This window comes from Lytechinus variegatus, chromosome 11 (assembly GCF_018143015.1).
Source record: "Lytechinus variegatus isolate NC3 chromosome 11, Lvar_3.0, whole genome shotgun sequence".
Classification (NCBI taxonomy): domain Eukaryota; kingdom Metazoa; phylum Echinodermata; class Echinoidea; order Temnopleuroida; family Toxopneustidae; genus Lytechinus; species Lytechinus variegatus.
In genome coordinates, this window is record NC_054750.1 from 21,703,684 (window position 1) to 21,775,772 (window position 72,089).

At 36.8% G+C, this 72,089-nt stretch overlaps 1 protein-coding gene and 1 long non-coding RNA gene across 2 annotated transcripts in view; one reads left to right on the forward strand and one right to left on the reverse strand.

The window, feature by feature from the left end:
• The window catches only part of LOC121424439, a 16,236-nt gene extending 14,059 nt beyond the window's left edge, over positions 1–2,177 (forward strand). Inside the window, exon 3 of the long non-coding RNA XR_005971379.1 lies at positions 942–2,177. This is a non-coding gene — a long non-coding RNA (uncharacterized LOC121424439). The remainder of the gene's footprint in view (positions 1–941) is intronic.
• Positions 2,178–23,724: 21,547 nt separating this feature from the next.
• Positions 23,725–43,796, reverse strand: LOC121424010. Its single transcript, XM_041619582.1, has 3 exons — positions 43,723–43,796; positions 43,189–43,242; positions 23,725–26,733 (listed from the first exon to the last, which is right to left on the reverse strand). Exons 1-3 carry the CDS (start codon positions 43,779–43,781, stop codon positions 25,809–25,811), a joined length of 1,038 nt encoding a protein of 345 aa, XP_041475516.1. The 5' UTR covers positions 43,782–43,796; the 3' UTR covers positions 23,725–25,808.
• Between the last annotated feature and the right edge of the window lie 28,293 nt (positions 43,797–72,089).

Below are 72,089 nucleotides of genomic sequence, written 5' to 3' on the forward strand. Positions count from 1 at the left end.
TAGACGCGAATTCAAACAGATGACCAACGATTTTTCAATCCGTCGGGAAATGTTTAACATGTTCAAAATTTCCGTACAAATTAGAATAATCGCAGCTGTTAGTTTAGAAGGTGTACGAACCCAAATACGAAGGGTAAATATGACTTACTATCAGTTACCATTGAAAACGATATAAAAAAATGCCTTTCGCCAGCCATCGCAAGACATAATAGGCAATTCGTTTAGGTGCGAGGGGGCCTTTAAGCCAAAGGCAGTATTTAAAATTCAACCTTCCCGTTTGCAAGCTTCAAAGTAGACTAGAGTTGTGTTGCTTCGTTCTTCGACAACTAGGGTCCCATTCCTTAAAGACTTGATAAAGTAATTTCTATAACAAGTTTGCTGTCAACCAATCAGATTGAAGGATTTTAGTAGCTTTTAACTGTTATTGCAAATTTGTTAGTGTAACAAACTTTATGAAACGGATGCCCGATGGCCACTGGGTTTCGGTGATCCGTCATTCTTTGTGCATGGACTACCCCAGTCAGATGGTTTTCGGGTCACCTCTGTTGAAAGACTTCATGAGAGATTTCGTCAATTTTGTCGTCTGACAAGTTGCCAGATCCGTTCCTTGACTATGATTTGGCTGAGAAGCGCATTGTTAAAAAAAAGGTTTATCGGTTTAACTCCGACACGTCTTTTCATGAAACGTTCCCCGGAGCGCTATCTCTAACAATGGTTACGGTACAAACTCCAGAGGTTGCTCGCGGGATCCGTTGGTTTTCGCGATCGTAAAAAAAGAGCTTTATCATTTATGAATTATCATGATTATGCATTTTCTGTAAAATTTGGAATTAAGTACATTAAAAGAATGCAGAAAACCATCAAATTATAATTTCCTGACATTTTCTATGCAGCGCTGTTTTTTTTTTCAATTCCGTCCTCTTTTTTTTCATGTTTTAAAGAGAGCCATTTCAGGATAGATGAGAAATTGCAATTCTGCGACTGAGCGGCGACTATGGAAACCCTATGGACTTGATCTAGCCAGAGCCCACGCCATTACAAGGGTTGACAAGCATTACTGAGAGTGAAAGGAAAGTCGTCCTCCATTATGCAACGTGTGGTTAACACCTCTTCGAACCTAGAACCGCTTCAATGGTCCCACCTACTCGGAGTAACCTGTTTCGCAAGTTCAAACCGACAGGTTTCAGGTGGAAACGAATACAGCATTGGATCTATTATTCATTGGAAACAGTCAAGGCAGTGTTCATATTTCGGCCATGAAATATGCAAGAGTATTAAGGCCTATCCCATCGAGATCCTGGTTACTTCACTGGAAAAGGGAGAAACATTGCCTCGTAAATATTGATCAAGTTAGGGTTCATAATTGTGAGAAAGGATGACCAACGTGTGGTTCGTCGCATTCGTTTGAAAGCGCAACACTTACATTACAGGTAGCTGTTCTTAAGGTAGTTTCCCTTTCTCATTAAAAAGGGGAGGGAAGGAGGGAACACTCTTACTGATTAGGTGGGGCGATTGTAGAATATGACCTTCCAATGTTCTGACCCTCTTTTTCTTCCCTCTCTGTACCTCTGTATATCCCATTTCACCGCTTTGCTTTTCAACATTGTTTGAACTATAAATATATAGGGCCTATTTCGCTTCACTTCTTCCACGAATGATCTACCATCCAAACCGTGCGAGCAACAAAAGAAATGATTTCAAGCACTACAAAGAATCAACTGTATTGGAAAACAATTTATTGCGTTTTAACAATTCATTAGCGATGAACATTAGTGCGGAGGGTTTCATTCAGCCCGACTCGTACCACACACATTATCGATTTCATGCTTCAGATAAGTGGGTCACAGTGTGAGTTATAGACGTCAATTCCAATTTTCCAGAGTGAATAACCCGAAATTGGGCCATCCAATGTCTTTCAGCTGCCATGGCTACCGACCTTCCCCTGTTCATCTTTCTCTAAACGTTTTTGCAACCCAACGGCTTCCCCCCGAGCTATTCCTTTCCCGCCAGGAGTTTGGAGTTACGTAAAAGGAGAAAGATAGGGGTGCCGTGTGACGCGGAGCAAGATGCAGGACGAAGGAGGGGGATTGGTTTTTCTAAACATAATTCGTCCTCTTTATTTTCTCCTTCGCTAAAGAACAGCCCCTTAGTGCGTGTGTGTTTGCATACATATAGGCAACGGTTTTTATTTATTTATTTATTGATATGTTCATATTCCACAATCATCAAAGTACATTTCGTAATCATGTTTACAATGAAAAAAATGCATAAAATAAGCAGGATTGAAACGTAGCAATGAAATGAAAAAAAAAAGTGGAGGGGCCTACTAAAAAGCAGAGCTTGTAAAATGTAGACCCCCTATCAAAACACAAATAGAGTAAAATAATCAGCAAAATTCTATAAAATTATATAGATATAAACACTGTAACACAAATGTATTTACACTATATACAAAATTAAATATTGACTTCAAAAATATAATCAATACTACCGTGGATAAGTATGAAGTTCACAAATATCGGCAGTAGATATGAACATATTATGAAAAAAGCAGATCCGCATGCTAAACACCACAATCATTATTATACTAATTTATACAACGACAAAGGTCGTAAAGATGACGATTATTAATGATAGTGCTAATTACAAAGATATTATGTACTTTTCTGTCAAACGTTCGGGGTTTCCCTTGTCCTCTCCCGTAGTTCAAATTCTACCCAACATAGATGCTTCTTATACATCTTCTTGTTCTTCATCTTCTTTCTTTCTTTCTTTTTCTTTCTTTCTTTCTTTTTTCTTTATTTCTTTCATTCTTTCTGTCTTCCTTCCTTCTTTCTTTTTTTCTTTCTTTCTTTCCTTATTTTCTTCTTCTTTTTCTCCCTTATCTTCTTTTTTTCTCCCCCTTCTCCTTTAATATTTTCCCAAGACTATTTACTACATTCCTGCTCCCCTTTTTTTGGTTTCCTCAATCATACGACCAGTTTTCCTTTTCTTCTATCTTTATCATGGTTATTGTCTTCCTAATTTTATCCTAATCAATTATTTCTTATTAAAAGGGAAGGTCCAGGGTCCAGGCTGGAGATCTTTTTATCTCAATAAATAAAGTAAAATTCACAAAGCAAAATGCTGAAAATTTGATCAAAATCGGATAACAAATCAAGAAGTTATTGGATTTTAAAGATTTGCATTATTCCGGTGAAACAGTTTCTAGGCATGTTCATGGGCTGATGATGTCATATCCCCACTTGTGTAAATATGATTTATTTTATTACATGAAATTAGGTTTATTTACAAATTTACTACAAAGAACTAAAACAACTGGATTGAAAACTGAGTAAGTGCACTACTTATTTATTGCCGCAACTTATTTCATCATAATGGAGACACATCATTTACACAAGTATGAAAAAAATGATACATTTATGATTTCATGGAATATAAGAAAAAGGGAAAGTGGGGGATGTAACATCATTAGCCCACCTAATGAATACTCATGACGATGTCCGTATAACCTTTTTTTCACAAAATATTGATAAAATTACAAACTTCGTTATTTGTGATCCGATTTTGATAAAATCTTTGGAATTTTGCTCTGTGAATTTCACTCTATCTATTTAAATATGAATATTTTCAGCCTGGACCATCCCTTGAATCATTTTTTTTGCAATTTCAACCCTTTACCCTTTCAAACCAGAGATCAAGTCATAATCTCCCTGTAATACAAAGTCGTAGAACCTTGTCCATTCCATTCGTTTTCGCTGCATGTCTACCCCGTACCTACCCCGCGGACCGTCCCCTCTCATTGGTGATGATGAGATGCTCAAGCCGCTGTAGCTCGTTGTCGAGTGTTTGATCTGAGAGTTCGACGTCCAAGGGCTTTTTAATCCAGACTTCTTGACTTACCGTTTCGAGGATAAAGCAAACAATGATAGAACTAGGCATCGCACTCGAAAACCATTCAAAGACCCCTTAATGGTCAAATCACAATAATCCTGGGAGCTGAACAGTAATTAATGGTCAGTCTAAAACGATGGTTTTAACTGACAACCCTGCCAACCAAGAATAGTTTTTAGGCCCGATACTAGCTTACGCCAGGTGTATCCAAGATCATGAGGTCTTTTAGATATCATTTCCGTGATTCTAATCATGATAAAGACCATGAATCATCATAAAAAAATGATCCCACTAATCCCCAATCTAGTGTTTGAAAAAAAAATTGGGGGGGGGGGGTTAATTATGCTTTCTCTATAGTCTCCTTTTCATCTAATTTTATGTTTATTTGCGTCATTAACTAAGGGCCTTTTCACACGTGAATCTTGAATCATCATTGTAAAGATGATTCCAATTCGTCTTCAGAATCATCGGACCTTTTACACGCTCACTCGAAAACTGATTTGAATTCAAATTCCCGAGCGAAGGCGGTATGTGTCCTTGGTGACTTATTAATCAAAGCACTTCATCACAAATGCAAACTGCGATGAGTGCATGACAATTGTATTATCTACGGAAGTGCTTGAAAGGTCGGGTAAGCTCCGCCCTAAAAGACGTTTTGGAGATCAAGCCTTTCACACGCACAATTTGTACCGTACTTTAAAAGAAGCTTAACTAGAATTCACCTCCGGGATAGAATTTGAATTCGTGATTGTGAATGTCGTTCATGATTCTAATCTTGTTCTAATTTGGTTTCACACGTGCTAGAAATTCGTCATTAGCCTTATTTTTCACTGGAATCATTCAAATAACGATTTTTGTTTTTGTTACTGTGTGAAAGGGTGGTTAGATTTCAAATGATTGCAATATTTAACTTTACGATAAATCGCGAATTGAAGTTCCGCACTTCCATTTAAAAATAGAAAACATCGTACGGGGCTGGATGATGTTTTTCTTCAAATACGTAGGTGAATGGCGAAGTAATGGGGCTGTCATCATAATTTCATTTGCTTCCTCCCCCAGATGTCGGTTTGGTTTTCGAACCATTCATGGTCATTTGACGACCAATAAAGTGTCGGATTCCGCCATGCCCAATATTAAAATGTATTTTCGTTGTATTGGAGTTCAGCCCCCTAAATAAAATGTAAAAAATGGGTGAAACACAAGTGTGATGTGTAGTCTCCTCCATTTGAGAAGAGCAGAAATATGTTACACTATAAGCATATGATAAATAAATGATGAGTAAAAAAATACCATAATAGTGAGAAAAGGAAACATGTTGGGTAAAATGTGAAAAAATCCTTGTTTCATTGGTAGGTATAAATTCACGCGACATTAAGTATAATTTTGACGGTACATGTATTGGGTGTGTATATCATGGCAAATATTCACGCTCTCCTTTTGTAATATATTTCTAAAAATTGAGCATTTATAGCAGTTCTATTTTTGCAACAAAAAACCCAAATGAAATAAATCCTATATCTGCCTCTGGTTGTTGGTATTGTACTAAGTTCGCAGTAAAAACGCTGTTTAAGATTTTATACAACGCTGTTTACTATATGAACCTTAGAGTATTTGTTCAACCGTTTAAAAATCATGTTTAATTTATTGAAAATTAGATATTGAAAATTAGACTTTGTCGCTTAAGATTTAAACACTTGTTTAAACTGTTTGAACAATTACTGTAAGGTTCATATAGTAAACAGCGTTGTATAATTTTTTTACTGTGTTTGAGGCCGGGGCAATGAGGTTCTGGTGAAATTATTAATTTAAGATTACTTCATAAGCCTTATTTTCATTTTCAATTGCGTTATCGACGTACTGCACGGATATTGTTGGTCACTAAAGCTTCCCGACTGATCCATTGTTGCATGCTAAATCAATTTTCATCATCTCCCCCCCCCCCGACCTAATGCAATATGTAATTGCCATTGCGTCTGGGAAAGCTGCCATTCTCGTTCTGTCCATTCAAATATTGCTCCTTGGCGCCCAGATAAAAAAAAATCACAAATATTAAAGCACCCGTCATTTTTCTTCCAAACGAGCTCCATCTCTCTAAAAATCGTTACCAGGACCCTTTTGGTATGATAGTATAGTAATTTCATGTTAACCGTCTTTCCTCGAAATTCCTCCTGTAATGATAGTATTCATTGGTAATGTTCGGTTCGATACTTTAGTCATATTAGATTACATTCCTTTCTTGCATTTCCAACGGACATGAAGTCGGAGAGAGAGAGGGGGGAAATATATATATGTATACATAAATTTAAATTTTATAAATAAAAGAGTTGCCAAGTATAATTTCACACATTTGTATACTTTCACTCATACGTGTATTGTATCAAAGCAATAGCTTTGATCCAGCTGAGGCATGGCGGCTTGTCATTGTTCAAAACCCACCTACACTCGACAAAGGAAATTGTGATTGGTATAGTGTCGAAAATCTGTCTATCTGACGGTAAATCGGATCGGGGTCGCCCTAGCCACTAACCCAACTATGTGGTCTAGTGGTTAAGGTACCGGCGTTCAAAGCTGGGGCCCGGGTTCGACTCCCGGCAGAGACATTTTTCGGCATTGCCAATTTTCCAAAGGGCAGATAGCTCTGGGGAACCTTGATTTAAGCTACGCCTACCATTGTTCTCTTCATCCATTTCTTTCACAGTATATATATATATATATATATATGTGTGTGTGTGTGTGTGTGTGGGTGGGTGTGTGTGTGTGAGGGTGTGTGTGTGTATAATAATAATAATATAGGTATATTTACCCATGGTAGCCACTTCAGTTTCGAAAACTGTTCTACCAGCGTTCCCTGCTATCATTATTACCCCTCCTTTACCTGAGCTGTCTAGGCGCTCAAGCATTCAAGGAATTTCTTCCTACCGGTACCCATTCACCTAACCTGGGTTGAGTGCAACATGTATGGGGAGGGGTATTTCATTGCAATCATTGTAATAAGTAATAGCTATTATCATGAAATTGTTTTGTTTTTTCTATTGATACTGTGATCGTTAATATTATTTCTTATGTTGTATATACGAACCTCACCTGACCAAAGGACATCCTCCCTTAGGAATTGTAATATCGTTTTCAAAGGTTTGCGCCCCCCCCCCTGATCACTACACCATCAGCACTAACCAGAAAGGAGGCCTTTACGTGAGTTGATTCACTATCTCTAATAAAGTTTTGAATCATATATGAAGATGTACATGTAAGTGCAGTCCCACGGGATACCCTCTTCGGTCCAATGATTTTCTTAATTTTATACCTGAACGGCTTTACACATAATGAGTCTAATTCTGTTTCCTTTGTGCTGTTCGAGGCAACCGTTATTTGGGCTTACTAATCCATGCTGACCAATGTAATCAACTACGGAATATGAACAAAATATGATTATTTGGACCTTTCCATGACCATACGCAGCAGGAGGAAGAAGGGGGGGGGGGCAGCGGGAGCTCATTGCCCTCTGGAATTTTCAACAACCAATTCCTGCATTGTCCATCCTCCTTATCAAATACAGCTATACATAATTTCTTCGTAATAACAATTATCCCAAATAACAAAAGTCAGATAGATCTAATATTTTATACATATGTATATACACACATATTGTTTTAATTCGCATACATTCGTAATTCCGAAGGTTCGTTAGTTCGAAAACGAAACAAGGTTCGTAATTCCGAAGGTCCGTTAGTCCGAAAACGAAATGAGGTTCGTAATTCCGAAGGTTCGTTAGTCCGAAAACGAAATAAAGTTCGTAATTCCAAAGGTCCGTTAGTCCGAAAACGAAATGAGGTTCGTAATTCCGAAGGTTCGTTAGTCCGAAAACGAAGTAAGGTTCGTTAATCCGAAAATAAAATAAGGTTCGTTTGAAGTACTTATTCTAATTCATGTATTCCATGAAGTTCTCAAAATATTCATTTTCAGGTCTGATTGTAAAAAAAATCATTAGTATGTATAGGCCTACTTCTATATGAATTCTAACGAAACTACTCAAAATCCCTCTTTAATCCAAAATTTAGCTGCGGATGACTTTTTTGCCCCGGCCCAGCCAAAAACGGGTTTTTGCGGTCTTAATCACCCATATTCTGGACCAAACAATCACACCGCCTTCCACCGAAAGCAATTTTTATTATTTTTTTAAGGTTTATAAGTGGGAAACATTTAAACAAGAATGGATCTTTTCGTGAACATTATGAACTTTGACAAAACAATTTCAAAATGCATCAACACGCACTCCAATAGCGATATTTAAATGGATAACTTTTATGATAATAATTCTGCTCTTATACTTTTTTGTTAATAATAGTTTTCTCGTTGAATGCATTTATATTTCATTTATTTGATGTTCAATAGTCTTTTTTGTAAGTTGTAATCATTGCAAACATGTTCATTTTGTGCCTTTGTATCATGTTACATTTATCTATGTTTAAACCGGATAAATAAAATGAATAATAAAATAAATATTTGCAGGGCCAGCAATGACAGAAAAAACATGAACGAGCATCAAAAGCCTATCTCGTTGAAAAAATTATGCGTACGTAAACGCCCCTGGAACGCCCCTTGGGAAAGAAATGTGTCGTTTTTTTAAATTAAATACACTTTTTAAAGCATACATTTTAGATTAGAAAATCTGTTTTTGTTATAAATTATTTTTGGCAAGGTAAAAGTAAGAAAGCTTTGCTCTACTCTCCCATCCTAATAACAATTGAACAACAATGGTGCCCCCCCCCCTCAACTACGCTTATTCATCCGGGTTTCCCAGCTTTGCCATCGATTATTTCATTTTTCGGATTAACGAACCTTCGGAATAAAGAACCTTATTTTGTTTTCGGATAAACGAACCTTCGGAACAACGAACCTAATTTCGTTTTCGGATCAACGAACCTTCGGAATAACGAACCTTATTTCGTTTTCGGATCAACGAACCTTCGGAATAACGAACCTTATTTCGTTTTCGGATTATCGAACCTCCAGAATAACGAACCGTTTTCGGATTGACGAACCTTCGGAATAATGAACAAAGATCTAATAAATATATGGTTGATATGGTTCAAGTAAGGGCTGGATCAGGCCTTATCATTCTTTCTATTGACAAACACCAAAAGCCCCATGGCACTCTTTTAATGTTCCCCAGAGAACCTGAAAGAAAAGAGTTAAAATGTGTACTGTTCAAATTAATCCAAATTTGTTTCTTTGCAAGGTGTAAAATCACTCTTACTTTAATATCTATTTTCCGCGAGTATACGCTATCGATACTGATGAAACTATTTTTAATCCATTCAAGTACTTAGACCTTTAACAGCTTCAATGTTGGCGACTCTGCTTCCGATGTTTTAATGTCCATGTGCTTCTTAAATTCAGCTTCCCCCGGAATACTAAGTTTCCCCTAGTTCATGTTTATTAGCAGTTAATTAATCAAATAAATGACGAGAGAGAAGACCTTTTCATGCCATAATGAAAGTAAAGATCTTATAACAACACCATCAGACTACATAACCCTGTCACATCGGGGACAACAATTACCGAGCCAACCAACTGAGCAAGTTAAATGCATGATATAGGGGAACAATGTTCGCATGCAATCTGAGAGAAAAAAAACAAACAAACGAGTAACGTAAACATATTATATAGGTAGCGTTTAAAATACATCAACTCATACAAACCAAGAAAAACTTGAAGGAATCTTAAGAAGATCTAAAGTGTTTTTTTAAGTGGCCATGGATGTCGTTAGATCTTGTTTTCTTGAATATAAGCTCAGTTTCTTATTTTCTTCTTATCACTTAACAAAAAGCATCTCATGGTTAGTTTGTCCCAAGTCCCCTTCTTGTAAAAAAAAAACGTTCTAAAACTCCCTGCCCGGAATGACAACATTACCCGTACACGTAGCATGAATGGTCGAAGAGGACTCGCGATGGGTCGCGCATTCTTCCTTGAAAAGTAGAGATCATATCAAGCATGAAAGGAATCAAAGGTGTTTTAGTTCATATTCTTCACCTAAACAAATCCCTAGGAAACGATTTAATTGGGTTAGGAAGGCGGCCAATCGATAGCGAGGAATCGATTTCTATTCGAAGTCTGCTTCTGACGAGTTTGGTCGGTAGGACTGGGACATTAGAAAGATGCCGACGAGATGAGCCTCATAATGATGAGATAATTGACAGAGTTCATTAATTCATCAGCGATAGTTCCTTTGAATTATGTATCTGACAATCGAGTTAGGATTGGAGGAATCGCGTCATAGATCAAAATGTCATTTTGATTACGTTCGTACTGTTTTTGATTAAGCGATAGTTTCTTTGTTTCTTTTAATGTTGTAAGTGCATTATTTGGTTCATGTATCATGTCATGCATAAAGAGAACATTTACAAGATTTTGTGTGCATTGCTGTCTACCAAGATACCCATATGACGTTGCTCTACTGACGATTTCAAAGGAATCACAGTCTTGTTTAACTAACATAAAACTTAGCCCCCAAATTTATTCATGTCAATAAAATGTGTAAGAAGTGTTCAGGCTGCTTGCAAGTCAATTTCTCGCCCAAGACTAAATCACAAATTGCGTTAGAACTTGCATATCAACAATTAATGGTCTTTGTCTTGCAACAAACATTAAAGTGACAGACATTAAAAAAACATTTTGATTTAGGAATTGATTGCAAATGAGTTTCGAGCAACATTCATTTGTTTTGCAATGTAAGTTTTATATTACACATCACGGTTAGAAGCTGGCCAGGAGAGACTGGGGGCATAAGCATTTCCTGTGACAGAAACTTTAACCAACTATATTAATCTGACGTAAGCAATTGGCCAAATAATATCACTTTCTTCCCACAAACGAAACCACATCGATCCGGTTTCATAGACAATTTGGTTAATTTTATACCAAAGTTGTTTAGGTTGGTAATGGACATTGCAGATCAATTATTTTGTTTGAAGCCATAATGATGATGATAGGATGCGCTCTTTGGTCAAAACAATAATATGAATATCAAACGATATTATGATCCTATTGAAATGTTAATATGAATGGGAAAATCGTTACCCCCTTCGCCCCTTTTACTGAGGATGATGGTAATTCCACTTGGAACTATTATGGACATGTCCAAAGTCTGAGAAGGGAGGTTGTACAATCTATTACCTCCCTCGTCACTCGGTTGCTTGCTGATAAAATATTGAATCTTCCCCGTCATCATACTTTGTCGATGGAGCCGCAAATGGACTGTGATGACAACGGGATCGGACCCGAGAGTGCTAATTGAAATATCATTTACTCCTCTTCCGATCGTCGGAAAGCTGATTTCCGGCAATCTGGGAAAGGCTATAACGTATAGAATGAAATATTTAGTTCTAGATATCGTCATACTTTTAGAATAACATTGTGATCCATATTTAGTTTTGTTTTGAATCTATTTTCTATCAGATCTAGGGTTTAGTAACTTGCACAATCTTTTCGTTTCATTTATTTTGGTATCTGGGTAGGAATTGCCGTATCCTCGACGGATTGTTAGGAGATCAATTTACATCAATGTTGCGAAAACTACCGAATTGAATACTAGTTGATATAGGTCATTATATTTCCAGAATAAAACGAAGGTGTCTGCTTGGTCAGGTTTGTGAAAGAATATTGATGTTGGTGATTTGTTCTTGTGATAAAGTCATACACAGGCCATAATTATGAGATGCCCAAGTCATACCAACCAACCCAACATCAAACAGACTGGTTGTATGCAGTTCGAAATGGCGTATGAACTTTGATCGGTCTGTAGTCAGGTCCGCTGGTGTGACTGGAGCATAATGGTTTTCATTGTATAGCACAAAGATGTTTCCTTGGTTAATATTACATAAGTCTAGGAATTTTGGCGAAACCAGAATACGGAAACATGGGTTGTCATAAAAGGCTGTTTATGTGATCAGCACGAATGTTTCTCCTCAAGGGATGTGGTTGTATCTAATACGAGTCATCAAGCTGACATGCAAAGAGAATCATGAATGGGCTATCATAATCACATTCATGATCGTTTTAACAGGTGGTATGTTTCTGGCAGGCCACCGACATATAGAAATACAAGGATCACAATGATAGATCAGTATTGATTGTAACTGCGAAGTAAGGAAGCATAATTGCATGACGATATCCACGTATGCAACATGCAATTTTTTTTTTATTATTATCTTTTTTTTGGGGGGGATCTAATTTTGCTTTGATTTAATCAAAAGGTAATCAATAGCACATACAACTGAAGTATCAGATAAAAGGAGAAGGGGGAAATAAAACTAAAACAATTATATGGTAAAGAAGTGGAAAACGAAGAAATAAAGGAGGAGAAAAAGAAAGCGAAAAGAAAAGAAAAGGTCGAAAAACTTTTTAAAAAGAAGAATAGAGAAAACATAAAACAAAAAATGAATAAAAAGGAGAGGAGATAAATGAACATAAGACAAGGTGGATGAGCCGAGGTGAAGTGGTTCTGACTCTCGACTTGTAAACAGAGGGTCGTATGTTCAAATCCCACCACGGTCTGGCGTCCTTTGGCAAGGCGTTAATCCACAGCTACTCTCAACCCCGGTGCTAATTGCATAGGTACCCGGTAGGATGTGAGAGTCATTGTAGCTTGCCCATTACTGTGTGCACCTCATCGGCGACTGACTGGAAAACTCCCCAGGGAGTGGAGGATGTGCATACATTATATGCGGGAATGACTGCTTGAATCCGATGACCGGGGTAATAATATAATGTAAAGCGCTATATAAAAACAGAATATTATTATTGTTATTATTATTATTATTTTGTTATTATTATTATTATTATTATTTTATTATTATCATCATCATCATCATTATTATTAGTACAAGGTTAGAACAATATAAAACAAGTAAGATAATTGGCAACAAGAAGTCGTTCACGCCTGCCCCTACGGTACCTCTTACGGTGACCCCGCACAATGGTTGGTGTCCATTAAAGCGACCACATAGGATCAACTTGACCTATTTCTTATGAGATTGTACGAGGAACTGAAGAGGATGGGGTGGCGTATACAAATGTTTTGAAGTATAAAAATGTCTAAGTCATTATTGAATGCAAATTTTCCCCATACTTACTGTCTCATCATTCCCAGTATTTAAAGGACAAGTCCGCCCCAACAAAAACTTGATTTGAATAAAAAGAGAAAAATTCAACAAGCATAACACTGAAAATTTCATCAAAATCGGATGAAAAATAAGAAAGTTATCTCATTTTAAAGTTCCGCTTCATTTCACAAAACAGTTATATGCACATCTCGGTCGGTATGCAAATAAGGAACTGATGACATCACTCACTCACTATTTCTTTTGCATTTTATTATATGAAATATGAAATATTTTCATTTTCTCGTCATTGTCATGTGAAATGAAGTTTCATTTCTCCCTCAACACGTGGAATTCCATTATTTTAACATTTTGTGCTTCAGGTAAGGTGGTCCTAATCGTCAAATTCGTAAAAATCTAAATATTGTATAATTCAAATAATAAAAAACAAAAGAAATAGTGAGTGAGTGACATCATCGACTCTCTAATTTGGATGTAACTGGCTCGTTCATATAATTATTTTGTGAAAAATAAGTGAAACTTTGAAATGTCATAACTTTCTTATTTTACATCCGATTTTGATGAATTTTTCAGCATTGTGTTTGACTGATTTTTTTCTATTGATTCAAATTAACATTTTTTTGAGGTGGACTTGATCTTTAAAACCCGGACTTTATTTGTGTGCGGACAAACTTGTTGGTGCGCGCATGTAAGGTGAGAATATGCGGGGATGGCGAGGTGTTTGTGTGTAAGTGATATTATTATGTGTACCTATGAGCGAGCCTTTCAGTATGATATGTTAATAGTGATTTGAGAAGTGAATTTAAGTGGGTTGGAGGGTGGGTTTGTGAGTGTTTTTTTTGTGGGTTTTTTGTGAGTAAGATGATTGAGTGGGCTCTACATCTGACAATTGGCACAATTTCTTCACCTTTAGCATCTCTTGACTTGCAGTTGATCCAATCACTCGCAACTATGGAAAGCCAGGAAAGTCAACATATAAAGTGCACGTTTGCTCAAATCTTTTTCTAGATATGAATGTATATCCATAAATTCATTGATTTCTAGACAGTTTGGTGTGTTCTCCTTTGTTTACAAAGGACATTTTGCACATTTCCTGTAGAAAAAAATTATGACACTGATGGATTTCCATAGAGTTATACGAGTGATTGGAGCAATCGTAACTCTTTGTAAGACGGGGCCCTGGTTGTGTGGGCGTGTGTATGTGTGTTTCATGTATGTGTGCTTGTCTGTGAGTGACAACATCGTTTGAATATACATGTTTTCGTGACATTGGTATCATCTCGTACCGCATGACACCAGGTTCGTGCATGTTTATGGGCGTGTGGGTGTTCGTGTATATAGATGGAGGTGGGGTTGGGGGTTGTGTGTTGAGTGTGTATGCTGAATGAGATCCCCGTGTTTATGTGCATTTGTAAAAGTTGGACCGCCCCCTTTTTTCAACTTGTGGCCCTCCCTATTATTTTTTTCTCATTTCTTTGAAATGCATGCTCATATTCCAATAATAATCCAGAGAATATATTCCGCATAAATATGAATAAAGCCTATCGATTGCCTTATATAGGTTAAATAACCTTGTAGAAAATCTAAAAACTAATAAAGAATGTCAGCTAACAAAGGATAAAATCAATGCCTAACTGGTCAAAATAGTTTTCCACCTGCACACATTAAGCCTTTATAATCTTCGATACGGAGGCCTTCTTAATACGTGGGTTAAAATTTGCCCTATTCTCTGGAATTCAAAAAGCTAAAATACACTGTAAAAATATTTGGTACAATTTTAACCAGCACGAGGGTAACTATGCGTCCAACTAATCTGGGGCAATATTTTTCCCAATGCAGGAAGCGTATTGTCCAGTAAAGTAAAAAAAAAATAAGCAATTAATTTACAATGGCAAATTTTCGTCACACTGGATAAACGAAAATGCCCCAAAGAAATGCCCAATGTTGGTTAGACACCCTCGTGCACCCAATTTCACCCAGTATTTTGTTTAGAGTGTAAGACTATGGTTATACAATCATGAATTTTGCTTTAAGTAGATTTGATATGGATATGTTTATTTGTCATTTGATTTCATATTATTATATGGAAATTTGATTTAACCAGATATGTACGATATCTCTCTCGAAAAGACTAATACGTAAATTTACTGACAGGGAAATAGAATGACCCTTGTTTTCTCAACCCTTTTATCAACTTAAAGTGGTGAAATATGTAATCATAACAATGATCTATATACCATATCGACATTTAGCCTGTTTAAACAGAAATATGGTTTCCAACTGTGTTTTATGCCTGCGGGATATTGCATTGATCAACTTTGTCGGGGAAAGTAGTTAGGTGGATCGGGAAAGACAAAACAGTTGATTGGGAATCCGAGAATATTACTCAATATAACGCTTAAATTATGATGATGTCATATATCATATTGCCTTTTTGGCTGCCATGCATGGTTGCTGGAGCATAATTTCTTGATCACTCATATTTGTCATGTTTCAGTCAAGTATGGATTATTGGTTTGGGAAGAATGGTGCTCATCAACTGAAAGAAGCACACTTAATTCATCGATTTTCGGTTTAGCTTCCCCTCGAGTATGATAATGAATCGGCTGAAAGGTTTATGATAGTGTACAATTCATGTTGCAATTTCTTATTAATCATATATCAAAAGATATGAAGATCTTGATCCTTAGGAAAATCTATAACAACGCGCAACGTTTGATGGTTTGATGGGCATAATGTCATGTTACAAACTTATTTATTCAAATTTCTGTAAATTCTTTGAAAGGTGACTGAGATACTGTCGGTCGACGATGGGAGAGGAGGATGGGGGGGGGGGGGGGTATCTCGTAAAGAAGAAAAGAACGAACGACTTTTGTTCAATAATTAGTTTATTCATATTAGCTTTTGTTTCATAACAGCCCATACATTATACTCCATTTCCAAATGCAAAAGTAATTGGGTATCAAAGAAATACGAAAAAGAAAATATTGCTGCAACCAAAAGTAATTGGTTACGAAAGAAGACGTCTTTTAATTCTTTCCCTTTTATGTCATATGGTAAAATATATATCCATATACAGAGATCATAGTAAAAGGATTGATATAAGAAGGAAAAATCGTTTTGTAGAAGTATATAAAAGTCCCATTGTCCACTCACATACCATTAACTGTCCTCTTCACGACGTACTCAAGAAAGGTTTTCTCTCGCTCTGTTTTGTTTTCATGGTTTTGTTACTTCCTCAAGTCTTGAGCCGAATTCTCGAGGTCACCTTGAGCATGTTGAGTAGGCTGAAACCGATCCCCAAGTAATGTTACCCGACCATATCCTACTCCCCCTCTCTCCATCCCACTTTCTTACCCTTTGTTTGTGAAGGTGTGTGAGGGCGTGTGTGTGCTTGTTGCGTGTGTGTATGGATGCCTCATCGATCGGCGAAGGGAAAGATGTGAACGGGTTAAGGTCCAGTCCAAGTATAGGACTTTTATAGCGCGCAGACATCTGAGCAGTGTCTGATGAAGCTGCCTGCCTTTGATTATCAGTGGCAAAAGCTTTTCTGAAACCTCGGCACCTGATTGGTTGAAAACACAGTTTGCTTAAAGAAATGATTCTTTCAAGGACCATGAAACGCGAACTGGATGAAGAAATAAAAGTACAGAGGAAGGTATTAAAGCAGTAGAAACAAATTGGAAAGAAGTGCGTTTGGGTCTTTGAGTGTGGGAGGATGCGGGTATGTGTATAATGGGGGTGGGTGAGGAGAGTGTGTGTAGGCGTATGGGTGTGTATGTGAGTGTGTTTGTATTTTAAGAGAGAGAGAGAGGGAGAAATAGAGAGAAAGAGAGTGAGATAGAGATGGGATGATTCCTTTGTAGAGTGGATAAAGAGATTCGGGGACATAACCTTAAAGTAAAAACTGCAGAAAACGTGAGAAATCGTTCTTGTGAAGACACTACAATTTTACAAATTCCTAGAGTTTTTTTCAAAGAGGGGGGGGGGGGGATGGCGGGCTAGTTTTGATTTTTGCGGTCCCAAATTATGGAATAGTTCACCTTCGATCATGTAACCCTGTTGAATTTTTTAAAAGAAATTTGAAAACATATTTATTTTTGTTGCAGTCTAATTGTAATGTTGGAGAGCAAGTTGTACAAAGCGCATAGAGCAATTTCAATCGATTATGTGTTGCATAAGCACCAATTTATTATTATTATTATCATTATGTAGAAGGGTCATTCTCAAAAAAATGTTACAATTCACAAAAAACGTGTCTCGACTATCTTATGCCCGCTAGCTTCACAACCCTGAACATTTTCTACAAAAATATTATCAACAAAATGACAATAATAGACTAGCTCCACAAACCATATGCGACCAGTGACTAGTAAAGCTCTAAATTTATTACACAGGCCTTTTATTTTTGCTTTTTGTTAGAATATACACTGTCTCGGGTCAGTTTTTTATTTTACTATCATTCTCTTTTATATGTACTCTGTATTTCTTACCTACATCAATGTCTGGTGAGGGCAGCATGGTGTATACGTCTGACAAACTGGGCTTATCCTAGTATTTGATGATCACTTTGTGATTAATTTCACTTTTAACTTTGTCCTCAATTCATTTTAACTTCCGTAACGAATACTGCCACAAGTTTTTTCTCCCTTTTAAACTGAATGATATTACATGATAATGTGTCTGCAAGTAGAGTGATATTCATTAATAAATAATTGATAGGGAAGTATCATATGTGTTTCCTGTATTACATGAAAATAAAGGACTATTCTTAAAAAATGAAATGTATGACTAAACAGGTTTAACATCCGTAACGCACCTTAAGAAAATATGCACTTTGGCAGTTCTGTTAAGGATTCAGTATTATATAGGATAAGAGACACCTTTCATAATAAATACAGTTTTCAAAGGTAGGGCTGCTAAATAAGGTCCACGTTGGACCACAAAGCACAAAAACATTAACTTCCGTAACGCATTAACTTCCGTAACATTTTTTCTTGAATATGCTACAAATTTGTGCTATACTGCATCACTCCGGATCATACAGATATAAATTATATAAGGTACCCTCCACCTACGTACCCATAGAAATAATAGCTATTCATCCTCGTAAAATTATTATTGCACATCTTATTTTCAACATAAATTTGTAAAGAGGGAAAATTGCCAGCGAAAATAATTTCCCCAGAATTATATACGATATTTAATGCTTTTGGAATTTTAAATAATTCAAACTACAAATTTTGAATATTGGAATCTTCTTTAGAACTTAAAATTTCTAAATTTCTTTGCGAAGAAAGTGCATTAACTTCCGTAACAATACTGTTACGGAAGTTAATAAACTTCTTTGCTGTACTTTGCTGAGATTGATAGTACGATTCTAGTTCGAGAACAGGTGACATGGCTTGGTCTAATGCTGAAGTCGGTAGAAACGGTGGAGAAAAGGGGAAGAAGGAGAAACAATTAAGCTTTCATGGACAAGGAAAGAGGAAGGAAAACTATTTGCAATGACTCATGAGGAGGGTTATTTCACCAATCAAAAATGTGAGCGGAAAGCGCGAGCTAAAACTTATGAATAGTCTAATCTGAAAACTTGACATTCTAAGCATTTTTTTGTAGAAATGATCAGGATGTTATCTGAATAAAGTATTAATGCAAGTACAAAGTGCTAGCTGATTTTTTTTGTCGTATTCTGACTGAAACCTTGACATTCTAAACACTGTTTGTACTAATTACAAGGATGGGTATCTTAATTGATGCGACTGTAAATATTTTATATTTTGATCTGAGAAAAATAAGTTTTTGGACGTTTTAATTTGAGAACAAGATATATATCCAATAAACAATTATTGCAAGGGTAAAACGCGCGCTTATTTAGGTTTAGAACCCAAAATGGGACATTCTATTAACTTTCTGTAATCATAAAAAGGATGGGTGTCTTGCTAAGGAAATGATAAGCAGCGAGTGCGAAGCGCGAGCTGAAAATATGCCATTCCAATATGAAAACCAGTCATTTTAAGCACACTTTTAAAAAAGAGGATATAAATTGAATAAAAAATAATTTCATGCAAGAGAATGCAAAAGAACAAGTGGGGATTATATGTATGTACACCATCAATCAACTCTTTTAATATTCATGAAGATATGCATAGACCAAACTGTTTCACTAAAATAATGCATATCTTTCATATGGCATAACGCTGTTATTCCTTGTTCGATTTTGATCATATTTGCAGTATTTTGTTTGTCTGATTATTATCTGTTCAGATCAGATTTTTCAGCCTGGATGACCCCTTTAATGCGCATGAAAAAGCGCTGAAATAATTGATATAGGCCTACTGACATGAAAACATGAAAAGGGGTATTTCAAACACTCACGGTTTGTTGGAATTTATTACGTATTTCGATAATCAAACATTTTGGCTATTCATTTTTTTTAAATCATGAACAGGATGCGTAATTGCGTATATCAATGTAACAAAATAATGAAAACAAATCGCAATTAGATCATATAGATTTCATTAATAATTTATGTATTTGTGAATTTTTAGCCTCTTGTTTCATTCACCTCACTTTATTATTATTCATTTCCCCATGTCCTTTTTTAATTCTCTTCTTTTTTCTATCTATCTTTTTTGCTATTGGCAAACGGCGGGATTCCTCGTAACCCAGAGAACTCATCTTGGTTTATTGCCAGAAACCTTTAAGATGAACTGCAATTCTGTGGCCTGGTTATTCGGTTTTCTCTTTCCAACTTTGAACAAGAACGACAACAAAAATGACAGTAGTCCGCTTCCTGTTCTGTTTTTAACATTTTTTATTTTTATTTTTATTTATTATTATTATTATTTTTTTTTTTTGGGGGGGGGGAATTAAGCAATGCGTTCCACATTAATCTTTAATAAATAAAAAAAAAGTGGACGAATACCTTGATATGGATGTTTCCAAGCTAACAAAATAAGTATTGCAATTTGTAATTTTATTTTAACTTCCGTAACGAAGATTGACAAGGTTAAATGCTATCGAGAGGATTTAATGGTAAACTATCTTTGGATTTCCAGCATTGGTCATGCATTGCTAAGATCTCAGGTTATGGATGAAAGTTATTTTAAGGTTGCCTCATTCAAATTATGAACATTAAACTGAACGAAGATGTGCAATGATTTTTATGGTACTTTTTGTTATATGTTATTTGGTAAAGTCCTGCTTCTGAAAACAATATTGAATAGTTTTTCCATCTTGCAAACATTTTTGCTTCAGAAAATGAAATTGTTGATACCACGCTAAAACTAAATTGTGTGAATTTCAATTTAAATCTTTTCAAAAGTGATTTAATCGAGAAACATAAGTGGGCCATGCTATCGAGTAACCTCCGTAACGATGATATACAGTGCTCGACTTAATCCGGTCAGTACTTCAAATTGACGCAACAGCGACTTGCCCCTTTTCTGTTGCCACTTTCTCATACATGGTACTTTCACAATATGCATCTTTCAACCCATTCTGTAGACTTCATTTTTACGATTTTTTCCCCATGAATTGGTGCATTTTTCTGAGAATGACGCAGAAAGGTGATTGGTGAAATTTTCGGCCGTGAGAAGTCAAATGCTCATATCAAAGTAATAATCTATTAAGCACGCCGTTGAGGTTTCTGTTTAAGTTAAACATAAGGGAAATATTTCACGCACGAAGCTCGTTAACAGGGGCGTACTTGGCATTTTTTTAGCCAACAATGAAGATCACTTTTGCAAAGTCTTGCTTTTAATGTCTTAAACCTTGATCGGTTTCGTTTGGTTCCCTTATGGAGACTAATTTCCAGAATGCCCATCTCAAACGTCATTACACAATCTTACTTGCAGTTGGATGTAAATCGCTGTTTATTATATAGACAAATGAATGAATATATATATAAACAAATAAATAAATCAATACATACATATATATATATATATATATATATATATATATATATAGTGCGTATCAAAAAAAAGTTTACACTTTGAAAAAATCCTGTAAAACTATACATTTGTAATATCCTGAAGATTGTTCCACATTTTAACATTGGTACAGTTCCATTAAAGCAAATGACGCCATAACTGTCGAAAAATATTTCCGCTTGAGTGAGCACCACTTACTTTTGAAAAGTTAGTTAAAAATGATTTGCGCAGAAATTTGAAATAGTTATGCGAATAAAAGTAGACCTTAATCATGAAGAACATATGGAATTTAGCTGGTAAAATTGATTTGAAGATATCTTCTACATTGTTTGACTTGTTTCCTTGCCCAAAACACTTCGAAGAGTGCATTTCGCCCCACCCCACTCCCCCACACACCGAGGCCATCGTGACGATATTTGCTTTACACTGAGCTGTGATTTGCATGGAATGGCTTAAGCTTGATTTTCATTTTGTTAATCATTGCTAAGCTTGGGAAAAGTGTGGAGAAACAAGTATTAAATGAAGAATGAAATGTAAACCAACTTTCAATGATAAAAACTTTGTGACAAAATGCTGGAGATGTCTGATATAAACTTTTGTTCAGATTCAGTTATGTCCTCAGATCCAGCTGGCACAAATAGGGTAAAGGTTGTGTTTATTATGTGTTGAAATTTCAATTTTGGTGGCAAAATTGTTACAAAATGCTTGAATTTATCCGTTTTATTCCAATTGACTAAAAGTACAAGGGAAATGTATGATAAATCTTTCGTAGTGTAAGTTTGATTTCGTCCTTTCCCCTTGACACAGCATGAAAACGAGCATTTCTGCGCAAACAGATTTCTGCGAGCTTTACAGAAATGGACAGTGCTCACTCAAGTGTAACATTCTGTCAAAAAATTTACTTTCATTGAATAGATGAGACCCAAACCCAAGATTATATGTGAAAAAATTACCCGCATGTTGTATATTTTTTAATTCCCAGGGCTTTTTCAAAGTGTAAACTTTTTTTTGATACGCACTGTATATATATATATATATATATATATATATATATATATATATATATACCATTGAGGCCGAAAGTTTACATACACCCATGGAATTCAGTGAAATTCGTTCACTTGCCAAACATCGTTAAATTTACTATATCTTCAGAAATATAAATACTACCATGAAGAATTTGGTATCAAATGAAAGGGCATATTGAGCTCTTCCACATGATAGGAATACCGTTGAGATCAAAGTATATTTCAGGTGGAATTTTTGTTGAAGAAAAAAAGTAATATTAATGCCATTGTATTCTATTGTTAGTTTTTATATTTTCAAACATCGTTTCATAAAATATGTAAATGTCAAATCTATGATTTATATTACATTTTCTATCATGATATGTCACCACTGAACAAAAATGTGTAATCTGAAATGTTTGTTTTGAGAAGTAACTAGCACAAATATGAAATGTTTTTGTCAAGTTTTTATTTTTAATTTGTCTAAAATATGAAGATTTTTTGGGAAAATTTTTCACCTAAATATTTTTCAGCTCCTGGTGACAAAGCAATGTGATGAAGGGGTATGACATACTCATTAATTTGATATCAAATTTGTCATGATAGCACAAATATTTTATAAGATACAGTAAATTCTATGAAGTTTGACAAATGTCAGCTTTTCTTTGAATTTCCTGGGTGTATGTAAACTTCTGGCCTCAACTGTATATACATACATTTATATAATGACAAAATTTATGATTTGCTTTGAATCTATAGCGAAATTGAGCATGGTTCTAACCTATCCCATATTATTCCAACATCATTGCTTTTAACTCTCTCTTCCATACGTTATACTCCTCCTCGTTCTTTTGTTTTCCACTTCTTTACCATCGTCCCTGTCTCCGACGCCACTCTGAAACGATATCTTCAATGCTCTTCTCTTGTAATTCCCAATAAATCTTTCCGAACTCATTCCATTCTCCGTGCACGTAAACAGCATGCTGATCTAGTCGGCGCCCCGATGCCATCGGGACCCTACAGCCCCGGCTTACCCCTGAAATGCGTATGCTCCGCACCGAGTTATTAGATTAAAGTATTTGGACTTTGGGTCATCCTATTTCACTTAGAGCTCAGGAATATATCTTGAATTACCCCATAACACGTTCCCTCAGAGGGTGCGTTGATGAAATGCATTTTGATGAAGATTGACAGACGGAAATATCCCGATGATCTATTAGGAAATGCCCGCAGGTCGTGTTTCAACCATTATTGCGAGATTTGATTGAATATTTTCCATAAAGGTCTTTTTATCTTTGAAAATGGCCCATCAGTTGTTGTACTGCAGCAGTCACTGTCATGGCTGATGTAATGCTGCAGAACAATCTGATTCAATTTTGTACTTGTCATGCACCTCTTGTTTTTCTTGCTGTAAATGTTTGTATTTTGTAGGCTTACTTCCGTTTTTTACGATAAAAGTTTCTTCCAAACCTGGGTATGGTAGGGGTGTCTTGATAACAGGTATGTATTGTAATAATGCATTCTTACTTGGTAAGGATGCTAGAACAAAAATAAAAAAAACCGTCAAACGCGGGAAGGCGGTGATTGGTCCACCGCCTAATTGAAATTAAATGTTAACGTGAAAATATTAATGTGAACGTTGTCACAGGAATCATCCAACTGTCCAAACTCTCGAATAATCACATGAATACTATAGGTTGGAAGTCACATGCCAACAAACTCTCAAACTTAACGACCAATAATGGAAGAAATATACAAACACAATCGATTTTCTTTTTTTATTGCCAGACAAATGCAACAATCGTGCCTGAAATGGGTAGTTTGTTACAAGTATGAGATCTTAAAGATTTTTAAAATTAATCGAACAACAAATGGGACACAGTCCTAAATTTGAAGCCAACATTGGCCATTGGTCCATCTATGCCATACACAGTATTCAATTCTAGTTTTAGGTTAAGGAAACAGCCGTATTCAGCGGACAAACGAGCTACAGCACACCTTTAAACGATAACAAAGTACACTTATATGTGCTAATGTAACTATTGAAAATCATTGGTGTTTAAAAATACACCATCTGTGTTCACAGAGAACCAAAACAATCATTTTACACCGGTGTCCAATTCATGGTGTTATCATAACACATATTTGGTGATATTGATTACAATGTGCTGTTGTGTTCAAATCCCTATGGTGTAATCAATGACCTGATGATAAATCCTCCTCATAACATTGATTGATGCATTCTAAAACCCCATTTTTACATTGACATAAATTAGCTATCAGCAAAAGATGTGCCAGCTGGGTGCATTTTAGTCTAGCTATTATTTTTTTAAAATTTACATAACTTGTTTATTTTAGTTTGAATGTCCAGAACAACAACGTGTTTATGTACATATCGTTTATCAACTTGAACAAAAACATATCACTCTCGAGACTGCAATGGCAATCATGGTCATAACATTTTAGTTAGCATTTGAACGATATGATTCACGAAAAAAAGAAAGTCATGCGGCAAGAGCAAGTACGATCGTGCTGTCACTTTTGCCACCATCCATGACATATCAACAGAACCACATGGAAAGATCATTTCATTTACATAATCGACACTTTCCCGTATAATGCTGTTTCTAAGTCATCGAATCCTTTTGCATTTTTCATATAGCAAATTAATTCTTTTTGTCAGAAAGTATTTTAAAAAAATACCCATGAGCTACTACTGTTTTCCTAGATATTTTTTTTCATTTTGCCTTTCGTTGTTAAGTGCACCATAGATTGGCCACCCTGAACTTCTCAAACGTTAGCCATCTTTTATTGCACAAATATACAAGGGGAAGGTGTTGAGTTCTACCTGGTGATAGTTCTTCGATGAAGTATTGACAGTGCGGCATATTTCAACAAAATCACAGGCGAATTATACGGTCAGTGAACTTCATGTATTCTGTATTTTTCTTCAGGTTCTTTCAATAGTTTGTAGATTGGCGTAAACGATCAACGACGTGTTGTTTTTCGACAATCATTAATCAATATTTAATATATATCAGCAATTCTGTTTGATATTTACATCATATTACATTGATATAGATATATGCTATGTATAATTCTACAGGCTTGAATTAGACAGCAACAGAACCAGAAAAATTAGATCTGAAGATTAGAATTATAAAGAAAATAAATCGTCTTTTATCAATTTCCTAAGAAGTATGGTATCTCTCCTCTTAGTATTTACACTTACACCATCTCTATTAATTCAACATCAGCCTTATGTTGTCTCTGAATTCGGAATGATATTGGTACATACCGCATCTCCCCGTCCGTCTCGGCCTTTCCAATACATATTTACAAATAAAGGTACAAACACGTTAGCCTAAATTAAATTATTTTATAGTAGGGATACGATAATTTAAATGATATTCTCTTCACATTATGCATGTTGTGCATCTTTTGATTAGGGCGATTCCATGCTTTTTTTTTAAATATAAAACACGTCTTTGTTGTTTCTTTTCGTTTTGTGTCACGACCTAAACAGTAAAATTTTTCATTTCAATTTAATGGATATATAACTAAGTCATGTCAAGTCTTAGTTTTTGTTCCCCATCTGGTGATAAATAAGGATCACTATCAATGTCAAAAAAGGTGTAAAATGTTGTAAAAAAATGTCATGTACGACACAGCAAGGAATCGCCCAATAACAATCCTTTTTTTGCAGAGACACTTTTTTCGTTGGGTTTTATTTCTACGCAACTTTGTTGATTAGGTTTCGGAAAAATGAAGCCGTAAAAATGAATTAGTGATTTGATAAATCATATTTTTTAGAAGTCATGCAATGCACGCTGCAATATGAGACATGTTTATTTGCCGCTCATCCTTCCCCGCTGGCGAGCCCTGAAGTTAGCCCTCTTTTCGTCATCCATAAGTCCACCATCAATCTCATCGGCCAAGTCAAAGCCATCGTCGTCTCGCTTCCCGGCTTTCCTGCCACGGCCCCTAAAGTAATTTGCCCTTTTTTCTTCATCGGTCAAGACATCTTCAATATCATCGCTTCGCTTTCCGCCGCGGAACCGACTTCTGTAAAAATTTGCCCTCTTCTCCTCGTCCGTCAAAGTATCATCTACCAGTCCTGCATCAAAATCGTCGCGCTTTCCGGGTCTTCGTCCACGACCTCTAAAGTAATTTGCTCTTTTCTCTTCATCGGTAAGAGTGTCGTCGTCCAGAGCTTCCATGGGATCTTCTCGCTTTCCAGGCTTCCTACCCCTTCCCCTGAAGTAATTTGCCCTCTTCTCTTCATCTGTTAAAGAATCGTCTAATACAGCTGCTCCGTCGTCGTCGCGCTTTCCGGCTTTGCGTCCACGACCTCTAAAGTAATTCGCTCTCTTCTCCTCGTCGGTTAGAGCATCATCGACCAAATCTGCGATGGTATCGTCTCGCTTTCCAGGCTTCCTACCCCTTCCCCTGAAGTAATTTGCCCTCTTCTCTTCATCTGTTAAAGAATCATCTACCAGAGCTGCTTCGTCGTCGTCGCGCTTTCCAGCTTTCCGTCCACGACCTCTAAAGTAATTTGCTCTTTTTTCCTCGTCGGTCAATGTATCATCGACCAAAGCTGCTTCGTCATCATCCCGCTTTCCAGCTTTCCTACCCCTACCTCTGAAGTAGTTTGCTCTTTTCTCGACATCATCTTCCGTCAGTTCACCGTCGGCCTTGACGCTGTTGGCGGCGATAAGGAGGCAAAGAGCTCCTAGGAGGAGACACGCCCACAAATACGCGTTTCGTGACATCCTGTCAAAAAGATAAAGAAGAGAGAGAGAGATAGAGAAAAGTTTTAGTTCTCGTACCAAATTATACCTTTCATGTTCGATTTCATGTTGAAGACGAGGAATGCCATTCTTGACAGGCACATCAAATTTTACCATGATAGTACCACCATGATCTAGGAAAGCAACATTCTTAGGCTACGAAATTACGCCAGATTATCACTTGGGCTTGGAAATTTCAGAGAATTTGAAAATCCTTCCAAAGATTTACGATGGCATAATTCCCCACAGAATATTGATATGCTTCTGAACCTCCTGGTAAGCTTGGTGAAAGTAAAACGCTGATGAGACCGTAAAATAAACCTATAATTTCGCATGAAATTCTCTCCAACCATTATTTTTTCTTGAGTTCATAGGAATTGACTTTAACTCTTGAGAAATTATCTATGAAACAGCTCTCTCTATATCTTTTAAAATTTTAATTAAGTCGTTCTAAGTCAAGAAACAACGCAAATATTACACACGTTCTATGTTAGGCCGACTATGCTCTTGTTCATAGACACAGCAGCTGCATTATGTCTTCAAGTTGGTATGGTTATAGGACTACTCACGTAAGCAACTCAAAACGACAATGTATTTTTTGCAAGGTTAGTCTGTTGAAGGTCGGTCAACGTCAGTTTCGTTGGTGTGATTTTCGTCACCGATGTGTACATTTATGGGCAACAAAATCTTTAACTTCGTATGGCACAAATATTTAAATCACTAGTACATGTAGTAAAAGGGTTCTTCAAGTGTAAGGTAGACTTCCATCAACATTTGCAGGGTTTGTTGTCCTACAATTTGCCGCAACTTACAAATTTCCTTGATTTTAATTATGGTAGAAGCAATGATACAATATTAACACATACGCTGGAGTGACATTCGCATGACTACTCAGAGCTTATGTGTTCTTGAGAATCCGCCCTTCCCACTCTGTTTTCGCGAGGATGATATGTACTTTTGGGTTGTACAACTTTTCGATGGGGACTCAGATCTTGGGATCTTAGAGCACAATGCACATTTCATCATTTGTTTTCAGATTTCATAACATCGTCTCACATGGTTAAGATCAAATCGATCTGGTTTAGTCAAAAGAATGAGGCTGGGTGGCTGCCTCATGGCCATGGAGTGCTAACAGACAAATTGTCAGATCTGACAACTCCCTTGATTTCGATCTGACCGATACTATGGTCACCGTCGTACGGAACATACTTTGTAAAATAAAATGTCCAATAACTCCTTTAATGAAACCTCCCCAGGTGCAGCATTTTCCCCCTTGTCAATCAGATGCAAGGAATTGCAGTATCGTATAACATCCATCGGAAAAAAATAACTGACAAAACTTTTCATGAAACGACATTACATTTCTGAGTTTTTGCTCGTTCTGGATGCTCCATTTGGTCTTCAATATTCAACGACCCCCGTGTTAGGGTCTCCCGTGTACACGATATTCACGGATTATTGAACACATCTTCCCCGCGGGCGTGCTTCGCGCCATTGTCAGCTATACCACTAAAGACTTCGACATATTTATCGTCGACGTACAATCAATTAAGTCCATATGACGTCTTTCAAGAATAAGAAAGCTTCGGAAATCTCCTAAAGTACCACTTTTAAATTAAAGATAAAAAGGAAATGTGGATGAAAGAGGCCATCTTTAGTATAATAATCGACCTGGAAACGTTCAACCTGGCATATAACATGTCCCATTGCATGACTTTCAAAGCAGCAAAATAGGAATCTCTATCACAGCCAATTCATTAGCACGATTACATAGTTCCGCCGATAGGGTATGGTGTATTGTTGCTATGAATGTCCTTTCATGTCCCCTAGACTCTCATAGAAGAATCCTTGAAGACGCGGAAATATCCTTTGACTCTATCACGCCCAACCACATTTTGCAGGTGTTCCAAACAGCGGAGATGCCTATTCATCACGCCTTAGTACTTTGAAATGAAGTTGGGGAGCTTCTCAGGTTTGGAAATGCATTATTTGTGCCGAAGACCGAATTATACGGCCCATTTTTTTTTCAATGAAAACTATTGCGAAAGCAGAATGTTGAATACCATTATCCTGGCTCCAAACACAGGTGCAACCTCCCACAAATAAGTGAAATTCTTTAATAAACCTTAATGACTTTTAATAGTTTCAAATTACTTCAGGGTTCTGTTACGAAAGTATCCTTCATTCATATAAATTATACCAATCCTTCGGTGAATCTTCACCATGTTCACTAACAGAAAGAAAAGTATTTCCCTAAAGATCCTGGCACATTGCAATTTTTTTTATTATAAACCAGTCGAAGAACTCATAAAAAGTCAAATTAATACGTATATGTGACAAACCCTCACCCAACACTGCCTGTATACCGTAGATAAAGACACCCCTTTCTATTTACTATTCTTGGTCTCGTAAAACCCCCGTTTCGTAATCTACATCAATTTAAACATCCTCATGGCTTTGCTATTCATCAATAATCCATGTATGTTTGTCTTTAAAAGAAAGCAAGCATAACTTTAAAACATTCATCCTTCATCATGAACAAATCCTTTACATGAACATGCCATTATTATATATTATTTATTGACGTACAGCCTATCAACTCTAACCTCTAGCCCGTACCTTCATCAACTTCTTGATACCCTTGTTTGTCACCCATCCTATCTGTTTTCATCCACAGTATTGGCACTTTTCTTTTCAACTATTAATATCCCCTTTCGCCGGTCATACTCTAATTACGCACAGTTATCTGGACACAAGCTCTTAACAAATCCAATATTTACACATCTTGGTATAATGCTGTCGTTTTCTATTTTCTTTCAGCAACATAAAATCCGTCATTTCACATCGAAAACGCGGGAGAATTTCACCTGTGAATGGCGTATATTAGAGACAGCACATTAGGCTAAGTGATTTTTGTGATTAAGTTATGGGTATTTTGCACAAAGCGTTATAAATCATGCTCAAATCGATCAAGGTGCGTGGCCCAACATCAAAATACAGAAAGGATACGTTAGCCAGTCGTTGATCGAGCAGCTAGCTGCAAGAATTCCACAAGTGGCAGGGAGCGGGCGGGATGATTTCTTTTACAAGTTTTACAGGTTTTACCAGGGTTCTGGTGTCAATTTGGTTTTAAAAAAACATACAGAAAAAAAATCAAAACAAAGAACAAAGAGAAATTAACACACACAACCTCACCCCCACACACACTTACACCCCACACAACAAAGTATGCAATGTGCTGCGCTTATTATAAAGATACGTCGTATCGATTATTATTTTTAAGTATAAGGAAATGTAAACGTAAACTTTTTACCGATATGAAATTTCAATATGATTGTGAATATAACGAACTACAAATAAGATCACATATTACAGAAATGGTCACCATTAGTTCATCTTTGCGTTATTTCTAAATATGATATTGATATAATGAAATAATTTAGTTCGAACTTTAATCATAACTTAAAATTATGCAATAATTGATTAATGTTTAACTACAGGGAGCCTTTGTAAAGCAGTTTTTTCAAAACTGAACAGACCAATGCTACAGTATAAAAAAACAAAAAAATTATTAACAATAAATCATTATTTAGGGGGCGGCAATTTTGGGTAATAATCAATATATGAAAAATGAGGAATTAGAATTAAATAATGTAAGCTTCTTTCTGAAAAAAACCCTTTCTTACTTTACAGTAAGAATGTTATAGATTCCATCAAAATTGATCCTGTAGTACTTCACTTACCCTCTATGCCTTCGAAAGTGGAAACATTTCATGATAAGGTTGAGTAAATATGGAAATAATGTATGCCTTTCAACCCCTTCAAAATATCATACAAGCGGCTGTCAATTCCTTTAAAAGGAGTTCATTAATTTCGAAGAGTAGGCGTTGACGGACCTGGGGAGCGTTCCATGAAACAAATAGTGATCTTTACTGGCTATTGTTATAATCTAGTGAAATCCTTGTGTCTGATTGGCTCAGAGTTGATTTGACAGTGAACAATAATGTCTATTTGTTTCATGAAACACTCCCCTGTGCTTAAGGTTGTCTAGGAAGCACAGTCCAGACGAAACACCAAATGACAGGTCGGATCCTTTCAAGCCAGTGTTAAAGATTAACCCTCCACATTATCGAGGCAAATTTTCTTGAATGCTCGATACAATTGCCACAATCACAGGGGCAAAGCCGAAATACAGAACATGCAGACCGAATACATTTATTGCGTTATTTCCATACTCTTACCATCGGTCGGTTTAGAGTGGGCGTTTTTGGTGTGACTAAGGTATAAAAAGCTCGTTTGATTTTGTTCTTGAGCGGCATTAAACTACTTTTCATTGCTCGTTCAGTAGCCGAAATCTCAGTTTGGAAACTTTTTATGTTATCCCTCAGGGATGTCGACCGGTAACATTGTTATTTAGATACACCTACCATGATGTATGCTCTTAGGCTGATTTATTAGGTAAATCGATGATAATAGCCCGAGAACATTAGACTTCCCAACAAAAATGATAGACACATTGATTTCTTTGGCATGAAGACACTCTTATTTTGAAATTCATATCAATCTCTCGCTTCATTTTTTCCACCCACTCTCATAAACACACACTTCTCTCTCATTCATCTTATTTTTCTCCTCTTTTTCTTTCCGTCTCTAATCTGCCTCCTTCTCCGTCTATCCATATTCCATTCTCTGTCTTATCCTGTTTGGTCTATCTGCAATTTGAAAGCTCACTTTCCAACCCTTATTTTGTCTTACGATCCTGATCTGCATATACCCCTCTCTTCCCATGCAATACCATGAATTAATGTACATCTTGGTTTAGGATGTTTTTCTTTTATCAGAACATTATCCATAAGTCGTGTTTCAATGGAACAGTGTTGCTTTCTGCTTTTTTTCTTCTTTCATTCTTGTTTTTTACCAATGTCTGATATTAATTACACATGTCACGTCATTATCTCCTACCGCCCTCCTTCAACAGAGACTAAATGAATACGAGGAAACTAAATTATCGGAGATGCGCCAACTGCAGATCACCAACGCATGAAAGGCAATGGCTTGAGCCTCTAAGATGGCGGCACGATGTATAAGGACTATCTCCTTCTCTTGCTTCTTTCCTCACAATCTATCTCTCACATATGTCTACCTTTGTTTTTAACTATCTTGTTCATTCTTATTTATTTACACTCCATCATAATATTCACGCTTTCAACCCCTCTCTCGTTTGATTCCAATGGACACGATGGACATCGTGGGTGCGTCGTGGTCTAGTGGTTCTGACTCTTGCCTATGAAACAGAGGGACGTGGGTTCGAATCGTAGCCATGGCGTGTTATTATTATTTGTTTGTTTGGCGTCGCCTGTGCCTGGGAGGCGAAAAGCGAACTGAATCACTATGACCCGCAGGTCTCTCCTCCCGATATAACTGATGGGGGAATGCAGGTGGACCATTACACCGGGGTCTCCCCTACTCTTATACGAATACTGCAGTGGGTTCTTAACGTGCAAAGGTGGTGACTCTCCTCTACACGGGGCCTCCATTTAACATCCTATCCGAGGGACGGAGTGTTTTCCATTGTATCATAGCCTGCATCTATGAAACATGGGAGAGACGTTTACACACAACGCACTGGCTTCAGTCATCCGCCCAGGATGGACTCACGATCTTTGGTTCGACGGGCAGACGCGTTACCGACTGAGTCAACACCGCTCTCACCGTTTTCCATTCAGCATGAAATTTATCCACAATGTGCTGCACTTGACCCAGTTGAGGAGAATTGGTACCCGGCAGGAGTAATTCCTTGCATGCACTGAGCGCCGATGATGGTAGCTTGAGCTAAAGCCGGGGTAATAATAGCAGCGCTCTGTATCCTCTGGCAAAAACGCTTTATAAATCCAGCTATTATTATCATCATTAATATATTTGTTTCATGCGGCATTCACACCGACTCAAATCCGAACCATGGTATGCCATCGGAAATAACGTGATAAATTTGATCGGACTGGCAGTGGCGTAGCTAGGACTTTTTTTCCCGGGGGGGCACCGGGGGGTCCTTGCTTTTTCAGGGGGGGGGCACCGGCCATTTTTCCGGTGTGTGTGTATGTGTCCACAAGGGCGGATCCGACTTTCGCAAAAAGGGGAAGGGGCCCGAAATTATCTTCACCTACATGTATATCAGTCACTTGTTAGTTTTATTCTTATAAAACAACATAAACATAAAATAATCTCATAAGCCTTATAAAAAGTGCGAGCGCGAAGCGCGAGCGATTTTTTTTTACTTTAATGTATTTTTTCCTGAAATTTAATTTTCTGGGCAATGTTATGTGTGATCCTGAACAAGATTCGTATGTACCCCCAAGCGCTAACATAAATTTTTATCAACTGTTCTAGCATTATTGAAAAGGGACCTGTTAAGGACTGCTTACATTTACCCACGAAGACGGTATATATTTCAATAATGCGAGCGCGAAGCGCGAGCAAATTTTTTTACATTCCGACCTAAAAAAAAATGGTCATTCTAAGCACTTTTTGTATTAATTAATGGGATAGGTATGTAACTAAACAATTGATGTGAGCGCGAAGCGCAAGAGGAAGAAAATTGAGATTTTAGACCTAAAAGCGGGACACTCTATTCTTTTTTTGTAAGTCATAAATAGGATATAGTCGATTGGGTATCATTAATAATGCGATCGTGAAGCGTGCATGAGCAGACAATTATTGATATTCTGATGTAAAACTGGATAATTTAAGTACATTTTAAATAAAGAACATGCACGCTATCGCGCATGTTTTATATTTAGACATAAAATCTGGGCATTCTGAATACATTTGTTTCATGGAACATTATGGAATACACGTAGACAATATGAACTTGGCAAATCAAACAATGTGACCACGCAGCGTGAGCTTAAAATGCTGATATGTAGACCATAAAACAGACATTTTACAGAGCACTTAAATTTGTAAATGAAAAAAAATGAAAGCTCGATGTCCGAGCTAAAATATGTTTTGCATATTGACTTCAAAACTTGCTCCACATCAGCCTATTGAGCAAGATATGCATCCCAGGCAATTATGGCGCAAAGCGCCAGCAAAAATTTTACATAGTAACATGAATTTTTTTTTTAATTGCAAGTCTTCCCCTCACATTATTTCATTCACTAGTCTTCCTCCTCTTATTTTCCTCTTCTTTTTTCTTCTGTCTTTCTTCTTCTTTTCCTTTTTCTTTCTCCCTTTTCTCTTTTCTTTTTTTTTTGCTCTGTCAATTTTTTCTGGGGGGCACACCAAATCTCAGGGGGGGGGGCACGTGCCCCCCCCCCCAGCCCCCCCCCCGTAGCTACGCCACTGCGGACTGGGGTTCGTTTCCCTACTCATGGGTGCAGTACCAGGGTTTTTAAAGGTAGGAGAAGGAGGTAGTGCGCATTGAGCACAATATTGACTATCCCAAACGTGGTGTAGGAAGACAATTTTCAAAAAGCCATGAGAGGGGATACCGAGTGAATTCCGTAAAGAAATATAATCTAATTTAGTAACAGATTTTGACAAAATGCTTAGAAAAAAAGAACTTGACATGCTACCTCTCTGCATTCACTTCCCACTTACTCTCTATTTTTCTTCTCTTGGTTGTGGAAATCTATGGGTACAAAATGCATCCAAAGCTCCCTCCTCCAATCTGTACCCCAGTAAAGGGGGTTGGCAAAAGGAAATGTTGAGAGACTGTGGAGGACAATGACAATCGATGTGTAGTGTAAAGCATGGAGCACTGGTTTTTCCAGCAAGAAACCCCATTTGGGCGCCACCCATGAAAATATAAAGGCAATCTATTTTTAAAGCAAGCAAAGAGACAGAGAGATAAATATCATCAAGCGAGAATCAAGCATTTTAAATAAAAATTAGGTAAGCGGGTATTAATAGCCGAAGATTACAGATTGCACCTCCACCCTGCACAATGCCAGAGTTTAACAGATTTTGATGTCTGCATTTGGAAGTATATGACTGTTTATAAATCGATTTTGCCAAGTTAATACATCTCGTCACGTAGAGCTGTAAAGCTTCCGTAAAATCAATGTTGTCTTACGATATATTTTGATACGTATGAAATTTTCACCTGTCTATATTTCATATGCATTTTTTTTTAATTGAATGGGTATATCGTTGGTACAAGTTTAATTGTATCAAATATGGTTGGATCGACATCCATGCGTACACAGGACTTATTGCAAGCTGGAATTGAAAAAAAAAATGTAAATCATTTATAATCTCGAAAAAACATATTTCCGAGGTCGATCTACTATAAGCTAGGAAAGTACTGATTGACAGTATGTTGATTCTTGAACCAACCATTTAAGTTGGTGAATAACAGTAATTGTGTAAGACTGAGTTTTAGTGTAAACATGTTAGAACTTATTCGCGTTAATATTACAGGTATAAGAATCACGCATGCAGACCTTGGAAACGTGAGAACTGACATTAACTGACAGAAATTCTTTAAAAGTAAAATAATGTTGGTAAAGTAAATAATTATTTCGTGAGAAAGTCTTTAAATTTAAGGTTAATTTTCGTCAATCCATCATATATTTGGATCTGGTACATTTGATATACTTAATTTTGTGAAATCATGAAATCTTAGATGGCATAATGTGGGACTGCTTATTGTTATTCTTAAAATGTAGGGCGACATACTGTCCAAACAACAATTGGTTAAAAATTTATCCCGACTCTGGGTAGTTTTCAACCAATACTGTGTAGTTTTCACCCAAAGCACAGTCATTATAGGTTTAAAACTATCGAGAATCGGATAGAGTTTTAACCAATTGTTGTGTGGACAGTCTGTTGCCCAATATTGTTAAGAGTGTACATACAAAGCTTGGAAAAAGACCCGACATTAGATACCGTGTTTTAAAATCATATTAACCGGTCAAGGTTATCGGATACCATTGACCGTAACAGGTGTTTACGGTGTGAGAAAGGGACTCTTAGAATAATGGGTCGCCAAAAGCTGTTAGGCTAGATCAAAGTATACTTTAATGACGCTTAAACGATGGAATAGGTTTTCGTGGGGAATGGATTTGCCGGTAGACATGTCAGAGTTATCCTTGCTTTTGTTTCACCCATCTTTTTAATTTAAAGTCCCTTCCTTCACCCCATTTCGTGATCGGCTAATGTGCTTAAAACCTTCTTTGAAGACGGGCTGGTGTCTAACCCCATCCCTCCGGCACTTCAATTTGGGGGAATCTCATGTAATCTACCTTGATGCGATCGCGTATTAGATCAAACCGCGAGTACCGGGTGACGGACAACGCATTATCAGGTGATCTTTACCCTGGATCATGTGACTTGTCTTCTCGCGTCCTACTTCACATCCATCTTGATAACGAAGGCTCATCATTCGCACGCCATGTCGACAAGGTGGACTGGACGTGGAGAAAATGTTTTCCTGTTACTTTAAACATGGTTCACAGAGTGATGCGTTCGAGGTGAAAGTATATCTGTCATTGTCTCTTAAGAAGTAACATTTTCCCGTCTCTTCTGCGGATGCACAAATGAAGCGTGTTGCATTTTGATATTTTTTAGTCATGCGACTGTCGAGGACAATTTTCACTTTTCATTGTATGTCGGAAGCGTGTAACAGAAACTGCAGGTTTGAACATTCGTGTTTGTTGACGTTACCAAACCAAAAGAAGATTAAATTGCATCGAACGACTCTCTGGTGGTTTCCAAAAGAAAGAAACCCCGTCACTTTCAATGGGGTAATAATCTTTCAATTACGATCATTACCATTTTCATTCATACTTCTCCCAATTTTAAGATTTTTTAAAAAAATGTGATATTAAAAAGCATTAAATGAATTCCAACTGGCACACCATTCTGCGATGAATGTGGGGAAACTGGCAACATAAGGTACCTAGTAAAGGATGGATCTCTTTTGCAGAAATTAACCGTGCAAAATAATCTGATACTTAATTCTGCTTTGAACAACAAATTTTACCAGTATCAAAATCACAAAATTGAAAGAAATTGCAGTTGTGATTGCAATCTATAAACATATTATAAATCTACCTACATGTAGGACATCCATTTGGTGGTCATGTCACTATCATCTTGTCATGTATGACAAGTAGAATATAATTCATTAAAGAATAGATTAGACGTGTAAGTGATCAGATCTTTAACGAAATATACCACATACAATATGCGATTAAATTTCATAGTAATAATTAGATACAGAGAAAAGTCCAATAACGACATACGGACTGAGATCATTTAACTTTCACTCACGTGGAATAAGCGAATAGAATTTAAGAATAAGAAAGAGGTAACCTAAGTGCAGCTATACCACATTGCTTAACATATATATTCTTTTGTTACGGTAGTAAGAACGCCTATACAGAAAGATAAAGTTTTGGAGGAGGACGTGAATATCTTGGTTTCGAACTACTCTCTATTTCCTAGGCCGACAGCCCAACGTCGAACTACCACCAATATGCGGTTCGGATTTTGTCACACGGTAAAGGATGAATATTCATCATCGGGATAGTATGGCATCTAAAGATCTCATCGAGTTCCTTCTGGGGTGTCCTGTCTTCTCATCCGTTTCCATAAACCACTAAATCAATGGCAATGCCTGTAACCACACACCTTGATCGGTTTCAAAATATGGCTAAACCACCGATATTTTATTGAATAGATAGAAGGCCCGGTTTGTATTTTTGTTTACATCAGTGGTCAGATGGTGTTGGCGAAAGCTCTTCGAAGTTAAACCTTGGAGGTGTTATGGATCTAAATTTAGATAGAAATCGGACATATTCTACTTTAACACCTTCCTTACTCGGTGGCGGAGCAGTATTCTTTAGCCGACGGAGGGGGTTGTTGTAAAATAGAATATAAGAAGCAATGAAAGATATATATGTACATGTATACCCCCAATCTATTAAAATCTACACAATAATTTTATTGTTTTTGCATGTATTTTCTTCTGAAATGCACTAATATCTCTACTATTATACAGGAATCCCTTTGACAGAAATTAAAAAAGGCATATAAAACAACATTCAAATAAACGCTTCTCTTTTAATAAAACCATTTTTCTTTACAGTAAAGTTCACTCATGAAGCTAATCAAAGTACATCCATTAATTTTCTTTTTGGGGTAGGGATTGGGGTCAATTAAGCCCTCCTTTTGCCTAATAACTCTTGTATCATTTATCAACGTAACTAGTAGTAAGTTGCCGGTCAAAATTCATTAAGAGCATTGCGTAGATCTATACGTTGCCTACTGGTACTCCGTTTTCTTAAGAAAGAGTTCAATTATTTATTTAAACAGCTAGCCCATCTTAGCTCAGATACATAATACTTGTGGATGCAATTTTCCAATGCTCTACTTCAGGCGTTGGAAACATCGATTCGTTCCGTATTCAACAAGTAAACTGAACATAGATACATTTATCAATGTGTCATGATCTTGAGAGGGCTCAATGTCGCCACAACCCGAACGTCGCCACCACCCAATGCCGATAGTGATACAGTCACACGGGCGAAACCTACTCCAGACAGACTGAAGCTTTCGCTTTACTTTCAACGACATTATCATCGATCGGTTTCTAGTCGGTTTCGTTGATGTGACTGAAGGGTTGCTCATTAAAACGGTTACAAGATGGAAATCCAGTGCCCTGATCCATGTTTGAAATGAATGAGTGTTGATTGGACGGGTGCTGGATATTGTTCCAGCTTTATGCGCTTATCTCGTCATGATGAAGGGCAAGGAAGGGCCTTTCACATTAGGTTCAATGGTATCATTTCCGTTCATGCTGTCACCCCTATAATTCTTTAGCATTTCATTTCATCTGGCACACATGCAGTGTATGAAGTAAAGAATTAAAATAGAGGGGAAATAGCATAACTTTATTTCATGCTACGGTCTTTCATCTATTCTAAACTGAACATTTCACAAATTTGTAATTATGTAATTTGAAGATTAAAAATGTGGTTTATTTCCTCTGAATAAACCCTGATTGTTCGTATCATTGAGTCAAAATTAACAGTTTTAACCATTCATCCACTTTCAAATACATTTCGTCCATGGATATTAAATGCTCATCGTCGTAATAAGCAGTCCTTTCGTCACTGCTTAATGAACTTTGTTCAAGCCAAGATTGTTGTTCTTGCTGTCAACGACCCTCATCACTAGGTCTTGGCTGAAACCTCCCGTTCCTGTATCCTCACGTCTTCATCTGTCTAGTATCATTTTCTTCTCATTTGCTCGAGCATTTCTGCAGGATGTAAGATCCTTTTAATGTCACAGGTAAACTTCATTTCAAGGTGCCGCACGTTTTCTTTCGAAGCTCCTGCTACCCAAACATCCACATCTTAATCGGCAGACGATCCTGAAGTGCAAACTTCAAGGTCAGATCCTAGCGGCGTACAAGTAACAGAATAGTCGCTCTTCACACACGAGGACAACCTTGATGTACGCACTTGGTATCATCTTTCAGAATGAAGATAACCTCGCTATTTTAAGAATTGCCGAATAGCATTGAACTTGATACCCAAGTGCACTATCCATCTACCCTCGTTGTTCTCTTGTTTTGAGCCCGATTCAAGGAATTTTCTTCAGGCCATAGTCACACTCGAGAAACCGACTCCAGACCAACAAAATCTCTTTCCTTATTTCCAATGGCGAAAGTACCGGCGCAACTGATTACGTTTTCGTTGGTGTGAAAAAAGTAAGATTTCTTTTGACATGTTTGAAGTGTGCAGAACTCGTTCTTTTTTTTCTCGCAGAGAGCACATTCTACCAAGAAAATTCTGCAAGAAAGATACCAACTAACCTTTATAGACCAGTGGCTATTCTACACAGGAGCGGTGCAAAGGTATGTTGATAGGGCAGGTCAGACGACCTAAAGTGACACCGCATGTGAATCGAGTTAAAAGGGAGATCATAAACCTGATAAAACACATAAGTCCAGACCGCTCTGTTTACGCTGTTCTTTCTCCTTTCGTCCATTTTCTTGATTATTTTCGTTGAATCACGTTTTATTACTTGAAAATGTGCATAGGCCTACAAGCAACAACATTGATTCAAAATCGCTATACGAACATGACGAATGTCGGGTGGAAAGGGTGGATTGGAAAAGATTAAAAGGGTGCGTGGATACCAAAGCACAAATATGTTGGACAAGATCAGGATAGAAAACAAAAAAAAACTAAAACAAAAGTTCTAAACAGAACAATTGAAATGATGGACTTTTTCTATAATGGACATGTCCTGATGACCATGGTAATTTCAATAAAAAAATAGATGAGATAAAGGAGAAATGCAATGGGCTAAAGCATTACTGTACAGGAGAATTATGAATCGATATCAAATTCAAATTAACGTAGCGTTTTCGAGAAAATAAATAGTTTCGTAAGCTTCGGAATGCTTTTCTTGTGTCATTTTACTCAATTGATTCAAATTATTTCACCGAAAATTTTAACGAAGGCTTCCTCGAAAAAAACCCACACGGTTGCGATTACGTAATATATTTTCAGGTGGTTGTTGAATCTCCGAAGTTATCCTAAATGTATCAGTTTTTCGATTACTTTATCACCTTTCATTAACAAATCTGCAAATGGAAATAGCTTTAAGCTTGACATAGTTTTTAGTGTTGAGGAGGTGGTTTCTATGATACGCAATCTCCTTTTCTATCATAGTTCAAGTGGTACTTTGGAAGACGTATAGCCATCGCGAAAGCGTGCTCTTGACATTAAACACCACGTCCAATATGCTCTTGTAGGGGAACCTCGCCGCGGACTACAAGATTTCTATTTCGCATTTCGCACTTCAGCATATATCAAATCTGATATCTGAAGTACAAAAACATTATCACGCCGTTCGAGTAAATATGAATCTGGTTGTTTCAACAGGCGTCGCGACGCGTCGCTCTCTGGAGTCGGGTTCAGGGTTGCCTTTCCTTCGCCCCTCTCTTCCTATGCAATGGCTATACATATTTTTGTATGATGAACCACTTGAGACGCCCGAACCTACGAGTGATAATACTTCGATATCACGTAACATCGAAATCGCCCAGGGTCGGGATGCGAGATGTGTCTTCATGCCACACGGCCCAAGGGAACTAGGAGAGACCAAAGCTACTCCACCAAGACCCTGCCACTATCGGACACCTAACGCATTTCCCCCTTGGTATTATTGGTTTTGTGTGAAATTCGGCGAGGCAGGCGCTCCCTTGTGCCATCTGTCTCCTATGGCGATCACATTTTCCCAAGAATTGCAGGTCAAAAGCATATCGTCTCCATTTCAAATCATAAATCCAAATTAGGTCGAGCTTTTGTTTAACGGATAAATTTAAGAATCACCATTTTGGAAGTGCGTGATTTCGAATACTAATGTTATGGATAATTTATGAATCATTGCAATATAATAGCGGAAATCATTCTTGCCGACGAAAGTAGATGTTGGAGAGATGTGCTTTTACTTTAATAGTGACAATCGACTCAGCTGTGATTTGTATAGGATGATGGGTATGTTACTAAATGAAGTCACCTTGGATTGAAGATTATTTTAATGGGCAAAGTAATGAAAGTCGTGCACTTTCAAAAGATAATACAAGTGGAAAGATTTACTATTCAATAATGTTAATGACTGACTGAAAATGTAGAAGTTCACCTATATAAAAAAATACGGGGCACTAGAATGTGCGAATTATATACATGTTCAAGTATGACCTATTATCATAAAGAGATACTGTTATCACTATTTACACAAAAAAAATCTTCTAACTCGAAGACGAATAATAAAGAGTCAAAAGAATACAGAACATATCACTGTTAACGACAGGTAAGCGTGAAATCTGAGAGCCACGAATGCATTAAAGAGATCACTTAGACTTTGAGATCATAGCCATTACCATTGATATGAGATCCGAATCACTCCCAAAGCAACGCTAGTCAATCCAGAAAAGGGGGTGAATGTTTAATATATTTGTATTAGCTCAAATAACATTGCATATCCTATTCAAAGAAAGTAGGTCGACATCGCGAGCATTACCCAGACGTCCGCACGATGATAACGATAGTGTAAACCAGACCCAAGCTATTCATATTTGAAATCATTCCATTTGTGCAGGGTAAACTTTCTTGGCATCCAGGTATCATGTCTAACCAAAATTGGCACGTTACCGAAGAGAAAATGGTATCCACTTGCCCTTAAGCGCACAAAGAACAGAATTCTTGATGGGGTTTTTTTTGTGTCCATTCCAATGTTCTTATTCCTACTTAGTTCATACAATCTCAAGTATTCATAAACTAGAACACCCCGAAAAGGCAAAATGAGAAGTTTTTGTGTTCATTCTAGATGTTAAAAACCCAGTAGGTCAGTGGTACTGGTAGTATGACGTAGGTATGTCAGTCCGATTACTTGCTCTTGTTGCATTAAGGAAAACAATGACAATTATTTTTTGGTTTAGACAACTAGATGCTCACCCCAATCAAAATGAATATGCATGGCAATTAAACGTCCAAGCTATCCCTTGTATCCGAGATTGTATTGGTTCTGGGACTCGTTTATCGGGTTCGGGAACCCAAGTCATGTGAGCTTTGACCAGATACTAGGGAGCTCTCGTTTCCACAACGCACGACGGATTCAAGAACACAACAAATGCCTCGGAAATGCCCGTCAAATGTTCATTAACAGCTCGGATGTCTTTGCCAAATTGGTGAAGCGGAAGAAAAGTTTCGTACAAAGTTTCGGAGATGACGGAGACTGCTATTTCGATTCACCAATTTTCGACAAAGTCTTCTTGGTTGTTCAATGTCATAAAGGGCATTTGACAATACCAGGTTACAAGTACCCCGGTAATGCCACGGTAACACTGGCGAAACCGATCGAATCTATTACCTTCTAGTCAGGGACTTACTACCGGTCAGTTAGGAGTCGGTTTCGTTGTGGCTGTAGCGTAACAGATTATATATTGAGTCTCGTGCCTAATCATAAAAAAGTTGTTTTGCTCTTGGAAGTACAAAGGATTCAAGAACAGAGTAATGTGTTGTCAAATGACGAAGGAGGCCTTAGAATTATTGGTCAGAAATCGAATAGCTGGAGCAGTAGTTTCATTCGAGATTAAGATTACATTTGCTATTTTTATTCGCTTTGAAATTAGGAAAAATAAAATTACGAAATGTTGACCATATTAGTGTCGTTCTGGCTCTTAATTCCCCCACAAAAAGGTCTTGATGCGCGTCGTTCATTATATAATAATACATTCATCTCTCACGTTGTTTGCCTCTGCGTCGGGAATGCTCCCGTAAGTCGCTTTGCAAACACACACTTAAACATTCTATTCGAATGGTTCATGATAACGTAATATCTTTGACCTTATAGGCCAAGAAAGTTATATGGTTGAACATTATAGAGTGGTTTCAATCAATTAAAGATCAGGACTCACCTGTTCACTTTCTTTGTGTGTCGCAAACTTGCTTCTGTACTACCACAGGGGGTCCTACATGTAGAGAAAGACCAAAAAAAAAGTTATAACCAAAATGCAACGATGCAACATGAAAGTTAGGACACTCTTGTAGAATCTCTCTTTTTGGGGGAGGGGGGATGCCCAAACCAATGCAGCAACTGACTACATATCGAGTCAATGAGAAATGAACTTGAAAATCTGTCACCTTATATAGATCACTCGCCCAAATATACGCTTTACGTATTCTGATTGGCGTTCCCATTCATCTTGTCATTTTTCTCACTATTGAGTTCTCAAAACCCCATTAACATGTCACCTATCCATCAAATAATATGACAATATCAAATTAAGCAAATATGGACGGAACATCGAACATATCGAAGGGCATTTTTGAAAGCATTCGAAAATTACGACACCATCTGGTCATTCCCCTATTCATTTATCCTCTCCATGGATTTCGCTTTTTTCGTCAAATTCCCTCTAAATCATTCCTTTCAAATCAAATTCATAGACCTGTCGACATCTTTCAAACTTAAGAGCCATCGTCTGGTCTCCTGTTCCTGGCAGTGCATTCAATTTATAATTGTGCGTTTCGTTGGATCAAATTACATCCAAAGATACATCTAAATTCAATGTTTTTTCCATTATGAATTTTTAACCATGATAATGGGTCCTTCCAATATCCTAGTGAATCAATATGCATCCTGCAGACGTGCCATGCTCCTTTTCTGTATTATTTATGTATTCTGTAATCATAATACTGTGTTGCATCGATGAATGCATTATGTCTTTGTTGACTTGTCAGTCCATAAGTGATACAGTGAATTATTCTTCAAGGTTTTCAAGCGTGTTTCCTTGGCGAACCTTCTATCTGTTGGTAATGTGGAAAGAGGAAAAGAGGGACGATGTGCCCCATTAGAATGTTATTAAATTCTTTCAACCATTTCAACAATTCTACGTCTTTTGGCATTTTGGTCTGTAGTTCTTCGACATATTCCTTAATGATGGACATCCGGTTCATCACACTGTTACGATTGTCAGATCACACGTTTGCATGAGAGGATTCTACATAATTTATCATTCATTCTTAAGATTATATTCTTTACACTGAAAGTTGTCTTATTCCGTTTGGAAAATGTAATTGATGATTAAAGTCGATCAGTCTTGTCTGACGATGATGTGTTGTGATAAACCGGTTATGACGAATGATTCAACTGCCTCACTGTTCCGACTGCGCTGGTGACATACAGGAGAATTAGAAACCGTCCATCAAAGTCATATACGGATTGGAAGTTGATAATGGGTGCATTTTATCAAAAAGTTGCGTTGCACCGTCATTTTTTTTAACGCAGGATTCATAAATGATCATTATGATGACCGTAACGCGATGCAACGATGGAACAAACGATGCCGACACCAAACTGTACGCTGAATATGCAATTTGGACGGTCTGGAGACGGTTCCGCTATAATGACTGGTATTACTCTTTGTATGATTTACATCTTTACATCTGCGTATTTATCTACATATTTCTCTTTCCATCGAGATTCGCATTTCAATCGATTTATCTGTCTTCCTCTTCTTCTCTCCCTGCCCTCTCTATCTACCTACCAACCAACCAGTATATCTTTGCACTTTCGTAAGAAAAAAGGTGTAACGTCCACGTATATATGCATGCCCCAGGAGCATTGCTGCAATACTGACGCAGCCTGTGTAACGAAGCCCTTGGACATAACCACTAATTGATAGCACAGACAAGATGTTTAAAGTGCGGACTTTCCAAGGTCCTTCGCCCTCCCCATCTAGTATCAACACATGTCTCTGACAAGTACCATTCCCTAATGCCTTTCCTGTCTCTTGAACTTATATCTCGAATTTGTTGCAAGCTGCTAAGTTCATTCTAAGACCACTGTCACACCAAAGGAAGTGGACTCCGGACTGAGCTTTTTTTTTTTTTGGGGGGGTTCCATTATTATATTTTGCGCAGTATGCGTTTCTGAGAATCGGACTCATTGGTGTGAGTGTATTATGTCAGTCTATTATTTCTACTTCCGAGGGTGACATGGTGTTAATTCAAGGAGTTTTGTAAAGGCTGCGGGATCCCAACCGAACTTTTTTTTTCTCTCTCTCTCGTCTCTCTGGCTTGTCCTTTCAAGAACACTAAATTATCTTTTGGTCAAGGTCGATGCCGGAATGGCCGATAGGTAATATATTCCATCAACAGACCGCTGTCGGCAATTTGCATGTCATAATCTCTTAACATTGTATACAAAGAGAACAACAATAGTCTCTTGTCAGTCATAATTTTAGTATATACTGAAGGACTGGCACGCTCTATTCTATTAGCTTTAGACGTATCAGATCTGACGACCAAGCACGCCAAAAATTATACAAGAGGGGCGAGACATCGTTAGTCCATCCCAGCTTGCCCTTCAATCGTTTGTGATCAGGATGATGATGGGATTATGTTCGGATGGAAAGAGCTTAACTATTTTTATTTGTCTTTGCGGTAGAAAAAAGAAGAAAATTTACTTTATCTAGCCAAATATATTTTCCATTTTATGAACATCTTTTATCTAAATGGAGTATAAGAGCCTAAAGAATTGTCCACATTTGCTCTAAATACGACACAATCGTCGTTTGATAATCCCATCTAGTGAGAATCATGCAGTTCCAAGGTTTACAGTTCAGGTTATTACAGTATGGAAACTAGTTAAATGAGTCATCTGCCTGTTTCGTGACTATACTTTGAAATTAGACATGATCATTTTCACCTCCAATATCCATCAGGGTGTTTCCTGTGATATAGCTGTCCCCTTTCAATTCTGATTTTCAGCTGAGCGCTTCAAGAGCGGTCATCCAGAGTTTGTCATAATCGAAGTTGTCACACCTTCCAAGGACGTATACTACTTTTTTCAAGTCATTTATCGATCTTCGCTGTAACACCTCCCTACAATCAAGACAATGACCTCGTCAACAGGAAGTGCCGAAGCCAGCCGAAGGCATCATTTCCTTTCCCTTTCCATTCAAGCCATGTCCGCCAGAGCGTGGTCTAACGCCACACCAGGTCAACCCAATGGACATTGGGTCACCGTCTTCTGATTCTGACGCTTTATTGCGTTGATTAAAGAAATTTTATGCTTGGATTTTGCCACTTGGATTGCAATCAATACACCGACCCCGTTAATCCTCTCTTAACTTTTTTCGTTCTTGAGTGGTTATTTTCTTAGAAACAAGCCAAGATGAAATTGATTAGAGATGAACTTTTTCTGAGGTCACAGCAGAAATGAAAGGGTGTATATCGCTCTAATTGCTTCATCCCGTAAAGCAATCCTCATTTTATTTGAATATTTCGAATTAAGTAGATCATACGGTAGAGAAAAGTAAGAAAAAAAAACGCTAGTCTTGTTGAAAGAATATTTTGCAATGAAACATGCTGTGAACAGTAAACACAATAAAGTTTACCCCTTTGACCATCCTTATTAAAAATGTACCTTGTTTTATCATAGATATTTTAATTACGAGGCTAAAACATGTATAATGTGTGATAACAATAACACGATTTTGTACTTTCATGATAACTTGATGCCCGGTTCTAAAGATTCGCATTCGAGTGAGAAAACTTACAAGATAATTCCTTTATAAATGCATGAAGTGTATTGTTGCCATGAGATAACCCACGTTTGGGATGATTTATCCGGGTTGCCGTACCATTATAAGCTACTTCGATATGACACAATAATGATTCAAGTTCAGACACTTCCTCGTTCATCGAACTAAATCAGTTTACTTTCTATGCATTTTCAATCTGGAAGCAGGTGGCCCGAGATTGTTTAATGACGTCACAAGGCCTGCCTCTCTGATTCAATTGCAATCATAATAATTTTACCTTCAATCACTAATTGTATAAAGCATCGATTGGTGATGTCTTCAGGGCGCTTCGCGTCCTACCCGTAGAGCGCCGAGTCCCCAGCCTTCTCGAACGGTCGGGCACTCGCCCTTTTAACAAATTATCTCCAATTAAATCCTATCCCTGCATTTTTCACGTGTTCATTATGGTTAGAACTATATCAGTGCCATAAATAACTTTGCCCCAGTTTATGCTGTAAGCTTAATGGATCCAATTCCATGCGTGGCCACTGATAGACATGGTAAGTAATTCGGTTATACCGCTATGCGTGTAATCTCCTTTGTTTACAACGTTCAAGTGGTTCCCTTGTACTAAATTTTATGCCGATGATGTAAATCACAAGTGTACAGTAATTTGCATAGTCTGGTACAGAAATATAGGTAGATATAACCAGGGGCCGCGGAAGCGGGGGGGGGGAGCTTCAGTCAGCCGCCACTTTTTTCCATAACTGTGTACAAAAACGTAAAAATTACCTTATGATTGAGATTTTTTGCATGGTCAGCCACCCCCTACTTTGAAAACCGTTCCACGGCATTGATAACATGCAGATATATTTTGCAAAGCGTTATCACTTTCGCATCAATGTCGTAGTAAAAATATATAAGTCCATGTTGCTCCCGTCTGTGTCGGTCCTAGTATAAGAATCAGGATATTTGTTTGTGTGTGTCTGTGTGTGTGTGCAAGAATCTTTTCCCTGTACCCTACATCACGATCAGAATTAGAACACAAATCACATGTGACCTGTCATTCGATATAATGATATATAACCTAGCAAAAACAATAATTGGGTTAATGTCGAGGTATGTGATTTATTTCCTCCATTCGTTTCTCATTTTAATGTCGTGAAATCTGACTTCTTGAACCCTATGGAGAGGATAATTCATAGAAATCAATATATCTCTGAACAAGATGTATGGGGGAGGTTGAGTACTAAGAGAATCTCCTTTGTTTTTTAGTTCCAATAATAGTCGATATAATGACACTGAATGTTACACAACATATATGATTTATGTTTTTATAAGGCTGTACCGATTGTTCGAAAATAAATACGGTCTCTTATGTTTTCGGCAGGTTACTACGATAATAACGTGGATGAGTATTGTCTTTTAAACGTCTTAAGTTTCGTTGCATTGTATGCTCAAGTCACATTTTCATGCAAATGATGTTTTCTCACCAATATTCGAATTCCCAGCTTTTGCTTGCAAAGTCGTGGTGCTTTACTTTGACTTTCTTAAAACCCATTTTAAACATTTTATTTTACACATTCAAGCTCAAATTAAACTTCATTGATCGATGATGCACTACTTGATACACTGCACGCACTAACAGATATCAGCGGGTGAGCTCAACATGAATGCTTAGATACGAGATGATCCTTTAAAGAGTTCTCGACATAGCTTGTACGCTCTCCCTTCGAAGCTTAATATTCACGGCCCGGGGGTCACCGGGGATCTGCGTGCAGGAGGTGCGACCCTAATTGCTTATCGCCCTAGGTCTCCAGCTTTATGTCAGAGAGTATAAAATCAATGCTCCCTAAGAAGTACATTTGTTTCTTTCATTTATCTTTTTGTGTCGTTTCAGGTATTCGTTTGCGAGTCACATCAGCTTTCTTCGCAAAATGCACTCATACTAATTCTTAGTTGTTCAAAGCTCTATCACATAAAATCTTTAGATATCGAATTCAAATTTGTATCCCGGATTTGTATAGGATTTTCGGACTCGATTAATTTTTTTCACAAGTAAAATGTAATAGATCTCACTAAAAATCAAATATATTAATAGATATGGAACTACGGATTTTTTTTTAAAATATAGATATGAAGAAAATGAACGTGGACCTTAGATTCAGATAAGCCTTAAAGATGATCAGTTGTAGATATGAATCGCGTGATAGTTAAAAAAAAATAGGATTGTAGATTCAGATATACCCCAAAGGCGATCAGTGGTTGATATGAAACGAGTGGGCTTTCAAAACGAGACAAAAGTAAAAGGATGGTAGCTTCAGATACACTTGGAATGCAATTAGTGGTAGAACTAGGGATATTTTATAAGTGACGGTAGATTCAGATACAGGTCTACCTTAAAGACAATCGGTGATAGATATCCAACTAAGTTTGGCTCCCGGGGGGGGGGGGCAGTCAAATAAATTGCTGTACACACGCGTGGCCAAGGAATTTCCAAACACCCCCTAAACGATTTTTTTTCTGTGTGATAAATAACCCCCTAAACAATTTTTTTACGGGCTTTATTTACACATTTTGACCCCTTAACAAGTTGTCGCCGAAATATTACCTCGGGAGGAAAAAACATACCCTAAATACGTTGGATACTGCGATTGACCATTTACCAAAACCACCCTTTTTCTTGAAAATCGGTGTCTTTGATATATACCCTTAACAAGTCTACGCGCGGACCGCGTCCAAAACTGAAAAAACACCCCTTTAAACGCGTTTTTTGGTCACGCGTGTGTACAGCAAAATATTTGACTGCCCCCCCCCCCCGGGGGTTGGGCTTTGAGATCAGGAGGAAAGTGAAATAGGACGGTAGATTGAGATAGGTTTTCGCGGTGATCAGTGGTAGATTGGAAACTAGGGAGCTTTAGAAAATAGGACGAACATGATTTAGGGCTATAGATTTAGAAATATCGATCAGTTGTAATTATGAAACGATGGAGATATTCAACAACACAACACATGAGAAACATGGCGATAGAATCAGATTTACAATGAAGACAATCAGTGTTAGATATGAAACTAGTGATATTTTATAACCACGGCGGAATGGAACGAGGACCTTATAGATTAAGAAAGGCGTGAATGGTGATGAGTAGTAGATATAAAAACTAGTGAGAATTCATAGACAAGAAAAATGGGATCTAGATTCAGATAAACTTTGAATGCGACCGACGGTAGATATGCCATCAGAAAGATTTTATCAACAAATTTTAGGCATTACTCCTTTCTGTTTAAGATCGCTGTGCTCGATCTGCAATAAAAATCATAAGTCAGAAAAAATTGGAGCCAGTGGGATTCGAACCTGCCATCTACTTCTATCAGGGCAGCGAATCAACCTCCAGTCTATTCTGGTTCACGGCTAAGCCACAATGAACTCGAATTCAAATACCCTCGATCCTCTTCTTTCTGACTCATTAAGATTTTTGAAGGGAAAGGACGACGGACGTGAAATAGGACGATAGATTCAGATAGAGGCGACCAGTGTTAGATATAAAAAAAGTGAGATTTTGAAAGTACAACGGTGAAGGGAACGGTTGAGTCAGATAGCCTTGAAGCCAATCAGCGGTAGATGTAGAACTAGTGAAGTTTTGAAAATCACGACGGAAGTATAAGAGGGCGGTAGAAATACGGCAGTCAGTGCAAGATATGCAACAAGAAAGATTTTAAAGGTATTTTTTAACTTTGTGAGCAGCTGATTTAAAAAATTCTCAAACCAAGAAGAAACATGTGTACAAGTGCATGTATTAGAACTAATAAACCCTGAAAACAACCATTATTGAGAATGAAAAGCTAAAACTACAAGGCAAACCCTGAATTTGTAAATAGGCGTCTATAAGACGCCTAAATAGTATACATAAGTGTATGGAATGAAATTAAGATGGTGTTTCCGGTCACTTTATATTTCAATTTTTGAAGCACTAAATAATTATTTTCGAATGCAATTTTTTCTGGGCTTCATTTTTGTAACATATCAAAGACACAGGTGACAAGTGTGAACTTCTAGCTCAGATTTTTTTAAAGTCAAACCAATGTTAACCAATCACTTTAAAGAGAAAACAAGGACGGACATGAAATAGGACGGTAGATTCAGATAATATTTGAAGGTTATCAAGGGTAGATGTGAAACTAGTGCGCTTTTGAAAGTTCAACAAAAATGAAAGGATGGTAGATTCGGGTACTGATTAAAGTCGACAATTGATCAGATCAGTGCTAGATGTAAAAATAGGGAGCTTTTATGAATATGACGGAAGAAAAAGAGTACATTTCATTCACATTGATCTTTTTAGGTTGATCATTATTAGATACGAAACTAGTGAAGATTTAAAATTTGGACGGAAGTAAAGTAATAATAATAATTATACTTTTTATATAGCGCTTAATACTTGCTTTGTCAGAAGTCTCTAAGCGCAGCTCTACAGTATATGCAGCATAATTACCCTGGCTTTAGCAGTGCAGCTGTTACGCGCGCTACGTTTCAAGGAATAAATTCCTGCCAGGTACCCATTTACCTCACCTGGGTTGAGTGCAGCACATTGTGGATCAATTTCTTGCTGAAGGAAATTACGCCATGGTTGGGATTCGAACCCATGGCCCTCTGTTTCAGAGTCCGGAGACTAACCCACTGGGCCACAACGCTCCACAACGGTACAGATAGTTCTCAAATAGTTCTCAGTGGTTTTAGATATGAAACTAGGGACTTTTTATGCGATAGATTCATACGATAGATTCGGATGGATCTTTTTAAGTTGATCACTAATAGATACCAAACTAGTGAATTTTTTTAATCGGGACGAAAGTGAGAGAGGAGATTCGGGTGGTTCTTAAATGTGATCAGTAGTAGTTATAAAACTACGGACCTTGTATGCGATATATAGATACGACAGACTCAGATAGATCTTTCAAGTTCATCATTATTAGATACGAAACGAATGAAGTTTTGAAATCAGGACGGAGGTGAAATAGGATGGTAGAATCAGATAGGCATTAAAGCCGAAACTAGGGAATATTTATTAACTAGACGGAAGTGAAAGATGAAGGCAGGACTTCAAATGGGATTATGGAAGTAGAAAGCTTTGAAGAACATGATCCATTGACTACTGGAACCGGGTTATCCCTGTTCAAAGTTATTGGGAATCTCCGGAGCAACCGTTGCTCGAGCAAATGTCATGAAACCTAGTATTCAATAGTCAAAAGGTTAAGTGAATAAGGAAGGTAGATTCAGATAAAAGGCAATTTGCGCATGCGCAGTCTAAATAAAATTTCGGACTAAGTATGCAAAGACCAGTCTTGTCTGGAACTTTTACCCTCTTTGCGTAACTTCACCATTTATCCATGCCTGACTCTGAATATTGGTATAAAATGGCGAGAAGCGACTTATGAATCCGGCTGTTTTATAACACCTTTTTTCGACGGAAAGAAAATTATGCGCTCGATCAATGAGGGGCTTGATAACCACTATTGTTTTAGCTATCGCAATGATTCTTTATGAGTTGTCTTTTTTTTAGATTGATATTAATCGTAAGATTTAATTTATGTTTCATCGGAAACTTTGTAAACGACTGATCAATTGCACAATTATCAGAAGTCACTTAGAAATATGAACTCCTCTCATGAATTAAACTCCAACAACATAACATAGAGATTAGATATCGAGAGACGGTTTAGATTGTCATAGATCCAACACCCCTATTTGGTAAACATTGGATTTGTATGACTTTCATGCAGCTTCATTGCCGAGCTGCCACTTGAATAAAAATAATTATCATCCAACACTGCTTCGAAACGCAATGATGTTTTGCATATCATGGTACGTCTCCAGATCGCGTTCCGTAATCATTGTGTATGGTGTGAATACGTGTCATAGTCAGAGACATACGACACCTTGGGGATATCGATCCGCATAGGTCGCATAAAATCGCAACCTCTCATCGTCACCAAATGTTTAATTCAAAGTGGAAACAGTAGAGGCCATGTCATCGGAAAAACCTCCTCTTCATCAACCGGCTGGCTAATTAAGAGATCGACCGGTGTAGCGTATGATCGTGTGACTTCGGCGATCTGGTTTCTGGAATTGGATACACCGAATCGCGACGAGACTAAAGCTGAAAGCAAGTCCCAGTTTTGGGGCTAAATGAGATCGATTTGAGGCCTACTTTCAGCACCTGTATCCTCGGATTCTGACTTTCATGAGCTGTATCTTTCAGTCTTAGAATGAAGTCACGTGACCGCCTGTGACATTGAGTGTCAGACAATAAGAGTTAAAGACAAGACGAAATCTGGTCGTGAAATTGAATGTTGAAAAAAAATCTGTCTCAAATTGATTTAAAAATATGGATTGAATTCCATCTAATTATTAGGGCATATCGTGTAATATCCTAAGTCTACAAAATGGTGAGAAATTACTTAACCATTCTTTGAGTCATATATCTTGTGGGACATGTCAGTCTCACAAGATTGGTCTTATTATGTAGATAAAAGTTTGAATTTTCTGAACAGTCAAATGAAATGCACATTTAACATATTTTGGTAACCGATATTTAGCTTAGAAAAAAAAAATCGCTGTTTAAGTTTAGCTCGCCCATAACCATGATAATATGAGTTCTTATACATGTTGTCTCTTTAATTGTTGTAAAGGACATGGATGCAATGGGCGCTTTAGTTCGTATGTATAGATTACACGATTGAAGTAACGGGATCGCACTTCTTTACGCAGACGGATCAAGTTCTTGTAATGGCACACTAATAGGTGAAGGGCACTTAATGATACCCATGTATTCTTGCAACATGAGGAATACATCCATCAAATGTTGATAAATACTGTATGAATACATCTCCATGTATTTAATTTGAAAGTTTATACAGCTCATTGTCATGTAGCGAAACTTTATTGATAACATAATGAAACTGAAGAAACGTAATAAGAGAGGTACATGCTTTGTTCCGATATTTTGGGGATAGCCCCCTTTGATGAATTCAACAATACACGTTTTCGAATAACTTTTCAGTAATTACTCGAAAAAGAAGAATGAAAAAAGGGGAAAATGGAGCAGAAGGGTTAAAAACCGCGTCCCTTTTCTTATTTCCGTTTACAACCCGATGCCAGAAGCGAGGATGTAGAAACAGATTCCAAATTGAAAGAAAACTCTTGGTGTTTTGATAGGCCAGGTGTTGTCTTAATTTTCTTGATGTCTTCCATTTGCTACTCTGGCAATCCAAGAGAGCTAATGAAATAGGAGCACCAACTAAGTAAAAGCAATTGTTTGCCAGACACCTGATCAAGTAAAGACACGGATCTCAAAGTCAACCAAAAATGATCGCAAGAGGACAGTCTACTTTACTATAAAGGGAATGGAAGAACAAATGTTAAGTAAAAAGAAAGACAAAAGAATGCGAGTCAGGAATTTTGCATGTTTGTGGTATCGGTATGGGAGGGGGGGGGGGGGGGGGGGGGGAGGCCGGGGTGGTAGCAATATGCCCAGTGGTGCAATATGTGTGCACTATGTGGAGGGGGGAGTGTGATTGGAAAAAGGGGAAGATGTAGGCGCATTTGGGATAGAGCGAATCGACCTAGCTTTGTCAGTCTGTTATATTCCGATTTGCTTTTGAACAAAAATTCCTTTCCCATATTTCCGCAAACGAACTCGTACGTTTTTTTATAGGAGGATTCTACTCGAATTTGGTAGGTAGGTATTGAAATCTTATTTTGTACAACGTTGAATTCTTGCTCTTAAACCTCAAATTGTTAAACCATGCAGGTGCGCTATTTTTTTTTTGCAAACATAGACACGCTGCTTTAAAAAATGCATCCAGTATTTGCATTTATTTGAAACGCTATAAAAGAGGGTTTTTTTATAAAATGCACCTATAGGAAGAAATGGTTAATATGTTGCATGCATAACGTCGTTCAATACGAAAACAAATTACACCGATCTTTTATTCCGTATACTTTATGCTCATCTTTGAAATAAAAGTCCCGACACCTTGCGTTGAATTTAACTGGTATCGATATCGATAACATAAATTACTTAGTACAAAAAAATATCAAATAATTATTTCACTGGAATAATTTTTTAATTGCGAAAAAGAATTTCAAGGATATAGTAATAGTAATGAAAGTTAACTCATATAATCAAAATAAAACAAGCAATATTAAGAAATTAGGATGTAGATTTATTATTTGTAGGGTTAAATAAACATGTCCAAAATTGATAAAAGAGAGATTGTTATTCCCAGTCTCTCCTGCGTTTAGGAAATGATACGTCTCCGCTTCCCGCTGAAAATTGAATTCTAATTTGACAGTGACAAGTGAGATTCTTGCGCATCGCCCTCTAATAAATTCAATACTCTCAATGACACTCTGTCATGAAAATAGAATTAATTATTAATTCATCAAAACGCCAGAACTTGCTACCGAATTTGAATGGGGGTGATTCTTACAGCTAATGGAACCTCCGAATTGATGATCTCATCTCCATTCTTATTGTATTGACAATATGATGGCTACATCAGGCCCAAGAAACAATTCAATTTTGCTATGATAAAGATCCTCATGGTTATTTCTGGAATAATGTATAATTGATTTCCAAGGAATTGTGTCTATCTTCATATTTTTAAAATATTTGAGTTCTCTTATGATATATATATATCATCATGACCATTTCTCGAATACTGCGTAATTGATTTTTAAGGGGTTTTGTCCTCTTCTATTCATCAATATAGAGTGCAATGCTACAGTCGAGCCGGATCGGTCCAGGGGTCCGTTGCAGAAAGAGTTGCATTTAAACGCAAGTCAAATGATCAACCGCAACTCCCAAATGCGCGCTGTTGATTGGTTGAAAATCAAGTTGCGCATGATTTTTATAGTTGCGATTGATTGCAACTCTTTCTGCAACAGGCCCCAGACCAATCAAAGCCATAACGTATTTACCAATGACAGACTGTCGGTTGGTCTGGAGTCAGTCTCGTTTGATGTTTTTTTTGTAATCTTTCATTCTCTTCTCTAATGCAACAAAATTGAACATAATAAAATATAACATTCATGATCATCAATTTAAAATCGATATCAAATCAAATTACCCATAATTACAAAGTTTGATTTGAACGTACAAATATTGTGTGACTGAGGTCTTGCTCTGATACGATGTATTTATTGTCTCCAGTATCGATCTCAGCAAACTGGAAATATTTGAATTCTAAAGTGGATGCGATGATGTGCATAAACTGTTTTAACGCATTGGAATGCTCTATGGGATTATCTTCTTCATCAAGCATTCTTTTTCTTTGAAATTATTATGTAGCAATAGCATGACTTCTGTTTATCTAAATGTTATGACACATAATTTTCATTAAAATTGATAAACAATTGCGCTGATTAAAGACATGCTATGTAGAAATTTTCGACTTAGATTCGCAATAAGAAACATAATGCGTTTTTTTTTAATACAAAACTAACAAGATTAAACTGCAAATATTTTACATTATTCATAAATCTCACGAATACACTGATTTAAAAAAAAGAAGAAATACGCCGTCTGAGTGGAAATGAGCAAAGGTGTATAGTCTTTATTTTCCACATACATCATAACCTGCTACAGAGTATTTCAATCTAACCTTTGAAATTCATCTGTAAGCGTGTCAGTACTCTAGTGCCATCGGTATTTATTATCATTGACATGTATTCATAAAATGAAGATAATCTTAATCAGAAAACAAAAAGTTAACAATGCAAAATAGAAAATAAAGCCTGAATTTCAAAGGGGAAAAGTTGTTAAATCGTCAACTTTGATGACAATATCCCTACTGCCCCCCTGCCACATGTAAAACCTAAGATGCTTTGATGTTAAAATGGTTTTTATTAACAAATATTTTTTTTATAAATATACAATTAATGTAACTAGGTCAGTAAGAATGTTAAGGAAATCATTAAAGTATACAGAATAAAAGATCGGTGTATTTTTTTTTTCGTATTGAATAACATTTTAACCATCTTTTCCTTTAGGTCATTTAATGAAAATGAAACATTCAAAGGGTTAATCAAGGCATGAAGAACACTTATCGGACTGGGATAATAATTGTGTCTAAATTTCAAGGCGAAAGCCGGCGGTAGATATCACGCAAATGATCTACAATGTGCTTCTTACCAAGGCTATTTCATGGTTGAACAAACAACTCAATATCTAAGACTTAAACCGCGGTATCATTATGAACATTGTTAAGTCTTCCGGGAAGAAAATGACACTTACAAATATATAAAGGGGGATATCAGAAATGTTCATTTCCTCGGTTAGATTCTGGAGGGTTTGGAGGAAAAATTGTAGACAGCAAAATGTCGGAAATGGCTGTGGTACGTTCCTTTGGGAAAGCACAGCTGTAAATTTGAGAAAGATGGTTTACGCGGTTGATAAAGAACAATGTCATTGCTTAATGATGCAATCAAAGCGATGATTACCTCGTAATAGCAAAATGTGTTGAACACTAAAGACTAAATTAGCCCGTCTTGATGTATAGTCTCAATCTAGCGCTCTACTTTTGTGAATGCAGTGCCTGTCATATTTGAAAAAAATGAATAATACCAGAACATTGGGAAAGTTGTTAATTCTGTTTTAAAAGCGTTTATATTTTATTTGTATAATAAATGAAATATATGTTTTAAAACGTTATATTACGCTACCCCACCTCCACCCGAACTCGTACACTCCCTACCTACCTATCTAAGCATGGGTACCATATGAATAACCGAACACCTAATCTTTCCTATAATTTATTTTCTGAAAATGGATTACATTGCGAACTTAATTATTGTTTCAATTCTTAATTCAATTTAAATAGACATCAATCAATACAAATATCTGAATTCAACTATTGGATCCCGGACTTTTTCACAACTTTGAACGCCTGAGATTGTTGCCTTATCTAAGAATAATCGCATGTTTATTTAAGAGCATTCATCTTCAAGCTTCATTATTCAAAATCCTCTGCGTATTCCTTGAGGTTTATGTCAGTTACCATCTTTACGCGGGAGAGAGGACCGAACGACGCTCTCCCACTGACTACAGAACAAAATTATATATTCATAAGTGGGACACACCCCCTTCATTTCTTTTTCATCCTGATTGATGGAATAACTCGATTGCGTTTTAGTAATCCCAATTACATACATAGAATTTGATTGAGGAATGAACATAGTGCGATTGCAGAAAATATTCGAAAATAATGAGATGAGTGTTTTGGGAGACTGATGGCATCATCACGGTGAACACCATCACACGATTGAAACTTTTTTATTTCTCAGAAATTAATGTAACTTCCCCTAAGGCGTTTCCATCACGGAGATGGGTGGGAGGGTAATGTGACGATCAATACCTTAATCAGGCCAAAAGCACCAGTCAGAATACAAGAAAAAAAGAAAGTTTTTAATCAAAGTGCGGCGACAAGAGTTCATTCATTATTGATGCTGTCGCCGACATGAATGTTATGTGGATAAAAGATCTAAATTAGGAACAGTCATTTTTTGAGTCCATTCAAATCGCATCCATGAACATATTGAAACTCTTACATGTATTTTTAAAAATAATCTTATCTGTCTAATATTTTGGGATAACACGTTTGGGAAATAATGCCAACAAACAGCATAGGATGAGTGAAAGTATGAGGAGTCTTTTGGGATGCATGTGTGTTGAAAGATGATTAATGGAACTTCGGTCTGGAAAATCTGGATAATTATTTAAGAGGAACATAGTAGTTTCATTTAAAATGAGGGAGAAGGGAATATGGAATAATAGATGAGAGAGGGGGAAGAAAAGTGGCGGGGACAGAGTCAGGGATAGACAGAGAGGTGGGGGCATAGATGAATTGAGATAATAACATAAATACAGAGAGATAGAAAAGGGGAAGATGGTGAGAGAGACAGAGAGTAAGGGATAGAGAGAGATATTTGAGAAAAAAGACACACGGAAGAGAAGAAAAGAACATAAAGGGAGAGAGAGGGAGAGAGAAAGGGGGAGTGGGGGTTCAGAAGGAAAGCGAAATAAACATTCTTGCGACATTTTGTACGCTTTAGTGCCTGGTAAAATCGGACGCTACGTTCTGGCGACGAAAATGCTCACACAATCTTACTCTTCCATGGGTGATTATTTGCCTACAAACCAGAACAAATGAAATATTAAATCGTCATAGGTCACAACTAAAAGGCAAATTACTCCTGTGCTGAAGTCGCAATGGGACCAACGGTATGTCTTTGGAAATGACGAAGAGCATTGGACCATCATGAGTCGGTTTTGGGTGTGACTCTGACGTAATGATAAGCAATCTGTCACAACTTTCCAGAATATATCCACTTTCTCTTTTGCCTCCTTTTATGTAATTTCCTTTCTGTGCCCCCAAGAAAAAAAACATATGAACCCCTCAACATAAAGCTGAGTGATTAATTGCTACTTTAATTTTAGCAATATATCGATTGATACAAATAAACTGTGATCATTTTTTGGGCTTTTCTTCCTATTTGCTTTTGGATCAGGTTAATAAAAGAATGGTCATCCCACATTGTTCGTAAAATTTCCTTCAATTAGCCTGAAAGAGGATGTTTACCTCAACCCTTCCATTTCTACCAGTGAATATGAGAATAAATTCCTTACATTGTTTCCCCAACTGCACTGGCTTCCCCTTGTTAAATAGCAATTTAAATAAACTTATTGTGCTTTGGAGAATTGAATAATGAAATGATATAAACCTGCTTTACTGCCACATATAAAAATTGTGTACCCATTATCGTTGGCCTAATGCTTTTAGTAAATCAATAATATCTTTATGTCATTGTGTCGAGCAACTCAACAACAAACTTTCGACTGTCTTATGCACATCAGACAAGAGAGGTAATTAAAAATTCAGAAGGCAACGAAAAGCTCATATAGTCTTCACAAAGTGGGTGTAGAACGGACTGATGTAACAACTGTAATTTAACTTGTTCTAACGGAGCACCAGATCAATATTTTAATTAGTGAATGATGGCGTACGAGTACTTAGAGAGTAATGGAGAATTCAATTTGCCTTTTGGCAGTAATGAAGCTGTGAAGTATAATTTTGTAGTTGGCATGTTTTGTTTCACAAGTCATCTCGCTGACATGCTGTTTTCCATCAAACTCATTACTTCCAATTTCTTCCTTTTTTCTCCTTCATTTTCTGCTTTTTCTTATTCTTCATCTCTTCCTCCTGCTCCTTCTTTTTTAAGTCTTTTTCTCATCTTTCTTTTTCTTCTCCTTGTTTTTCTTCTTTTTTTTTCGTTTTCCTCTTCATTTTATTTTTTATTTCTCTCTCTTGCTCACTAACCATGAAACGTGTTATTCTTTCATTTGTCTCCTTCTTTCCTTCTGACTTTCATGGATGGACGTCTTATCCAACTTTATCCGAAAGTTACCATAGTAACGTGCGTATCAGTCAATCGGAATCAAGAAAAAATGTCAGAGCCGGCAACTTCTCGAAAAAAATAATGAAACGGGCTCCTAGTAAACTCCCATCCATTAAATTTATGTACCACCGATTACACCTTCCTCTTCTCCCATTGTATATTTTTATCTTTCTTGTTCTCTCTCTCTCTCCCTTTCCCTCCCTCATTTATCTCCCTTTCTTTCTTGTTTGTATTTGCTTCTCTAGTCTGTAATTCTGTTGGACCCTTTTCACGTATCTTTGTTTATTTATTTTTTTCGGGGAGGACTACTTCTTATGTTTTTCGGAGGTCTGTTTCCTATGTCTCTTTTCATCCTTCGTTACTTTGATATACATCGTCTCCTTCATTAAATCTGTTAAAAAATCTTATTAACCGGACTTGCCGAATACAGAAGAAATGCTGACCAAGCTATATTACACGAGTAGAAGACGAAAGCAATAAAAAATAAAGACTCATAATAAAAAACACGATATCAGAGATTATGGGGCTATATTGCATTGATACCAAAATTGAATGGAAGTAAGTGGACGAAATGTGTTAAACCATTATGGCAGGTGACCTGAGAAAGCCTTGTGCCCGGGAAATACTTCTTATCCCTAAAATTACACATCCAATGTAATTTACACACGGGCAACGTCTTACAAAGTGTTTCGATTGATCTTGATCAAGCACATCTATGGAAAGCCAGAAATTTCAACTTTTAAAATGCCTGTTCAAAATGTTTTCTAGATGATGATGAATACTCAAACATTCATTTTCTTAACAACTGTGCTCCTCTTTGTTTAAAAAGGACATTATGCAAATTTCATGTAGAAAAAAAATGATATTGATGGATTTCCATATCGTTGAGGTTGATTGATAGCAACAATTTCGACTCTTTGTAAGTCGAGGCCAGCGGCGTATACCTACGATTTTCCAAAAGAGGTGGGGCAATTTCTTTGGAGGAAACAAAAAAAAGGTCTTCAACCAAAAATAAAGGATTTCTCACCGAAAAAAAATTGACAAGCTAAAGAAAAGAAAAAAGGGTCTTCAACCAAACATAAAAGATTTCTTGCCAAAAAAAAATTAACAAGCTAAAAAAAAAAGATTCAAAAGAGGGGAGACAGTGTTGTTTTCATTGCATTTTACATTACAAATGGATCAGTTGTTATTTGTCAGGGGGGGCAGGGGTATGTCCCCTGCATGAGTTGCGACTCGTCAGGGGGGGGGGCAGTCTGCCCCCACCCACTAGTGGACGAGGCCATGGTCTAATGGTATGGCAAATCAGGTGGCACGCCAAAATCGGTTACAGTGGATGAGTATCATTTCTGTAATTTAATTACAACAATTTTGATTTCCTTTGGATCTTAGAGGGAATGCCTCTTTGATATTTTCCCTAATTGGAATGATTGAATCAATAAGATACATTTCCAGGAAGCATGGAGAAAAGCGAAATATCGTCTTCATATACTGCAATTAAGAGAGATGACAGGACCAATGAAAATTTATACTGGGAGAGTTTTGTGATATTTCTTTATTATCTACCAATTTAGCAAAATGTGAGCAGTGGTTTTTAAAGGCATTACGAAAAAGCCCCTAAATGATGGATTTTGTAATTCATTCTCCCGAACCAAAATACGTGATTGCATGTGAATGATATTGATTCAGAAGACGTCTTATCATTTAAGAATATACAAAAAGACAACATTCGAACAAAAAAAATATAAAGAAAAGGGAAGCAATAAACTAACTGATCGTTTCGCCAGGTCCAATGAACCCAAGGCTTATGTTAACGAATAGACAATTATTAATCATTTTGGAAAAAATAGTATGATTGAATGAATGGTAAATAAAAAACAGAAAGTGAATGAAAATGCAAAAATAAATTAATACTATCTACATGTTTGGTTTTTGAAGAGCTTGATTGCTTTACCTGTTAACCAATCTCATATACTTCTCTCTCATGTCTTGTCCATAATGATATCAGGCGATATAATTTATCGAAATCTAATCGAAATTTCTTTGGAATTGTAATCGATAATTAATTTACCCGGTATTTCAATTCATACATATGTCACGATATAACGGTTCTTAGAAATAAAATGATAAAATAATATTAATAATGACAATAATGATAATGATAATATGATCCATTTATATAGCGCAGCTACTAATTACATATAGTACACTTAATACTTGGTATCATATTATTACCCCGGCTGTAGCTGAGCCGCCACATAAGCGCTAAAGCATTCAAGGAAATAAATTCTACCGGGCACCCATTCACATCACCTGGGTCGAGTGCAGCACAATGTGGGTAAATTTCTAGCTGAAAGAAAACACGCCATGGCTGGGATTCGAACCCACGTCCCTCTAATTGAAAGACGTTAGTCGTAACCACTAGATCACGACGCCCCCGTCCAAATGTTGAAATGGTGATATATGTATATATCTTTTAAATCTCGACCATATAACAAATAAAATTCCACTTTCCACAGTACATGATTATTTGTTTATCTGTAAGATATGTAAGAAGCCTATTCTGCTTTTTTATCCACTACACTGAGAATCAAGGAAAGAACATGACTAACTCTCGAAGCATATTAGGGAGTCAGACAATTTCTTAAAGTTTGTTCTTTGGTGTATTTTGTATGCATCATCGACTCACTCATCTAGATTGCCTTTTAATGATTGTTTATCAAATGTTCACACTAACAGTTCTCTCGGGTTTTGTTTTAAGCGAGACGCCCCTCCAGAGAGTATGACTCATGGATTTCATTGTTTATTTACACTGTTTTCACTCGAGATCTTCTCCCTAGAAATAAACAAAATTAAGTTTGTTATTCCCAAGGCAACAATGACCCATCATCGCCATTCAGAAACGAGGGTGCATGAATATTTTGGCGGGAACAATCGTGGGCGATGATAACCTAAATGTTGCATTCACGTGTGAGTTTGTTGAAATTGGGACAGATGAAATAAACGGTCACTGGTGTAGAGATGGAGGAGGCTGGACCCATTTTGGATACAAAAACGCATTTTATGTAAAAAAAAAAATAGCAAGAACCAAAACAATTTGTTGTAATTTTCTACGTCATATATTTCAATAGTTTTTAAACCGATGCCCGACTAATCTATCTAATATGAATGAATAAATTTTTTAATGCGAAAGGGTGAACATATTTGAAATTCATCCCTTAATCTAATAATACGCCCCTGCATAGAAACTGGGTGAATAAGGGGTTTTCGAAATTCAAAATCGTCTATTTTCTTTGTAATCGTGTTTTTCGTTTATCTGACTCTGATCTCTTAACACATTTCATAAAATTTCGTCAACTTAATTGAACAATTGAATTCTTCTTACCATATGGCTTGTATTCTACATTATTTAGTTAATCAAAATAAAAAATGTGGTGATTAATCAATTTCCCAAGATACTGTAATGTCTACAAATAATTTTGGAAATAATGATCATTACATTGGTCAACTGTTCAATTCTGGAGTTCGGATCCATATTGACCCATACATCGGTAACTTTTAATAACCTCTTTAATTTTTTCAAGGTTAGCATTGGGTCATTTACAGTAAAGGTCATTTACTGTCAAAGCGGAAAGCGGTCAACATGAATTGCTAAGCATTTATTTTGAAAATCGATAATTGATATTGACTTATATTACTTATCTAAAGAAGTTGCATGAGCTACATTTTTATACTTTACTAAAATTTGCATTATATTCGAAATAATAATAATATAGGTTATTTATATTGCGCACATATCCACCTTGTTAGGTGCTCAAGGCGCTCCTATATTACCCGGCTAAGCTAGGCGTTCAGAGCGCACACAGCTTCTTAAGGAATTACTTCCTACCGGTACCCATTTACCTCACCTGGGTTGAGTGCAGCACATTGTGGATCAGTTTCTTGCTGAAGGAAATTACGCCATGGCTGGGATTCGAAACCTTTTTATTAAATTGAAAACTTAAGGTAAATTAAAAATCATTTTATCATTAATGTATTTCAGCCTTTTGATCATGAATACCGTATATTATTCTGCATCAATGTGTCTCTTTTTAATCATAGTAAAAACCATCCTGCATGCTTCGCTTGTTGCCAATTCACATTATACAAATTGATTATTAAAAGGCCCATGCAACTAATCAAAGTAGACAACTAATTAATTTTTGATCGAAGCGTCATTACATCGAGGAAATTATGATAAATGATCTTGTCAAACAACCAACCCATAATCGTTTCCGGTGAGCTCTCCCTTCATCCTCTTTCTCTCTTCCCCCTTCTATATATATCTCTCTCATTTCTTTACCCCTCCCCTCTTTCCAGACTTTCTCGATTTCACTATTCTTGTTTATCATATTTTCAAGACGTACTCCTTAAAATCATTATCCTTTATCAAAGAGAATGTTAATGCAATGTATCATAGCATTAGGAAATTTATTGCTCTTCTCTCAATTGCTGTAGTCATTTTTGTCCATCTTCCACGATTGAGCCAGTCTGTAATTAATCAAGAATATTGTCATTAATTGGTCTCGTTAGTAAGCAATCATTGCATTCGGGCGTACATGAAGGAGGGGGCGACTCAAAGGGGGAGGGACGTGCCCTCCCCTTTATTTATTTACTTTATTTTACTATTTTCTTCTTAGCTGTACTTTGATTATTTCATTACATTTTGTTCGTCAAATATTTCTTTTCATTTATTCATTTTACTTTTCCTTTTTTTATATTGTTTACTTTTCATTTCATTAATTTATTATCATTTCTTTTCATATTAATTAATTCATTAAATAATTATTGTTATTATCACCATCATTATTATGATAATTACCATAGTCATATATTTTTTTATTAGGGGACTCTTATGCCTCTTATGTGAGAGCATTGGGGTTTTTTTTCAAACGAATTATACAATTCTAGTCATTTTCTCCACCCTACATTTAACAAATCCTGAAACCACCTCCGATGACATTGAACATGATCAAAGAGGGGAAACATATAATCAAACGAGACAATGAAGTTTCTTACTGGTGGTGTGTAAATAATGTCTAGCCAACTCGTGCATATGAGGGACTAATGAACCTTTAGTTGTGTTTTATGATTATCAGATGGGCCCAATCCCATTTTAATAGGAAACGTGATTAAGAATGACTTAATGAATGGCAAACTAAGCTCAATGGCTCATCAAAATTAAAAGAGAAAAACGAAAACATAAAACTTTGTGTGATTATCATAGATGATGCGATTACCTCAAGTCATCACAACCATGTTATTTCTTATGAGATATGTCTCATGTTTTAGACTTATCAAAATTAAATACCCGTCAATTTCTATGATGATGACAATTTTTCTTTACGATATGAAAATTTATTTACATCCAACATTATAGCAAACGAAAGGGGAAAATCTAAATAAATTTATTTTCTATTGGTTTTAAATAATCGATCTGATCGTGAATTCTTTCCTAAGTATTGATTAAAGAGAGATTTGGTAAAAATTTTCGATGTTATTGATATCATCTAAATAGAAAAAAGGGTCATCATCATAATTTATCCTATCAATTTTTAAAACTTTATTTGAAAAAAGGTGAAATGCCATTCGAACTCACATCCATACGAAATCAAAAAGAAATCATCAAAAAGGTCATTTCACGTTCTCCCAACGTATGAGATTCTCGGTGACTTTACAGTCAATTATATGCAATCATGCTCTTTTGGTACACTAAACATTATATTGTTTGTTGTTAATTTGCAACACGTTACCTTGTGAGTTGACGTATACAAACGTTTCTGAAATGTGAATTAAATAAGTTTGAGAGTTGTATTTATGTCATATTCCCTTTGTATTAAAAAGCATCATTTAGGCGTAATACTCAGTTGTCAGCATTTTTGCTGTCATTAAGACTTTTTTAAGTGTTTGCAAGCGAGATTGGAATTCAGGGATTGAAAGAGAGTAGATAAAGGGGGGGGGGACATAGCAAAGATGCTATTTCATCAATTCTTGATTGTAGTAAGGGCAGGAAACTGAGAGAATTCGATGGAAAGAGAAATGATAGAAATCAATATTGAGAATTTAAATCTAATAGGCTTAAAAGCACTGTCTTCTTAGATTTTAAAATCTCGTTTATAGGATTAAAAATAATTTGTTTAAATTGATTTTTAATATGAAAGGTTGATAATGATTTTTAATACATTTGAGATAATATTTTTTTTCCAAGCTATTGTGTATAGGCATTTCTATTATGTGGCTGGTATTTTTCCATCCACTTTACCAGGGCTTGATTTAAAGTAACGAAACATTGTGTAATAATAATCTGCTATATCCACGATTTTTTTTTGTGAAGCATGTAATTATTGAATAGTGAATACTGAATTGTCATTTTCTAGGAAAATGTTAAAAGCATTTCAAAACACTGATATATCTCTTTGATCATATTTTTTCATAAGGCAAATATTAGTAGTGTTAAAAAGCTTACTAAAAAGAGAATCTTCGGAGAACTTATAGTTTGTTTTTATTGGTTGTACATCATTACACTTTTATTTATATTTTTACACGATGTGTTATATGTTTTAGAGTCTCACACGGCATTGATAGCTTTAAATGTTGTCGTTTCATTCAACTTAGAGGTGAATGAAACTGATCGAATTTGACAGGTGACAAAAAGAATAGAATTTGTTTCATTAAGCTGGCGACTCAAGAAATGTACAAAATGGGTAAATATCTTTTAAGTATTGAAAAGAAAATTACAAGATAACCAAACCAAAATCATATATTCTGTCAGTTGATGTACATGTAAACAACCTTCTTTTATTATCCCTTCGACTTCAGTGGTCGTCAAAATGGACAAGAGTACACGTTATGCAAATTTGGTCAAAAAGGACATCAGAAGAGAGTGTTGTAACACATCTAAGACATTACAGTATACTGAATTTGATTCTGTATCTATGGTTACGGAGTGCTTTTGCTTGTTTTACAAATCATACAAGGTTTTTTTTCTCCTGTCAATGTCAAAATCGAGTTGAAGTAATGCAGTGAATTACATTGTCATTATTAAACATAATACGGTATTGATTGGCTGAAAATGCTAAAAGTTGTCTCCAGTGCTTCGGCGAAGAAATTAAACTGAATACATTGAATAAAATGCAGGTAGATTAGAGTAGTGTTGTGATATGCCTATCATTTCCACAAACATTTTGACTTATGTTCTATTTTGTTTCTCAAACGGAAAAAACATTAACCGTGGATGAAAATAAAATAAAGTAACGTTGACTGGTTTTCTCATCCAATGTGATAAAAATAGGAAATATCACACCTGAGAATAATAAATCATGTTCATGGGTTTCTCAACTGCTAATTATGTAATCCATAAATCTTTGAGGTACTCGTTATATGAATGGGATGAATTATTGCATACGATCGCTGGCCAAAATACACAAAATATCTACGAAATCAGGAGTTATTCGTTATCGTTATTTCATCATCATCGTCATCATAATCATCATCTTCGTCTTCATGATGAATATAAGGACGATGGGAGTATTTTCTGATCGAATTCATTTAATCGGACGAAAAGAACAGAATTACCATGAGAACTGATAAGTTTGAAAGAGTATCTGACAAGTATGATATGTGCAGATTATAATAATATAATAATAATAATAAAGGTATATTTACCCAGGGTAGCCACTTCAGTTCCGAAAACTGTTCTCCCAGCGGGCCCTGCTATTATTACCCGGCTAAGCTAGGCTACCTTCTCGGTGCACACAGCTTTTTGAGGAATTACTTCCTGCCGGTACCCATTTACCTCACCTGGGTCACCTGGGATTGGGGAATCAGACGATGATTACCAAAGTAACTCCTGAAAATTAAAACACTTCGTCAAACCCTTTTCATAGTGAATACACTTAGGTTTATTTGGGATTGGCGTGGCAGTGTGAACACTTTTGCAGTGGGCAAAATTGAGAATAAACCTAAGGATATATAATGTATAGGTCCCAGACACCGCATACATTCGTAATTCCGAAGCCTCGTCATTCCGAAGGTTCGGATATTCTGAAGGTTCGTCATTCTGAAGGTTTGTATTTCCAAAGGTTCGAATTTCCGAAGGTTCGTAAGTCAGAAAACGAAATGAGGTTCGTAATTCCGAAGGTTCGTTAGTCCGAAAACAAAGTGAGGTTGTAATTCCGAAGGTTCGTTAATCCGAAAACGAAATGAGTTTCGTAATTCCGAAGGTTAGTTAGTCCGAAATTGTAATGATTACCGAACCTTATTTCGTTTTCGGATTAACGAACCTTCGGAACAACGAACCTTATTTTGTTTTCGGACTAACGAACCTTCGGAACATCGAACCTTATTTCGTTTTCGGATTATCGAGCCTTCGGAATAACGAACCTTCGGAATAACGCCACAAATGTTCGGATTAACGAACCCTTTTACGCTTTCGGATTAACGAACATCGAGGTATAGGCAATTTACGTGTTTCGGAATTACGAACCTTCGGAATAAAGAACTTTTCGGAATTACGAGGTGTAACCCCCAGACACACCCACAATATCGAATCCATAATTTTCAACCAAAAAAAAACTATGACAGTTAACTGTCAGCGACATTCCATCGGTCGGTAAGGAGTCGGTTTGTGGCACCAACAGTAGGGGAAGGCGGGGTAAGTTGTGACAGTTTTTGCTTTTTGCATGTTAGAATTGATATGATTAATAATCTTGTCGAAATAAGTACCTTGCCTTGAAATTTCATTCTTCTGAAATATTTTCCACCTATATATAACTTTCTACCCCAACACTGAAAGTCATCGTGACCTTTGAAAAAACCGATGTCAAATGGCTCAACTTGCCCCATATATGGGGTAAGTTTGAGCCACCTTCTGGGGTAAGTTGAGCCACAAAAACTATGTACAAAATGTTTGGGGGAGAACTAGCATGTCAATTTTTTGTTTAAAGTCTTTTCACTTGCTAATTCTCTATAAATACTAACATCCTGTAAAAGGAAAAGAGCAGTCATGTATATTTGCTCCTTTCAGCCTGCATTTCAATCTATTTTTATGGTTTGTTTGTTTTTTAAGATACATTACCATAGGAATTACCATGGCTCAACTTGCCCCATGCTGTTTGGCTCAACTTACCCCAGTCCGAACTTAGTGCGATAATTTTGTATCCACAAATTTATTATATATCCATCATATAAAAGACTATGACAAGAATGAAGATCCATACCTGGACTAATAATATTGTTATCATGTTTTTATTATATTCAAAGACGTGTGTGTTTATAAAGCACTTATCTATTTCACACTCTTTTTTACTTTTTTGGCTGAAATTCATATTTTTCCCTCTAAAAAACTACTTTTTGTTTCAAAGTTGGAAACAATGTGGTGGGGTTAGGGGTTATGCTATGGGTCATCAATACATGACACCACCACAATGTCTGACTCATTCATTATTGGCCTGGGGCTGGTGGCTCAACTTGCCCCTATGCTCAACTTACCCCGCCTTCCCCTACCCTTTTACCCTAAAAACATCTTGGGCAACACTCAGTACGAATCATTCTGCTGTTTGTCACAATAAAGTATAGCAAGATAATCCACTGCCATAATAACGGGCGATACTCGCCAATGAGTTAGAGAATGTGAAAGCTGAATCTCTCCTGGATGACGAATGTGTATTATGCATCGTTTTCATGAGACAAAATATAAATAAACAATCAAGACGTATGCAAAACTGATAATCACCCTTCATTTTTTGGAAGAAACAGAAAGGAAAGAAATGTTCTAAAATAGAGAGCTCAATCAACAGCAAAACAAAAATAAATATGTCTGACAACAGAATGAAACAAACTGATGAACTCCCAAGACGTATGTTAATAGTCCTTTTCCACCAGATTTGTGTTGCATTTTCCACATTTTACTTACAGGGCCATTGAGAGAGATATAAAAAGCGAAATGTAATTTAGATATAATGTCATTAAAACCAATATGATACGTGCACTGGTGCTTCTGCATAATGCAAAATGAGATCAATTGGATTTGCTTTATTTCACTCGATTTTTAAAGCACCTCGTATAAGCAATCTGAATACCGAATGTAAAATGGATGCGAGGATGGCTGGGGTTTCCTTGGACTCCTTACGGAAATAAATAAGCGTCTAGTGATATTATTGATTCATTGACATTGAAAGCAATTAAATGCTAACTGCGCCATCTTCCAAAGAAGATGTGTAAAGGAAGTGATTAAAATAAGGGGAGCATTGTTTGCATTTATATTGGTTGGATTTGCAATGGTAATGTAATAAAGTTCAGATAGAATAGAATTCAGAAGCAGGCCCAATCAAACAAGACAGAGGGAAAAGATATAGATAGGACAATGTAGCGCTGAGTTTAGATGAAGAAGCATTTTTCATTCGATAAAGATTTCAAAGCAAATTTAAACGGCCATCTTGATGTAAGTCAACAGAAGCTGTAAGTCAACGGAAGATAACAAAGTTTCCAAGAAATATGTCTCGAGGAACGAGCTTAGATGCAAATAGACTTGAATATTTTTGTTATTTCGTGAATGAGTGCCATTATTATAGAGATAGATCTACAAAGTAATTTGTCAATCGACTTTTTTTGTTTCTCTATCAGGGTTGACAAACATGACTTCAATCGGGCCTAATAACCTGAAGCAAATCTTGATCTTGACACATCGTCAGAGGCGCGACTGCTCAGTTAGTACCGCGGTGATCTTTTAATCATGGAAACCAAGTTCACGAAACCTGTCGGGGCACTTGCACCGTTTGGTAAGGCATTTATTATTACCAAGTCCTTTGGAGACGATCATAGATCGTCCGTTCTGTGGTTGCTTACTTACAAACATTCGTATCCAGACAACTTAACTTTTATTTGGAACGCGCAAGAAGCATTGTAATGACAAAGCTGTACCAATACCAAAGTTAAACGCAGTCGTGAGTAACTCCTACACTAAAAAAATATATACACCCAATATAGTTCTCTCATCACCACTCGGTCTTCACACATTTTCTAATTAGCTGTACCAGGGTATTTTGAAATTATGAAATGTTCGTGTTGTTAAATGAAAGTGGTTGTCATGGTCGTGGCGCTTCGACGGGAGTTTTCTTCCAAACCATGGTTCATTCCCCGCAGCCTTTCGAATATGTTCCATCATTTCAAAGAATAATAATTTTACAGTCGAGCTATTAGTCTGATCGGGCCCGATTAAAGCTACACTCACATCGACATAGCCGTCTCCAATCCGACCCATGGTATGCCATTGGGAATAACGTTATAGCTTTGATTGGTCGGGAATCGGTTATGCTGGTGAGTCAAGCATTCAGTACGATCAGCGATAATAATGATAAATCCATAATTTATAAAATCCATAATTTATTGTTCGAAATAGACATGAAATGAAATACTCCGAAAATTTGCTTTGCCCCATTAATCGTGGGCCCGGCAGCCGCTGTGCAGCGCCAGATCGACGAGGCTCTATCCCTTATAATCGTTGAACGCCAAACAGGGTAGCAGCAACTCCCATCTTTTAACGTCTTTTGGTCTGACGCGGCCGGGGTTTGAACCCCCGACCTCCCGGTTGTGAGACGGACGCTCTACCAACTGAGCCAACACACCAGTAATGAGGGTTCTTTCAGTTTACTTTTTATGATTGTGTCATTTTAGTACGATTTCTAAATCATGTTTTTATGTGTCATTGTATTTCGTGCGCTTTTTGTATTTTCTAGATGTTTCCCTTATCTAAATGCTCTTATTCATAGAAATATGTTTTCATTTGATGCATTCATAT

Bases quoted from the DNA above. Each gene is read 5' to 3' on its own strand.
- LOC121424010 (XM_041619582.1), bottom strand. From the start codon at position 43,781: ATGCACTGCCAGGAACAGGAGACCAGACGATGGCTCTTAAGTTTGAAA. The intron at 43,243-43,722 runs GTCTATGAATTT...CTCTACATGTAG, and splicing joins AGTTTGAAAGATGTCGACAG to GACCCCCTGTGGTAGTACAG. The intron at 26,734-43,188 runs GTGAGTCCTGAT...TCTTTTTGACAG, and splicing joins CACACAAAGAAAGTGAACAG to GATGTCACGAAACGCGTATT.